The sequence below is a fragment of the Oryza sativa genome, chromosome 12 (assembly GCF_034140825.1).
Source record: "Oryza sativa Japonica Group chromosome 12, ASM3414082v1".
Taxonomy (NCBI): Eukaryota; Viridiplantae; Streptophyta; class Magnoliopsida; order Poales; family Poaceae; genus Oryza; species Oryza sativa.
Window position 1 is genome coordinate 3190130 of NC_089046.1, and position 68576 is coordinate 3258705.

The window sequence follows — 68576 nt, forward strand, 5'->3', positions numbered from 1 at the left end:
GTAGACTTGGACATGTTGGTTTTGATTATCTTACTAGGTTAAGTAGTTTGGATCTTGTTCGTGGTTTGCCTAAACTTAAGAAAGATCTTGATTTGGTTTGTACACCGTGTCGTCATGCTAAGATGGTTGCTTCTTCACATGCTCCTATTGTTTCTGTGATGACGGATGCACCGGGACATCTATTACACACGGACACTGTTGGTCCAGCTAGAGTGCAATCTGTTGGAGGAAAGTGGTATGTGTTGGTTATTGTTGACGATTTTTCTCGATATTCTTGGGTTTTCTTTATGGCAACTAAGGACAAAGCTTTTCAACACTTTCGTGGTTTGTTTCTTCGATTGAATCTTGAATTTCCTGGTTCTTTGAAAAGAATTCGAAGTGATAATGGTGGTGAATTTAAAAATTCTTCATTTGAACAATTTTGCAACGAAAGAGGTCTTGAACATGAATTTTCTTCTCCTCGTGTTCCTCAACAAGACGGTGTTGTTGAAAGGAAAAATCGTGTTTTGGTTGAGATGACTAGAACGATGTTGGATGAGTATCACACTCCTAGAAAATTTTGGGCTGAGGCGGTTAACACCACATGCTATATTTCAAATCGGGTTTTCTTGAGATCAAAACTTGGAAAAACTTCTTATGAGCTTCGATTTGGACGTCAACCCAAAGTTTCACATTTGCGTGTTTTTGGTTGCAAATGCTTTGCCTTGAAATCTGGAATTTTGATAAGTTTTAGGCACGTTCTACCGATGGATTGTTTCTTGGTTACCCCGCACACTCTCGTGGCTATCGTGTACTTATTTTGGAGACTAACAAAATCGTTGAGACTTGCGAAGTTTCTTTTGATGAGTCTAGTCCAGATACTAGACCTGATATTGCAGGTACATTGTCATAGGTTCAAGGGGAGGATGGTCATATTTTTGAATACGAGAGCGACAACGATGACGACGAAGTCGGCTCGGCCGGTCAGACCGGGCGCCAGGCCGATCGGACCGCCGGCACACCTCCGGTCAGGCCAGCGCATGACGTGCGGTCAGACCGGCCAGGGTCATCGGGTTCGGGTACTATTGATGCTGATCAAGATGGACCTCCAGAGATTACAACTTCGACCAGTACTGATACAGAACGTGAATCAACTTCAGAAGTCGCTGCTCCTTTGCACATTCAACGACGACATCTGCCGGAACAAATCATTGGTAATATAGGTGAGCGGACTACAAGGTCTAAGGTAATGACTCATGATGTTTGTGCAAATTCTGCATTTGTTGCTTCTTTTGAACCCAAAGATGTGTCACTTGCATTAACTGATGAATCGTGGATTAATGCCATGCATGAAGAACTTGAAAATTTTGAGATAAACAAAGTTTGGACTTTAGTTGAACCACCTTCTCGACATAATATTATTGGAACCAAGTGGATTTTCAAAAATAAACAAAATGAGGATGGTTTGATTGTGAGAAATAAAGCTAGACTTGTTGCTCAAGGTTTTACCAAGGTGGAGGGTATGGATTTTGATGAAACTTTTGCTCCTGTTGCTAGAATTGAGGCAATTAGACTTTTGTTGGCTTTTGCTGCTTCAAAAGGTTTTAAATTGCATCAAATGGATGTGAAAAGTGCTTTTCTAAATGGTTTTATACAGGAGGAAGTTTATGTCAAACAACCACCAGGTTTTGAAAATTCTGATTTTCCCAACCATGTTTTTAAATTGTCTAAAGCTTTGTATGGTTTGAAACAAGCACCTAGAGCATGGTATGATAGACTTAAGAACTTTTTGCTTACGAAAGGTTTTACAATGGGAAAGGTTGACAAAATGCTTTTTGTTCTTAAGCATGGTGATAATCAACTTTTTGTTCAGATTTATGTGTATGATATCATCTTTGGTTGTTCAACTCACACTTTGGTTGTGAAGTTTGCTGAGACTATGCGCAGGGAATTTGAGATGACCATGATGGGTGAGTTATCGTACTTCTTGGGATTGCAAATTAAGCAAACACCTCAAGGTACTTTTGTGCATCAAACGAAGTACATGAAGGATCTTTTGAGACGGTTCAAGATGGAGAATTGCAAGCCAATTTCAACACCAATTGGTTCTACAACTGTGTTGGATCCTGATGAAGATGGTGAAGCTGTTGATCAAAAGGAGTATAGAAGTATGATTAGATCTTTGTTGTATCTAACTGCTTCTAGGCCTGACATACAATTTGCTGTGTGTTTGTGTGCGCGCTTTCAAGCTTCTCCTCGTGCTTCACATCGTCAAGCGGTCAAGCGAATAATGAGGTATTTGAATCATACACTTGAGTTTGAAATTTGGTATTCTACTTCATCTTCTATATGCTTAAGTGGATATTCCGATGCTGATTTTGGCGGTTGTAGAATTGATAGGAAAAGTACTAATGGAACATGTCATTTTCTTGGTATATCATTGATTGCATGGTCTTCTAGGAAACAATCTAGTGTTGCTCAATCAACTGCTGAATCTGAATATGTTGTTGCTGCTAGTTGTTGTTCACAGATTCTTTGGCTTTTATCTACTTTGAAAGATTATGGTCTTACTTTTGGGAAAGTATCTCTCTTTTGTGATAATATTAGTGCTATTAACATTGCTAAGAATCCTGTTCAACACTCACGCACAAAGCACATTGATATTCGTTTTCATGTTTTGAGGGATCATGTTGAGAAGGGAGATGTGATATTGCAGTTTTTGGACACAAAGTTGCAACTTGCTGATATTTTTACTAAACCTTTGGATTCTAATCGTTTTGCTTTTCTTCGTGGTGAATTGGGAATAATTCATCCTTTTGGCATGATTTGAGGGGAAGTTTGTACCTCATGGTTTTATCAAGCAAAAATATGACAATGTGAAAAATTGAGAAAAGAGAGGTTTGTCTATACATATGGTATTTTCTTGTGCATGCTAGCAATACTTTGAAGGTTTATTTGTCTCTAGCATAGCTTGTATGTATTCTAGTCTTTTTATGAGACTTAGATTTTGCTTTTAAGGGAGATGATGCATGACACTTAAATTCTATACTTGAATTAAGCAAATATGCAATGTTGATGCTAGCATATGGTTTGATCTATAAATGCTCTATATATATGCTTTATTGAATTGTTATTCCTCAAATAACTTTAATTGCTCATTGTGAAAAGAGAATAAAAATATGAAAAAAATGAATACCGAATCCTTGGAAACAGTCTTGACGAAAGGACGTCGATGTGAGCAAAATAATGGGTGCCGAATCCCTGGAAACAGCCTTGATGTCAGGGACGTACCCGGAATAAAAGAGAAAAATATGAGCAAAAAAGCTCAAGAAAAGAAAAAGTAAAAAATTCTCTTGGTTGTTTTGTGCTAAAGCTAATTTGAGAAAGAGTGATAAATGCAATAGGTATATGTGTTTAGTGTTTATTCTTCAACATATGTGCTTGTTAAGATGTTGCATTATAAATCGTATGAAATCATGAATTTTGATTGTTGATTCAAGCTTAATTGTAAAATCTTTGGTTCATGGTTATACTTTAATGCATGCTTGTTATAATAGATGGGTTCATCTTTTTTTTATTGCAACACATGACATGATATGCTATATGTATGCTAAGCTCTTATACATTAATGAACATAATTCTTATGCTTGTTGAAATCATTGTTAAAAGGGTGAGAAGCAAGGTGAAAAAATTTTCAATTGGGAATTTCTTTCTTTTCAAAAGTGAGAGAAGTTTTCTTTTGGATTTTTGAGCACGATGTGTACGTTTGTACGATGCTTTTTACCACTTTTATTTTTATTTTTCCAAATACCAAAACATTTTTTGATGGGTTTGCCAATATGTTCATCAAGGGGGAGGTAAAATCAAAGGTGTTTTTGATTATTATTCTGTAATTTTTTGATTATTGCCAAGGTGTTTTTGATTGTAAAATCAAAGGGTAACTTTTATTTCCGTAATTTTTTTTTATTTTTTTAGGTATAACAACCATTCACCTCTCCTCTGGTTGGCTTAGTTGTTGTGATTTAATCCTACATATAACTAGTGCACCTACTTGCCATTCATTTTGTTTTTGCTGTTAAGGATTGCAGGTCATACAAATTGCATAAGAAGTTTGTTTTTTCTGTTCTTATCAGTTTCATAACTTGTTCTTAGCACAACTTTTAGGCAAGTACAAAGTTGCCTTGTTTGTGGCAGTAGAATTTTTTTTTACTTGCTCCTTGTTCAAATTAATCAAATTGACATAATCCAGTGCCATGTTGGCATATTTCTGCTTAGTTCTTCCCTTTGGGATAAATTGTTAATGTTGTTACATTTGGAAGCATGTTTAAACAGAAGTAGGATGGCAATATCTTTCGGTGAAGCGCCAGAGCAGCTGCGGGTTTTGGAGCACAGGAGAGCAGATTGCACTGTGATGTAGAACAGGAAACAACAGGTTGGTCCGCTCTGCTGATATTGCCTTTGTTTTATTGCTACTAGATGCTTTGCCCATTTTTTTCAATTTAACAAATTCTGTAGGCTTTTCAACAGAAATATTTGGCGTGAATCAAATGCTGACAAGTGTAGTATAGGAAGTTCCATTGCTTATTGCATGATTCCACTTTGTTGATCATCATGTTGGCATCCACCAGGAGAACAAAACAAGAGCAGAAGTAATTATATCATTTATATTTGTTTTCTTGTCTTCAGATTCCATGACTGTTGGAATCGTTGGTTTGCTGGAATCATTGGTCCAATATTGCATCTATACTGGATTCTTTATGCAATAAATTAATGCTCATTTCTCTAGTATGATTAGGATGACTAGTCCAAGGTCTCCATCTGCCGGCCTTAACTCATTTGATGTCATCGATGGTAGTGTTTCATAATCAAGTTTTGAAGAGTTAATGGCAAGCAGGCAAACTCATAGACTCGCATTCTTTTCCTCTTAACGGATTATGGATTATCGGGCACATGTGTCAATGCCTAAGTGGTACGATTTTTGCCAAAAAAAAAAAACTTTCTTCGCCATCATATTTTAGAAAACATTTTACATCAGCCTTTTAACTTTATAATATTTACTTATTTCGTTTATGCCATCAAATGATTGACATAAACTCAGTTACATCCATATATCATCCATCAGAACTTTAGAATATTGTGTTACTAAATGAATTTGAAGCCCCTCTAAAAAAATAACTTAAGTCAATTATTTCCTCAGTCTCAAATAGTTTAATTGCTAATTTGTGTGATGATACCCTAAAAGTATTGAGTGTTGGAGTCTAAATTTACAAGATCTTATTGATTTAGCTTGTACATAATCACCTCTGCTTGATGCGGAATCTTAATCTCACTAACTTACTTGAGAAGCCATCGTTGTTGATTCTTTTGTTTCTTCGGTTTTTTTCTTCTTTTTCTTGATGTGCCAACAGAGGTTTCACTGAGATCACCTCACGAACCCCTTCCAGCACTAAGCCGATCGGGCAATTTAGGGTTTTAGGGTTTAGTGCGAAGAGTTTGGCATCCCTCTCTCCTCTGCATTGATGGGGCTTGAAGGATATACGGTTGGAAGTTAGATTTACCTATCACAGAAAATAACTCTATCTCTTAATTTAATTTTTGTTAGGAAATGGATAAGTGGGATTTATCCCTTCTCAGCTAACTGACTGGCACTTAGCCGATAAATCAACTAACATTGAGACCTTTCCTACTCTTGAGTGACTTGTCTCTGTTTGTTATCAGGCCATTTGAGTTACTTCGGTAAGGCCCTGTTTGATTCAGTTTAGGATTATTATAATCTAGATTATTAGGAGTAAACTGAAGCAAACTAACTAATCCAGAGAAACAAACAGATAACAACTTATTATATGTCGGCTTATTATAATCCAGCTTATACTAATCTGGCTCGATAATCTAGATTACAATAATCTTAAGCTGAAATAAATAGGGCCTAAGTTTCTTTTGCGTATAATCTCGGTTTCAGATGAATGTTTCTTCCTTCATACCATAACGGTTCGTTCTTTCATTTTTGTCTCTCTTCTTATTGTCACTATCTAAAAAAAATATCTCCTCTTATTATAATTCAGTAAAATGGTAAGTTTCTTACACCGTTGATTGACAATATGAACTAGGGAAGTTCCAAGCTATCAAGGATCCATCTCATATAAAACTCATTACTTTCCTTTCCACTGTGCAAAGTTTTCTACTCCACCCGTCCTAAAATATATTATATGAGACACATCATAATACTACGATGTATCGTAATACATCTCTTAGTAGTATTAGGATTCGTAGTATTAGGATGTGTCGCATTCACCTAAAATCTCTTATATTTTGGGATGGAGGGAGTATATCCGTTTTGCTCCGATGAATGCTCGTGATAAACAATCCACGAGTATATTGAGTACTGACAGTCTGACACTAAAGAAATCTTAACTGACAATCGTGAGGTTCCCCTAATCCCCTTGTTCTCGTGCGGGTCATGAATTCTTATATTGTCTTCTAATACCAGTCACTTCCAAACGTCCTGGCAGAAAACAAAAAATATATATTCTTTTTTGTGTTTCATTTTCATAGTCCATTGCTTGAAGCTGATCAAATCACCTAATCGCGTTGCTTCTTTTGTGTGTGTGTGTGTATGTGAATCAGTCTGTAGAAGGCTGAAACGTTGCTGAATGATCAAATTCTGAAGATTTATCAGTTTACTGAATCTAATACTGTTTCAAACTACCAGGGAGAAAAAAATCAGAAGTTCAGATAGAAGAACAAGAGTTATCATCTTGGAACCAAGAATATCTCAGTGAGTCGCATTTGTTTTGTGTAATTTCCCTTTCTGCTGCATCACATCTACCCCATTCAGACAAGAAGTGAGTTACTACACTCTATTGGTTGCATCCCATGCATCTCTTTTAAATATCAACATTTTAGAATCAATGCTCTACCAGCTATATAACAAAACTGCTCGAGTTTAATATCAGTTTTTGCAGTAACGGTGCTGCATGATTGGTAATACACTACTGCATATGCATAAAGAATGAACATGTCTGTGTCATGGGCTTACTGGACACTGTTTAAAAAAATGAGCACAGATTAACACAAGAGGAGTAAGAATAATAACTGTACTTGTCATGCAGGCCATATGTAAAGTTTCAGTCTGAAACATTTCTGCTGGTTCTGACTGAAAGACATCATCTACTTATCCAGATGACAGAGTAATGGAGCTGTTTGTTTCACTCTTAAAATTAAGATCATAGCATAAATTTCTTCTTCCTTGGATTGAATCTTGTCAGTGATTTCTGTTGTCCACAGGTTGTAGAATCATGCATAGAATCGTTTTTCTCATATGATTCAAAACTAAACCACATGCTGACATCTAGCAACAAGCATTCAGGAATATTGCCTGGCATGCACACGCTCACTTCCTCTGCTACTTCATTCTAATCAATCAGAAAAATTGGCACGATTGCTTGCTCACATATCTTACAAAGTTGGTAGAGGGAACTACACAAAAAGGCAACAAAAAAAGAACCTTTGTCATATGAATGTCCCATTTGGGGCTTCAAGATCAGACAAATCAGCTTACATTAGCCATGAAGATCCTAGGTCCACACATATAAATTTATTTCACTCCTATCTTCAGAAATGGTCCTAACACCCGCTTCATCCTTGTCTACATAAACTGTGTAAAACCACATAAACCAGAGCATATGCAATTCATGTTGAGTTAACAGCTCAAATCACAAAACAAATCAATGGAGACCATGTCATACCCTTGCTCCCTTCTCATTCCCTTCTCCACACAATTTGAAGAGATCAGTAGCAGTAGCCTCCTCCTATGGTCTCCTCAAGCAGAAGAAAATCCTCATGAGAATGCCAATATGTATGAATTTGATGCTGATCACTCTCATGATCAGATTCATCAAGATCATCAGTTCTTGGACATGATGGTCATCCAAGAATCTGCTAATGAATTTGATGGTAATCACTCTCATGATCAGATTCATCAAGATCATGAGTTCTTGGAAACGATGGTGATCCAAGAATCTGCTAATGAATTTGATGGTGATCACTCTCACGATCAGATTCATCAAGATCATGAGTTCTTGGAAATGATGGCAATCCAAGAATCTGCTAATGATTTGCTGCAACTGCAAGATGATTTCTCTGTCCCCAATGCTGATCCATTAGCAGCTAGCTTTGAATTTGATGAGAGATTAGCAGTGGCAGGGCACGAGAACGGCAACGTGGTGGCAACCCAGGAGGAGAGCGCAGGTGACCTTCTCCTCGCCGGCGCCATGGCCGTGGACGCCGGAGACGCTGTCCACGCCTCGGCGATCATGTCGAGGCTTGACGACCTCCTCGCCGACATCGCCGGCAGAAGAAGCTGTGAAGCAACAAGCCCGGTTGATCACCTGGCCTACTACTTCGCCCGAGGCCTCAAGCTCCGGATCTCCGGTGCGGCCACGCCGGCGTCGTCGCCGCCGCCGCCGGCGGCCAACTGGTCGTCGCCGGCGTACCGGATGCTGCAAGAGCTGACGCCTTTCGTCAAGTTCGCCCACTTCACCGCCAACCAGGCCATCCTCGAAGCCACGGCGGATGACCTCGACGTCCACGTCGTCGACTTCAACGTCGGCGAGGGCGTCCAGTGGTCGTCGCTCATGTCAGACCTCGCCGCCGCCGGCCGCCACCGCTGTTCCACCTCACGGACGTCATCACCTCCGGCGCCGGCACGCCCCGCACGGCCGATGCGCGGCGGTGGCTGTCGGAGTTCGCCGAGTCGCTGCACCTCCCCTTCCGCTACACCTCCCTCCACGTCCACGACGGCGACGATGACGACGAACTCCATCACGAGCTCGCCATGATCTGCAACGGCAGCTCATCACCACCGGTGATCCTCACATGCGACGACACGACGACGACGACGAACACGCCATTGCGCAGCAGGCTGAAGCTTCTCCTCCTCGGCACGATCACAATCCTTCAACCAAAGCTGGTGATCCTGATCGAGGACGAGCTATCCCGAATCAGCAAGAACCCACCATCACCGTCCCTCGCCGCGCCGCCGCCGTTCCCGGAGTTCTTCTCCGACGCGGTGGCCCACTTCACGGCGGTGATGGAGTCAACGGCGAGCTGCCTCGTGAGCTACGACGACGAGGCGTGGCTGAGCCTGAGGCGCGTGGGGGAGGAGGTGGTGGGGCCCAGGGTGGAGGACGCTGTGGGGAGGTATGGGTCACTGGCAGGTGGGGCCCAGATGATGGAAGGGCTCAGGGCTCGTGAGGTGAGCGGCTTCAGCGTTGCTCAGGGGAAGATGTTGGCTGGGCTCTTCGGTGGAGGGTTTGGGGTTGTGCATCAGGAGAAAGGGAGGCTCGCTCTCTGCTGGAAGTCCAGGCCTTTGATCTCAGTGTCTCTTTGGTGTCCCAAGTAGTTAAAAAAAAAAGAGGAGCAATGGTGCTCTTCTCCTCTTGCTTTTTGATTTTTCACACTCAGTAGTGTAGTGTCCTTTTAGTTGGGGATATCTTGTTCCACCAAAAAAAGTTTTGTAGTGAAGTTTTAAGTATGTTTTTTTAATATTGTTCTATGAATTATGTTGATGGTCATCTTGTACCTTATTATTGTTCTGTGGATTGCTTTCGTGGGTTACTTTGTCGTCATGAGGAATACTACAAAGGATTTAATATCAACATCTCTTATTGTACAAGTGGAGTCATCCATCTTCCATCCCCTCTCACAGCGCATACCGCACGTCCTTCCGCTTCTTCTCACGTCATGTGCATAACCACCATACGAATCAATGCTTTATTCTCAATCCACCTTCTCATTCTATATATCCCAATTTTATTTATATGGGCCTAGCTTGTTACAACTACAGACATAATCTTAATAAAGAAGCAAATATAGCTTCTTTTGCAATATTAAATTAGGGGAGATGGTAAGCATTTCCTTCAAAATGGCTTGAGCACAGGCTGGTGGCTAGCTCTTGGCAGTAGGGTTAAAAATAAACAATGAAAATCGCTTGGTTTTGATGAAATTTCGAGGCTTCGAGTCAACTTGAGTTAACAAACCATTTGGTAAACCAGTTAAATTCAAATTTATATTTTTAAATCAAATTACTCGTGTATTTGTACAAGACATATGTCATTAGAAAGGGATTGCCCTAAATAATACTCCCTCCGATCATGAATATTTGACGCTGTCGAGGAGTAATCCTCTCTAGCGGGAGATCGTGAGATCCCCTTTTGTGAGTTCGGCCGGAGGAGGAGGTGCACTCTGGGAGGTCGATTATCCGCGGTTAAAGCCACTAAAGCTTACACAAGCACAAGGATTATATAGATTCGGGCCGCTACGAAGCGTAATACCCTACTCCTGTGTGTGGGAATATAGATCGGAAGTACAAGAGTTCCTCTAGCTCCAGAGAGCTTGTCTCTCCTATTCTACTTTGATCGACTCTAGAACTGCACCAAGGACATCACCAACTTGAGGCTAGAGCTTGCCTTGGCTTCATTCAAGAAAACCATCCCCCCTTGTTTAGTGGGCACGGTCCTCCTTTTATAGTCTAAGGGGATACCACATGCACCGCCTCTACCTACTCTTCCATGGAGAAGGGAGGGGGGCACCCTCCCGTGGCCAATCCGCGGCCCGTGCCTTTGCCCGGAGGTTAAACCGCGGTTGGCCCTTTGGTGGGGCCCAGCGCCATCCTCCACCTGACACGGGGGACAGCCCTGCCATTCACTCTTAAACGAGCGAATGCCTTCGCCCGGAAGCCAAGCCACGGTTGGCCCTTTGGTGGGGCCCGGCGCCGTCCTCCACCTGACACGGGGGGGGGGGGGTGGGGGGGCAGCCCTGTCATTCGCTCTTAAATGAGCGCAGACCGGTGGCTGCCCTCCTCTCGTGGAGAGGAGTCCAGATGATGCCCCTGATGTGACAATACATAGCTACCTCCACTCCACCGGGGACAAAGGAGACGTGGGGCATGGCCGCGCGTCAATCGGATGTGACCGGTGACAGGCCGGTCACAGACCGGTTACGCCCGATTTGAGGCGGGCCAGTGGCGTGGCTCCACACGTCCGCCCTGACCGCACTAAATGCTTCGAGGGACGGTTGGGGCACCGCCCATTAATGACCGCCTAGCCTGGTCCCCCCTCGCCACATGGCAGCTGGGCAAGGGCCTTGGGTCCAGGCAGGGCAAGGGCCTGAGGGGCCTGACGTGGCACCCCGAGAGGCTGACATAGCACCCCGAGGGGCCTGACGCGCCACCCCGAGGCCCCCCAATTGTGTCCGCGCCTTGCGCGGTGCGAGGAGCGGGGGCTGGGCCAGGCTGTAGAGCCACGTATGAGGAAGTAAGGGAACTTTAGATTGCATCTTATCTTGTTCTTGCAGTGTTCTCTCGTTTGCATTGCAAGGATCATCAACCGCGCATCACGGTTGGTACGACATCGTTTGTGGTGTAGCGTTTGCACGGCGTCCTGGACTTGTTCTGGTTGGTAGCTCCGTCGCAAACGTCATACTCGATCAAAGCGAGAGTTATCCCCTCACCAGAAGATCGAGCCACGAGAGAGAGCGTCATCACAAAACCGGATACAATAGGTCCCCCAACTTACGAAACCGTTTAAATAAGGTCCCTCGGTAGTATTTGACCCCGGTTTTGGCTGAGGTGGCGCCTACGTGGCAAATTTGACTCGGTCTTCATCTGACGTGGCATTGACGTGGCGCTTACATGGCAATTTGATCCGAAAAATAATAAAACCTATGGGACCCACATGTCAGTTTCACATACACAATAATGGAAAAACGGTGGGCCCACGTGGACCCTACCTGTGATCCTCACTACCCCTCTCTCTATCCTCCCTCCTTCCTCCTCTCTCTATCCCCCCTCTCTCTCCAGCGGCGGCGGGCGGCACAGAGGGGCGGCGATGGAGCTGAGAGGCGGCAGGCGGTGGGTGGAGCGGCAGCGAGCGGCGGGAGGAACAGAGGGGCGGCGGGTAGAGCACGACGACGACCACTGCGGTGTTTCCGAAGACGACGACGACGACGCTCTGTCCAGAACTCGCGTCCGTCCTGTCCTCGCCCGTCCGCCGCGCCCCTCCTCGGCCGGCCGCCGCGCGCTGACCCTCATCGCTCGGCCGCTGCACGTCGCCTCTGGCTTCGGCTGCGTCGGCGGGAGAGAGAGAAGAGGGAGGCGTCGTGCCTGCACAAGGAGACAAAGACTCAACCGCCACGTCGCCGGCGTTTGCACCCGGCGTGAGCGAGGAGCCGGAGGAGGATAGCCCTTCCGCCGAGTCAACTGAGGAGCCATCCACCGCCGCCACCGCCGCCATCTCCCAGACCGTGGTCACCGTCAACGAGGGCCCCGCGGGAGCTCCCGGCCCCAAGGCCGCCGAGGAGGAGAGCGCACGGCGCTACCGCCATGCAACATGGCAGCCTCCCTGCCGCGGTGCCCCCTCGTCGCCGCCGCCGCCATCGCGTTAGCCTCCGGGGAGCGGCGGTAGTCGACGGAGAACGACCGCCCGACATACCGGGCGATGCGGCGGCCACCCCACTCCGGCGGCCGCCGCTCCCTCCCCGCCCCACACCGGCCGCCGCCGCTCCCTCCTCGCCCCACTCCGTCCGCCGCCGCTCCTTGCCCGCCCCACTCCGGCCGCCGCCACTCCCTCCCCGCCCCACTCCGGCCGCCGCCGCTCCGTCCCGCGCGCTCCAGCTGGAGAGAGAGGAGGGAGAGAGAGGATAGAGAGAGAAGGGGTAGTGTCCTAGTGTGGACGACAGGTGGGGTCCACGTGGGCCCCACCTTTTTTTATTATTGTGTATGTGAAACTGACATGTGGGTCCCATAGGTTTTATTATTTTTCAGACCGAATTGCCACGTAAGCGACACGTCAATGCCACGTCAGATGAAAACCGAGTCAAATTTGTTACGTAGGTGCCACCTCAGCCAAAACCAGGGTCAAATATTGCCGAGAGATCTTATTTAAACGGTTTCGTAAGTTGGGGGACCTGTTGTATCCGGTTTTGCGATCAAGGGACTAAAACCAGACTGGGCGACAAATAGAGGGACCCAAAGTGAACTTATTCCAAAATCTGAAGCAGAGGGCCTTTACGCCTTGCGCATATCCGGCTGCCGCCCGGGTGGGCTCCGTTTGTCAGTGGTTGCGTGTGGCCGACGCGCAAGTTCTGGGCTATGGCGTCTGAACTGGGCCTGCATGGGCCGCCAGGCCTTACTCCGACCTGGCAGCAACCTCGAAGTTTCTAGAAGTTTCTAGGCTTCTCTTCCTCTACCCGTTTCCGTCTGTGCTGTGTAGCGGTGACCGTAGCATCGCCGCCGTTATAACGCCGGCCATCAACTTGCGCGTTACTCCACCGAGACCGAGGTCGAGACGAGATATAAACCCTCCCCACCTAGACCCCCGCAAGCCTCCGACTCCGAGCCCCTCCTCCTCCTCCCAATCCCTCGATCGCCACCACCCACCACCATTCGCGCGCCATGGCCGAAGGGGGCTCGCCGCCGCGTGCTCCGGCGAGCACGGAGGATGGCGGCGGAGCTCCGACGGGAAAGGGGCCGGGAGGAGCTGCTTCTTCACCACCGGCACCGCCTCCGACGACCAAGCAGGGAGGCACTCCTCCGCCGCGGGCTCCGACGGGCAAGGGGCCAGGAGGAGCTGCTTCTTCACCACCGGCACCGCCTCCGACGACCAAGCAGGGAGGCACTCCTCCGCCGCGGGCTCCGACGGGCAGGGGGGAGACGCACCACAGCCGCGGGATGCCAATCAGGGAGGCACCCCGACTCCGATGGTCAAGGGGGGAGGCGCTGCGTCACCACCACCGCCGGGAGCTCATCATCTGACTACCAAGGAGGAGGAGGAGGACGCGCAGCGGGATCGGGATCGGGCTCGGGACGAGGACGACGAGGCTCCTGCACGGCGCTGCTCGTGGGTCATACTGCAAGCCGTAACCCGCGTCAAGGATCTCCCACCCGGAGAAGATTTGGCGTTCAAGTCGGAGAAGCCACCCGGCACCAGCGTCCTCTACGTCGACAAGGCCATCGGCTTCTTCAACTTCGTCGTACCTCGCGCCAAGCCCTTCTCCGTGAACCTGTCACGCCCAAGACCAACCACTCCCCTCGTCGTCGCCGTACACGGGTCTGGAATGGTCGTCGCCTCCGCCTTCAACGGCGTGCGCTACTTCTGCGACGCGCACACACGAGTCGCCACCATGATTCCGCCAATCCCCCCCATGGAGCCAAGCCTCATTCCCCCAGTCATAAGCATCGGCGTCGTCCAAGATCCGATTCGACCAGACTACACTATGGTTGCTTGCCTCGTTTGCACCAATTCGAGCCCGCAGTTCATGGAGCTGCGCTGCTGGACTTACACCTCAGGTTCCCAGTGGGTTGTCAAGCCCCTTACCAACTGCTTGCAACACCCAGTTTGGGGCAGTCAAGGCGGTGTGCTAAGCCATATGAACAAGATTTGGTTCGTCGACCTGCCCTTGGGACTTCTTTTCTGCGATCCGTTCATTGAGAAGCCCAAGCTGACTTATGTGGCTCTTCCGGAAGGCTGCCTTATGCTGGTCCCCGACATCAGATCGCGTCACAATCTTGAGAAGCGGCGTTGCGTCAAGATCAGCCAAGACAAGATATGCTACGTTCAGTTAGATGAAGGAGAGGCTTGCTTATGGAGTTTACTCTATTCTGAGAGTGAGAGCCCCGAGTGGCAGCTTGAGTACAAGGCACCTCTTGCGGACATATGGGGCGACAAGATCTACAAGACCTCCGGGCTGACGCCGGGCAAAGTTCCTGCCATTGCTATGATTGACCCGACAGACTGTGCTGTACTATACTTTATAGAACAAGATGTGCTGTTCTCTTTTGACATACGTTCCAAGAGAGTTTTGATGTCCAAGAGCTTGGAGATGCGCACTGACTTCTGTTACCCATCACAATTTCTTCACTCCTGGCTCTTACCATCAAACATGTTTGAGGAAAATGGTATGTTGTCTGAACTCTGAACCAGATGCAAATTTTACTCAACATTGATGGTTGATGCATATGTGCCCTTGCAACACCTAGGAGGCTAGGATTGATATGTAGCCTTACAATATACCTAGGATTAATTTGACACTGGTTTCCTTTATGATATTACACTGTGATTCAAATGGCTTGTATGTGTTGAATGGAGTCAATGGACAACTGAATTGGAACCAAAATTTTTCAGGTCCTGTGGAAAGTGACAAGTTGCCGAGCAATGACTTAGATGAACAGTCTGACAGTGATGATGATGAAGAGTCCGATAATGAAGATGATGAGGATGAAGAACATGGTCGTCAAAATTCTTGGGTCTGTGCTCAAGAGGTCATCAGTTCTGGGCAAGCTGCCTGGGAATACTTCGAGTCGCAGCTTGAAGCTGTACAAGGTAACCAGGATGGTGAACAATGAGCAAGTGAATATGTTCAAGAACAGAAGCTCTCTGCTTGCTGAGAGCTTGCTGAAAAACTAACCTGTCAGTAGTATGTTGATTTCTTATTTCTGAGTCAATGCTCTGTTTTCTGACAATGCCAATGTTCTGTTGGTTTTTGATAGTATTATCATGTGATGAGATGACATTGTCCCAATTCAGTGGTTGAATTCTACAAGTGACCTACTGTTCACTTAGTTTGTCCATGCGTTTTCGATAAATTTGCATTTCAATTCAAGCTTCTTTACGTTGTACCGAAGCGATATATGCAGATTGTCCTGAATTTAATTTGTATGCAATATTTAGTCACTGAAGTATAGGGAAAAGGATCAGTTTCTGACAGAAAGATTAATATGTAGTATCTTGAGATTAGTCCTGAATTGTTATAAAAAGTCACTTGCAAGGAGCCAATTCCAGTTGTTAAGTTTCTGTTGATGTACGCTTAAACTGTTAAGCTTCTGCTTGGTCAGTCCTGAATTGATATGCACTTCAATTGTTAAGTTCTGTTGCTCTTTTGGATAATTCAAGATGTTACATATTCTTCCAGCTAAGAATTTCAGTGTGGACATGTGCAATGGTTGTGCTTAGATTTTGTGACCTGAACACATCCTTCTTTTTCCTTTTTGGACATAGAAGGTGGGTACCATTTGCTTTGTTTATTTGAATGTAGTCAAATTTGTGCTTAGATAATTTGGTAGCTTATGCATCAACTCATTACTAACTAAATACAGTGATCTTCTGAGATTGTGTTTTGTTGAAATAAGTGGGAGACTTGAAGGTTCAAAGCAGAACTGCAGCAATGAAACACCAACTGACTTAACCTGAACTCATTTTCTGTTGATATGACTTAACCTGAACTCATTTTCTGTTTATATGCGTTCATAATCTGCTTTGTTTTGTGTAAAGTGGATTTGTTTTAGTCAAACTGGTTAGGTACTCTTACAGTCTTATTTCCCTTGATTGAATTCATTTACATGTGTTGTGCAAAGCTCTAGTGGAGATAATTGAAGAAGTGAGAAACTTGAGGTTCTTCGCGAATCCACAATGTCTGAATGTTACCTGGATGCCTGTGCTTCCTATCTTATGTCTTTGTTGTACAAACATTAGTCTATGCACTTTTCATTTTTTATGTCTGTTCTTGTATACTTCCCCCATTTCATATTAAAACTCGTTTTGATTTTTTTTTCTTAGTGATCAAATTTATAGAAAAGTTTAGTAACATCTAAAATACTAAATTAACTTCATTAAATCTAACATTGAATATATATTTTATAATATGTTTCTTTTATGTTGAAAATGTTTCTATGTTTTTTTCATAAATTTAGTCAAAGTTAAAAAATAGTTTGACTGGGAAAAAGTCAAAACGACTTATAATATGAAACAGAGGGAGTAGTAAATACATGTCGGTTCATTCCTTTTGAGGTTTTTCTAAATAGGCCTTTAGGTGATAAACCATTCCTCAAAAAAAAAAAAGGACAAGGAGGGGTGGCAAAGAAATCATTAACCCACTATTTGTACGTGCCGGGTAAATTTTGATAGGTCAGCAGATGGATTCCAACTACATACCCTTTCTGGAGCTTCTATTGCGGTGGTTAAGCGTGGAAATATAACAATTTATGAATAACTATCGACAGTTCGACACGCATAAAACGAGAGAACAATATATGGCGTCAAATGCGAGGGAAAATTCAAAAAAGAATCGGACTAATCCATCTTCTTATTGCCATGTACCCTCTGCAGAGCAAATGATAATAACATCTTGGTTAAAAACTTCCAAGCGTTCAGGTTCCAGAATTCCTCCTTATTATAACTCTAGAACTCTAGACTTTGTTAACCATATGACATCATAAGCATTCTCCCTCAACTGGGGAGAACAAAAGAATGCTACTTTGTTAGATGACTCCTGCCGATATTATAGCAGCTGAACCTACAGTTGACAGATAACCATAGGAGTGCCATTTTGTTTGGTGTATGATTCATCCAAACAAGGAACACTCTGCTTTCAGAATGTTACCAGGCTAATGCTGCAATTTGGGGATGAAAGCAGCAAGTCAGCATTGATGCATACAACAGATTTCAGTTGTGCAACTTTGAGGTCCGTGCTTTTTGCAAGCTGCCCAAGACGCTCTCAACTAGCTTACCCTTCTCTGTATCTTCTTCCGAGTCTGACACGAAAGAGTACTGTTTATGCTGTGGCCTTGTAGGCTTCGGTGCATTTCCTCCGGTCAGATTGTCAAGATAGCCATGGTCACTCCTTGAACAATCAACAAGCCCATCAATGTCTTGAGTTTTTTTGCTAGAGACATCCTTACTATTGTGCCAGGAATCAATAATTTGGAGGAGCGAGCTTGCTTCAGCCTCTTTTCTAGGCTGCTGGTCTGCATGGTTCTCATCCTCTGAAAAATCATCATCTGAAAGAGTAGGAGGACGGTAGCACATTTCTTTGTCAACAGTTTGCACAGTTTCAGTGGTAGCAGATACAGGACCAAGTTCCTCCCAAACAAAGTCATCGCCATTACTTTGATTTCCATTGCCCTTGCTGCCAGCTTGGCCATTTCCGTTTTCTGCAGGTAGAACCCTTGGAAATTTTACTCTCACACCAGGCATAATCTGCAACAGGGACTTAAGGTCTGGATATCCAAGCTTTTGAGGGTCTAGCTCATATCCATGCTTCTGAGCAAAACGAAGCTTGAAAATGCTGATGTTAAAACCATATTCATATTCCAGAAGAAGGTCCTTTAACAGCTTGTGACAGTCCGACAAAGTTTCCTCCCTAGGGAGAGGACTGTTTGTGCTTTGATCACCAGTGTATTTGCCCGGCAATGGCTTCCCATTGGAAAACAGAGAACTGAGACCATCAAACTTCCTGGAGTTCGATGGAATGCATGTTCTCTTGTGAGGAAGGGTAAGACGAAACGGAAAATACCTGGAAGGGGTTTCTTCAACCCATTTCTTCTCTGAAACTAAAATATTCACCAGCTGATGGAGATCTTTCTCAGCTAGGCCTTTCAGAGGCCAACAATCTAATTTGTGCAATTGATGCACTAACTCCTCCCTGATCACGAAAATGTAATCATGTCAGTAAGATTCTCTCGAAGGGACAAGCCAAAAATGATTTATCAAATCATCTCATAAGAATCCGGGTTAGAATTATTTTTTTCGCCCGGCAATTAGTACTCGTCTTCTAGTGTACCCAAACAGACATGCTCATAGGAAGTTGAAGTAAAAGGAAAAACTAATACTTCTATAGACTTACAGGCATTCCAGCTACAAACTAAATGAACCATCTGGGCAATAACAGTTATTTCAACTTGCTCATAACACACTATATCAAGCTACACACATAAACCAAAGTTTTTGATCTGTCACAAACACACTCAGAATTGTCTTGCTGACATCAGAGTAGAAAACTCAGCTTTGCGAGTTATTTTCTTCTCACTAATTGACAGGCTGATACTCAGTAGACCTACATATTTCTTCTGGTATGGAAAGAAATACAAGAACACCATGTTACATTATTGGAAATCTTTTATCAGGTCAAAAAATTTTGGTATGCAAAGTAAGGTCTAGAACTAACCAGAAGGCATTAATTAATGTATAAAGGCATAAAAATCTTACCTTGTCTTTGCTTTTGAAACAAGCTCAGAACCAAGGGGCTTTGATAGCTGTTGCTGCAAAACATCCCAGAAGAAAGATTTTGTGAATATTTCATGAACCTCCTCTTCTCCACTTCCACAAGCTGAAACCTTCAAGGATTCAGGTCCTTTTAGTGAGTCTGTGCTTGCTTCATCAATCACATTTCTATTGGCTGTAACATTATCTGCATCTGATTTTCCAAATTTCAACCACCCTGTTACCCAGCTAAATAAACCCTTATCCATTTTGGAAATACCATCTCCTTTCTCAGCTTTGTCCACGGAAACAGATACAGATCTATCACATGGTTCTGAATTTGATGTATCCCTTTCTAATGATCTCATATCATCCACATGCTTTAACTTTTTAGAGCGGTCATCATGAGATGAAGTTGATGCACTGCCTGTTGTCACACTGTCAGATCCGTCTGTGCTGCCATTTCGACAAGATTTTTTATAGACTCTCTTCAAAAGTCTCCGATGCTCATTAGCATTATGCTCTTGCTGAGGAGATTGGGCATCACCAACCACTACAGTGGAAGTACTTTCAAGATGGGAAACTTCAGACTTGGCACTCTCAGGGCCTTTCCACAATAGCCAGATCCTTTTGAATAGCCCTTCCTTGTTAACATTGTCTTCCACCCCTGAGGAAGAGGGAATTCCAGAGGCAGTCGTAGGATCAACTTCCTTGTGGTCCTCTGGTGATTCTATCTGTGCATTCAAGTTGGCAGCTGGGTGCTCCTTTTGATCCTCAGGTAACACATCTGATCGGGAAGATAAGACAGCAAATGTAGGTGGATTCTCGCTTGCAGTCTGCAGCTTCTTGGCAATATTTTGAGAAGAATTTTCGGTCTTAGCATTCTTTTCAGAAAAAGAAGTCGACACAGGGAGTGGAGGTGGCTTGTCATTGTGTATTGCTCGATTCAAGTTATTGTCCCCGACATTACTTTCAGTTGAACTCTCAAAATTTTGTTTGTCAGGACCCATCAATTTTCTGTTGGCTGCAACTACACATGGCTGGTTTGCACCAACTGGAGGACTAATAAATTCCACAAAATTTGGCAGCGATTGGAGAAGGCAAGAGAACTTCTTGTGGCCAAAAAAATCATTTCCCAGATAAATATTTTTCTTTTTAAGCTCTAGTCGGAGGTCTGACAGATTCACTCCATTAGGATATGATTTTAGTACCTGCTGGATCGCATTAACCACATATTTGGGGATTGAACCATGCTTGAGATCAGATGGTACTACAACGAGTTCCTCGGGTTCTGTGTCTACAAAGGGATCATCCAGGGCTCCTTTATAGTGACCATACCAAGAACCAGCTAAACCATCAGGTGGGTGGTTAAAACGTTTAGGTGAGAAATCCTCCCCTTTCACTAGAGCTTCCCAGGGCCACATGATTGTTGCTGCACTACAGAGTACACTGGTGGTAGCAGTACCAGGAGAAGCAAGCAGTATGTTATAGTTGCTCATTCGCAGGCGATGCAAAATGTTTGCAAAGTCTTTATCCCCAGATATAAGGAAAAAATGGGCTGGTGGGGGATTCTGTGCGATCCAATAGACAAGATCAGCCATAAATGACCGATCAGAACTATTCTTTCCACCTACATCACGGCAATAGCATTATTAGCAGAACAAGAAGAAACCAAAATACATCATAAGAAAATGAATGCACGAAAAAAATAATGGAGGTGACAGAATGCTAAGTTTTCACTGTTAACATAAGTAGTGCTAATGAGAAGCGCTAATGCTGCTAATTCACCATTTTTAGGAACAAACATCCAAGCACATTCAACTGTCATCTACGGCAGTGAGACCGTCCAACTAACCACCTGATATTGGAGTCACCGAAAGTGTATTAAACTCGACAACACTGCTCGGGCACTACCTAATAATTTACCCATCAAAAACAACAAGAACCACATAACTTAACTACATCAGGAATTAAAAAAGAAAATATTCATAGAGATCTTTTTCCCCAATATCCATGATGAAAATGAAATGGTCCTGATCATCTAGCAATTTGAAGCTAATTGACACCAAAATCAAGTAAACATTAACCAAATAGATTTATTTTATTTTGTGCTTCACTAGAAAAATTAGCCGACAAATCTGAGCCCATGACAAAAAAAAATGTGTAGCCTTTGTAAGGCTAAACAGAAGGAGAGCATAGCTCTTGTACTCCGCATCATTCATCCCTATGAGCTACCCATGATCCATTTCTACACAAAAAGGAATGATCAATTGCTCATTAACCCTCTAATAATATGGAAACTCATATCAATCACTCCTCCAGCAACGCATAATCCAGAGAAATACGCACTAGGGCGCATCACTCGTAGCAAAGGCGACAATACCATTTCCTAATTCATGATTACATCTCTAGAGACGAAGAACAACTCAAAGAGGATACGTGTCAAAAATCAGAACCGCAGGGGGGGATCGAAGTGGGGAAAGGAGAGCGGACGCAACTGTTGGGGACGTGGGAGATGGAGACGCCGGTGGCGACGAGGTCCTCCTGGGACGGCCGGGCGAGCTGGACGACGTCCCCGAAGGCGGTGATGGAGAGCGGGCCGCGGATGCCGGCGGCGCGGAGCGCGGCGGTGACGCGCGGGGCGACGCGGCCGGGGTTGACGCCGTTGGGGAGGTTGCAGTTCTCGAAGTCCCACCACACGGACACCTTCACCGCCTTGCTCTCCTCCTCCTCCTGCTGCTGCTGCTGGTAGGGTCCCCGCCGCCCCACGCCGCCTGCCCCGGCGGCGGCCGAGCTGAGGAGGCGGCTGCTGCTGGGGCCGCAGTGGCGGCGGACGGGGATGCGGCGGAGGAGCACGAGCTGGGACATGGCCGCTGCGGGTGGTGGGTGGGGTTTGGATCGGCGGGGGCCGGGGTCTCTCGCCGGCGGCGCAGGCGGTGGCGGCGGCGGGTGGGCTGTGCAGTTGGGCGCAGGGTTTTAACAAAAACCCTCTTCATTTTTTTTCTCATAAGAATTTTCTGCGTGGGCCGGAGGGCACAGGCTAGGGTGAAGCCTGATGGGCCTTATTTTTTGCGTGCCACGTGGCGGCCCATCGGCTTGCTTATTCCGCGGATCACGCAGTTTCGCAGTACGCAGAACACAAGCAATAAATTGGATTAGATTGGATTAACAGAGTTTTGTTTGATTGCATGTTTTAAAACATCAAGCATGTTTTGGCAGTCACTACCAATAACTAAGTTTGCGTTTTTTTTGTTGGGAAATATGGAGATTAGTTTTAGTTCTGCTTTATTTTTGGAGTGTCATGTAACTTTGTAGATTTATAACCTATATGCTACTATAAATTTTGCAAAAAGAAATGCATGTATATAACCTTTTATGTGGTACTACTATGTAATAGATGAGTGCTCGTTACTAAGGTTTGGTTTAGTTCCCAAAAGTTTTTTCTAAAAACATCATATCGAATCTTTGGACAGATGTATGGAGCATTAAATATAGATTAAAGAAACTAATTGCACAGTTAGGGGGAAAATCGCGAGATGAATATTTTAAGTCTAATTAGTCCATGATTAGCCATAAAGTGCTACAGTAACCCACATGTGCTAATGATGGATTAATTAGGCTCAAAAGATTCATCTCACGGTTTCCAGGAGAGTTATGAAATTAGTTTCTTCATTCGTGTCCGAAAACCCCTTCCGATATCCGGTCAAATATCTAATATGACACCCACAAATTTTCTTTTCGTGAACTAAATAGGCCCTAACTTCCCCTAAGGCTCTGTTCGTAAGTGCTAGTTCTCAACTCCCTTCCTCTCCGTTTTTCATGCGCACGCTTCCCAAATTGCTAAACGGTGCGTTTTTTTTAAAAAGTTTTATACAAAAGTTGCTTAAACAATCATATTACTCCATTTTTGAAAAAAAAATACCTAATACTTAATTAATCATAGCTAATTGACCACTCTGTTTTTCATGCGCACTGTTAACAGAGCCTCAAAGATCAAAACAATGTTGAGGACTCAACTTCTGTCGCACTTAGGAGTAACTCTTTCTACATGGTTTGTTTTACCACAGATGCTCAGGTAGGGGCGAACAAAAAAGTCAAAGCCCATGACTCTGATCGTCTTGTACTGAGCTCAGTTCAGATCGGTTTGTGAACCCATAGTCACGACAGATTGAGCTGAGCCGAGTCAATCTTTTAACTTTTTAGCTATTTTTAGAGAAGAGTAATTTTTACCCAACCTCTGTATTCAACTGGATATATGCAGGCTTTTAAATTGAGAACTTAGCCTCTCAAACAATCTAATCTGAAATTTGTTTTTATAGAGATTTTGAACTCAAAACCTTATATGGTCATTCGTTTATACCTCGTTAGTACAAGAAATGTCATCATATCTTTCAGGCTATTTTTTTTTCATATCCTCGTGATAAAAATGTGAAAGATTGACAACACGTTTCGCGGTAACAAAATTCCGATTCTTCTTGAACAGGAAATGATGACGAAAATTAATTTCGAATTGAACTGAATTTGGCTGTTAAGGCGAACTGTCCTAGTGAAGCATACACGATACACCCACACACACCACACTTGCTTTGTACTAATACAAAGTTACAAACATCAAGCAGAGACATATGGTTTTGACAAAGCGCAGAGAGAGAGAGAGAGAGAGAGAGAGAGAGAGAGAGAGAGAGAGAGAGAGAGAGAGATCGATGGCAACTTGGCAAGAACATCCTGAACTGAATGTATATTGGTCAACTTCTACCACGTTACATCGATCGGCACTAGTATACAGTAGTACAAAGATGACGCAGAAATGCATCCCATGCGATTCCATTTCTGCATCTTGCTAGTATATCTAGTTACACGCTACTAGCTAATCCCATTCCATGACCGTGTAAGAAAAAAAAATTGAGTACATCTCTCTCGTCGATCGATGGATCGATCGATCGCCGGAGAGGAGGAGGAGGAAGAAGAAGAAGAGATCGAGAGGCTGGCCGGCGTGTCACAGCACGTCGTCGGAGCTGAGGGAGAAGTCGGGCTCGTCGGGCTTGGCCAGCTTGGGGAACTTGATGCTGGACACGTCCTCCATCCTCGCCTTGCCGTGGTGCGCCGCGGCGCTCTTCTTGGTGTTCTTGGCGAACTTGGACGCCAGGAACGTCGCGCCGAGGTGCGCCGCGCCGGCGGCGGCGCCGTCCCTGTGGTCTCCGCCGGCGCCGACGCCGGCACCGAGCAGCGGCGCGCTGTCGCTGTCGTCGTGCCCGTCGCCGTCGTCGCCGCCCTGGCCCTGCATGTAGTAGAGCTCCTCCTGCTTGCTGAGCTCCCTGGCGAGCTTGCGCTTCTTGTAGCGGCGCCACGCGCCCTGCACGAAGCACGCGCCCCAGCTCCGCCATTGGTGGGAGTAGTACCGGAACGCGTGCTGCAGCCGCTTGCTGTGCAGCCGCTTGAACTGGTTGGCGACGTACTTGAGGTCCTCGGCGCGGAGCGCGAACGCCTCCACCTCGGTGACCGACCTCACCGTCCTCGTCGACTGCGGGAAGTTGAGGCTGGGGTTGGGCATGAGCGCCCAGGTGAGGAGCTCCTCGCCGCAGAAGTCGCCGGGGCGGAGGGTGATGGAGCTAAAGAAGTTGGTCCGGCCGCCGTCGGTGGTGGAGCTCTCGAGCTCGCCGCGGATGACGAACAGCATCTCGCTGACCGGGTCGCCCTCGCGGACGATGTAGGCGTCCTTGGTGCTCAGCGAGGAGACGAGGCGCTCGCAGATGGCGTCGAGCAGCTGCTCGTCCATCTGGGAGAAGAAGGGGACGCGGCGGACGAGGGCGAGGCAGAGGTGGCGCTGGATCTCTCGCCGGAGATCGAGCGGCAGCGACTGGAGGATGGACTCCTCGTCGACGCCCCTCGTCGCCAGCCACTTGTACTGGAAGAACCTCCTCACCCTCTCCTGCAGCTCCAGCGGCAGCTGCCGGTGGCGCATCCACTCCTCGATGTCCCGCCGCTTCACCCGCCATTCCTCCAGCCTCACCGTCATCGATTGCAAGTACGTCTACATTCACCAATCCAAATCAAATGAATGTTCATTCATTCATGTTTCATCTTTGCAATCAGAAACAATAACCAATTTGTTTTTAACTATGTATATTCTCAAGTGCATTCAGTAACAAAAGCAGAAACAAGAGTTTGTAAAATTGCGTTTTTCAGTAACATTTAGTAACAAAATCTTCAGACAAGAATGCATTTAGTAACAAAATTTTCAGACAAGAATGCATTCAGTAACAAAACCTTCAGGCAAAATACAGTCATAAGCTATATACCTGCATGTTTCCAATAAGATGTGAGAAGAAGACGAGTCCCATGATGCATATCAGGATGCAGAAAATGGTTTCTCCCCTGTATGTGCTGTTCTCCAAGTTCTGTCCATACGAACTAACAAACAATTCGCAGGAAAAAAAACACATCAATGTACAAAATTATGCATCATTATCTGTATCAACAACAATCTGCGATCAGGTGAGAAGAATGCAAGAATTCAGAGATACCTGAGGTTCCTGAACCCCCACCAGAGGCAGTAGAGATACTTGTCCCAGAAGTTCACCTTGGCGACATCCAGGTTGAGCGCATCGGCGAACAAGCCGTAGACGTAGGTGGCCTCAGGGAGGAGACACTGGTGGTCGATCTCGCTGCGCGAGTGCCAGTCCATCCGGATGGGATCCTCCAGCGTCTTGCAGTCCAGGTAGCTCATGTAGCACTTGGGTATCGCCGGGTTCGTGCCGTTCTCCCTAGTGCACACGTCCATCCAGCATGTGTACTGCCTCTCTATCGACAGAAGATACCACAGCGCCCCAAGAACCTGCATCACAATATGATGCATACTATGAATTCATTATATTCGGGTTAGAATCTTTAATCTCTACTACTCCCTCCGTATTGAACTTGTCGTTCTATGTTTGTCCTAAGTCAAACAGCTCTGACTTTGACCATCAATTTCTCAAAATTCGTATGGTTTAACAACATGTGGATTGCATGTTTTGAAAGCATTTATAATGGTGAATCTAGTTTAAAAACATAGAACTTATGTTATTAAACTATACTATCTAATTTATAGAATTAAAAGTAAGTGACTTAGCACAAAGCCAAGTAATTTGAAACGGGGGAAGTGGCAAAGGAACTTTTATGAACTTCTAGTTTCTGAAAATTGTTCTGAAGATGATGGTATCATGCATTACATGGCTTGCCAGTGTGTAGAGTAGGAGATTGTAAGCAGCGCCAGCCCAGGCAGTTCTTGTGACGACTCCACTGGACTTGACGATCTTGGAGTTCAAGGAGACGATGAGGAACACTCTGGGGATGTACTGGATCAGCACGATCATCGAGAGCGTGTTGTTGGTGTGGTTTGCAGATGAGTTGTTCACGGCTGGTATGACAAACCAGATAATCACCTGCATGTATGTTACACATATAAATTCCCATCCAAATCTATCTGACAGGCCAACAAGTGAACATGATTCAGGATAAATTTGATCTCATTTCCAAGCAGGAGATTTACTATCTGCTTTGTTTATAAAATAACAGTTTTGTTTACACATATTCTGCTTGCATAAGCTGAATTATGTAAGAGAATCATTGATCAGGATTCAGAGAAGTTGCATATTGCTATTTATTTTAGATAATGTGCATATTACAATCTGAAAAAAATAAACTCATTTTGGATTGTGCTTGTGCAAGTACGCATAAGTACGCACTTCAATTTTCTTTTGTTTTTTTTCTACTTGTGCAAGTCAAATTTAACCATGAACGTTTTGTGAAGTGATATGCCACATATTTATTTATCTTATCACATTTTGAAAAAAAAAGAATTGTGAAAATGCACCTCCCGTACATATTACAATCTGAAAAAGAGAAATTCGTTTGGGGTTGTGAAATGCATGTGCATACGGATGCAGGTAACCTGGGGGATGGGGAGCATGGCGGCGAGGTCGATGATGAAGTCGTTCTTGAGGTAGCGGATGGCGATCTGGTCGGGGTCGCGGACGAGCTCGCCGCGGCCGAAGACGCGGGAGCTCGGGGCGACGAAGGCGGTGCGGAACTTGAGGATCATGTGGGCGAGGTAGAAGAGGTCGGCGACGGTGCGCACGGCGGTGACGCCGACGCCGATCTGCATGTCCATGGTGACGCACGACTTGAGGCCGGTGTGGAGGAGGTAGAAGTACATGGGATCCACGAACAGCCCGACCATGCAGGTCACCAGGAAGAGGCGGTTCCACCGGAGCACCACGTCGTCGCCCGGGTCGAGGATCCGCCGCGGCGTCCACGGCCGCCGCCGCGCGGGGGCGGCGGCGGCGGCGGAGGCGGAGGCGGGCGCCCCCGCCGCCGACGGCCCCGAGGCGGTGGCGCCGCCCCGGCCGCCGCCGCCCGAGCGGAAGAAGGGCAGCGGCGGGCGGCGGAACGGGGGGAGCACGTGGCGGTGCAGGAAGCCGGCCATGGCGGTGGCGGGAAGCGCGCGGCGTGGCGCATGTAGTGGGGCATTTTGGGATTTGGCGCGCGTCTGGGGGGAGAGCAGGGTGGTGGTGGTGGGCAATGGACGGGCAAGAGGAAAGGGAGGGGGAGAGAAACCAGGAATGCCGCCGCGTGTGGCATGCACGTACGCATGCCGTACGTGCAGCTCGTGCATCGCAGCCGGTGCCCGGGACGGCGGCGCCGGCTCTGGTTCTGGGTTACACTTGAGTCTTTTCGTAAGGCCATCAACAAAACAGTCTCGATAGCTAGTTGATTATACTACCTTATTTCTTTTAAATAAATAAATAAATAACACAGTTGATTTTCGATAAATGTTTCATCATTTATCTTATTCAAAAAATTAATGTAATTACCATTAATTTTGTCATGAGTGGTTTTATCACTAAAAGCATTTTAAGCATAATTTACATTTTATACATTCGCAAAAAAAAATTCAATAAGATGAAAATAGTCGAACATGTGTTAAAAAGTTAAATGTATGATGTATCATATATTAAAAAAAGAGAGTGAGTAAGTAACTTGTGACTAAAAAAAATTATATATGCAGTCTTATATTAGCTACTTAAAACCCGATGAAAAAATAAACTATATGAAATTCGAATTTTAGCTATGACTGATAAGCTAAAGGGTAAACGATTGAGCTAAGAGTAAATGCAACCGATGACTCATTTATTCGTTGGATTTGATGGGCACATCTCGGACAAAATTAGGCAGCCAAAACAATAACCTAAATTTAAAGCATTTTAACACACAATAGGACATTATATAATTTTTGCGCTTTAGTTAGTCATCGCCATCTTCTTCTCTGTTAGAGTATGAGTGCTATACATGTGTGTTATAGGCATTCAAGTATTTTCCCTTTCCCTCATGTACATTATATTACCCTCTAGGGTTAACTCAATGCATCTTCAATCCCCGCCTTCTCTCACATGGTATCATAGTCTCTCCCCAAATCATGGCTGTTGAATCGCTGGCACGCCATACCTTTTGGTTGGAGAGGGAGAGAGTGAGAGAGATAAAATGGATACGTTCTACCTCATACAAACAACGTGGCCATCTTGTGAAGGTTAGAAGTGGCACTACAAGAAGATGATCGTCTGGAGAAAGATTAAAGGAATGGAGCATCAAATGATGCCTCCAAGAAGTTCACAATGCGCGAGGACACTGCCATTGCCCGTCCCAGGGAAACGGGACATGGTTTTCACCTAAAGATTCACCAGCGAAGAACGGAAGCCACGATAATGCCTCTAGGAGGTTACAATGCTCAAGAACAGGCCTCGAAGAGCTGAGCTTTCGCTAGGAAACTTCTGTTAGAATAAATGGGCTAGGCCCGATTTTTCTATTAAAATCTCAAGGGCCCATAATAAATGTTGAAGATAATAATACCACCATGGGAATTAAAAGTTAAGAATCTCAACTTAAATAGGGAGTTATTGGAGGCTCCCTGTTGACCGGTTGAGGTGGGGATCGGAAAGCCACACGCGCACACGCGCACGCCCTGAGCCGAGCCGTGGCCGTGGTGTGCGTCGCGTCCGACATCTCTCGAGATTCTTTTGCAACGGTTCAGAATTCGCGAGATTGCCTCTGTAACAGGCAGGTGATTCAATACACATTGATCGCGTCGTTACTGCTGCAACGGGTGGATTCCTCTCCTGCGCTATTAGGAAACAGAGACCCCCGATCAGATCTTCACGCTTTCTCCCATCGCTGGTTCTTCCTCCACGCGCAAACAGAGACCCCCAATCAGATCTTCACGCATCGCTGGTTCTTCCTCCACGTGCAAATAGAGACCCCAATCAGATCTTCACGCATCGCTGGTTCTTCCTCCACGCGCAAACAGAGACCCCCAATCAGATCTTCACGCATTCTCCCATCGCTGGTTCTTCCTCCACGCTTGCGCCTATGCTGCTTCTGCTTCCCCGGTTCTGATCGCTTACGCGCACGAGTGATCGGAACGAGCAGGGCCTCCGAAACCACACCTTCGCCTGAGATCTGCACCGGGTAGGCGGGTGATCAGGTTTTTGGAGAGTGCTTCCGCACGACTGCTCTCTCTTCATCATCGTCGGTGGTTCTGTTCGGTCTGCGTCGCGGCGATGTCTACTGGTGGCGGCGTCAACGGAGGTGCGCCAGGAACTGGAGACGCACCGATCGACAACACCAACGGAGGCAGTTCTGCCTCACAATCCAGCGGAGGGACCTTTACAGGGTATACCATCCTACTGCTATTTTTGTTTTTGTTACATCTATTAGTCGCAATGTTATTGCGTTCTCTAAATGATGTTGATGCTTATTTTATCTTAAGCATGCTTCTGGTTATGTTTAATTTTATCACTAGATCACCTCACATTGTTCATGTCATGTTTATTGCCTTAATATTTTGGATTAAAATATGCTGATATATGACCATATTTCCAACAATCCAAAAACCTGATAGGTCATTTTCGGTAGTTGACTTTGCTGCAACACTGAAACCGCATGCTTTTGATGGTTCAAATTATAAGAGGTGGAAAGCACGTGCACTATTGTGGTTGACAGCGATGCAATGTTTCTATGTTTCACGGGGTAAACGAAGTGAACCACCTCTCTCTCCTGAGGAAGAGGTTAAGTTCGAGGCTTCGGATTGCCTGTTCCGTGGAGCATTGATCAGTGTACTCGCTGACAATATAGTGGATGTGTATATGCACATGCCTTCAGGGAAGGACATGTGGGATGCACTTGAGGCCAAGTTCGGAGTTTTCGACACCGGCAGCGAGCTGTATGTCATGGAGCAGTTCTATGACTATAAGATGGTCGATGACCGTTCTGTAGTGGAACAAGCTCATGAGATTCAGATGCTGGCTAAGGAACTTGAGAACAACAACTGTGAGTTGCCGGACAAGTTTGTGGCGGGTGGCATTATTGCCAAATTGCCACCTTCTTGGTCGGACTTTGCCACTTCTCTAAAGCACAAGAGACAAGAGTTCAGTGTTATTGATCTCATTGGCTCTTTGGGTGTTGAGGAGAAGGCGAGGGCAAAGGACATCTGGGGCAAAAAGGTTTAGGGAGGTTCTAGTGCCAATATGGTACAGAAGAAGAACCCTCACGCATCCCACAACAACAAGAAAGTCAAGCATGATGTCAAACCCAAGGCTACAACCAATTTTAAGAAGAAAGGCAAGGGAAAGGCAAAGGGAGACTGCTTTGTGTGTGGCAAGCCTGGGCATTGGGCCAAGGATTGTCCTGAGCACAAAGACAGGAAGTCTGCCAACATGGTCATTAGCGAGGGCGGAGGAACATCGGGGTACGGTAAAATTTTACCTACAGTTCTCTCTGTTTTTCATTCACCTGATTGGTGGGTTGATACGGGTGCTAATATTCATGTATGTGCTGATATTTTCCTGTTTTCTTCTTATCAGGTCGGGAGAGGTTCCTCCTTGTTGATGGGAAACGGGTCGCTTGCGGCTGTTCATGGTGTTAGTATGGTCGATCTGAAGTTTACTTCGGGAAAGACTGTGCAGCTGAAGAACGTGCAGCATGTCCCTTCAATAAAGAAGAATCTAGTTAGTGGCTCTCTACTGTGTAGAGAAGGTTTTAAACTTGTGTTTGAATCCAATAAATGTGTCGTATCTAAATATGGAACTTTTATTGGAAAAGGTTATGACAGCGGAGGCTTGTTCCGCTTTTCTTTGGATGACATGTGTAATAATAATAATGTTGTGAACCATATTAACGAGAATGATGAGTCCAATGTGTGGCATTCACGACTTTGTCATGTGAATTTCGGTTGTATGACGCGCTTGGCTAACATGAGTTTAAATCCAAAATTCACTTTGGTCAAAGGTTCCAAGTGCCATACTTGTGTTCAATCGAAACAACCTCGCAAGCCTCACAAGGCATCTGAGGCGAGGAATTTGCACCTCTAGAACTTGTTCATTCCGATCTGTGCGAAATGAATGGCGTGTTGACTAAAGGGGGAAAGAAATATTTCATGACACTAATAGATGATTGCACTAGATTTTGTTATGTGTATCTATTTGACGGAGCGTGGGGCTCCTCACCGGGAGACCGCGCTGGCCCCCCTTTGCCGGTTCGGCCGGGGACCCTGGGTGAGATTCTAAGCTCTCAATCTGTATGTGGAAGGTTCGCGAGACCGGAAGCACAGAAGACACCGGCGATGTATACAGGTTCGGGCCGCTGAGAAGCGTAATACCCTACTCCTGTGTTTTGGGAGATCTGTGTATGAAAGAGCTACAAAGTATCAGCCAGCCTCTCCCTTGTTCTCGGTTCCTAATCTGGAAAGGTCCAGTCCAAGAAAAAGCTCTCTCCTTCTCTCAGTGGGCAAGGTCCTCCTTCTATATCTTAAGGGGATACCACATGCACCATCCCCCCTTCTCCTTGGGGACTTACCCTACCTTTTCATAAATGGACGGAGATTTGCATGGTTGCCGTCCGAGTCACCTTCTGATGGGACGGCCCACAACTACCTCCACTTTCGCCGGGAGCAGACGCGTCGTGGAATTGTGGCCGCCTGCTGACGACATGACCGGAGTCAGACCAGTCACGTCGGTCATTCTTGTCCACCACGTGTCAGCTTAGCAATCAAAATGTTCGCCCTTCTTCAGACAACATTTTGCTTGTAATGGTTAGGATGAAGCCTGGCATATATCTGGTCAGGACTAACGTGCCATCTCTGGGAGGTAACACGCTAGCTCCAGCTGGGGACGAGCGCCTAGAAGCCCTCGTCCTGACGGGATGGGGCGAGGTGTGCGTCAGACCGCCTGTCGCCACCTAACCCGCGATCTGACCGGTCTGTGACTGGTCACAGACCGGATAAATGAGTGCAATGCACTACGTTACATGCGTCGTGACACGCTCAGCCAAACCGCAATAAATGTGGTTAGGTGAGCCCCACTGTGCTCACCTACCCCATACACGCGGAGCGAAAACCCACGAGGGGTCGGGGCGCCTCGGCCCTCGGGGCCGAGGGGGGTGCAGCCCGACCCCCTCGGGGGGACTAAGAGGAGGGCGAACACATCACCCTCGGGCCCGACGTCCCCCGAGGGTGCCAGGCCACGTGGGCGATTGTGTCTGCCTCAAACCTCTAGTCATGATACTCCCGATCCCATGTCACCGACACTATTGAAAACAAAGGATGAAGCATTGCATTACTTTAAGACCTATAAAGCTGAGGTAGAAAAGCAACTTAAAAGGAAAATCAAACGGTTGAGGTCTGATAGGGATGGAGAGTATTTTTCTAATGAGTTTACATCCTTTTGCGAAGAGTTTGGAATTATTCATGAAAGGATGCCTCCCTATTCACCCCAATCAAATGGGGTAGCCGAAAGAAAGAACCGTACTCTAACTGAGATGGTGAATGCCATGTTAGACACTACGGGACTTTCCAAGGAATGGTGGGGTGAGACAGTTTTGACTGCTTGTCATGTCCTAAATAAAATTCCAATGAAGCATAAGGAAGTAACACCATTCGAGGAATGAGAAAGGAAGAAATTAAATCTCTCATACCTACGAACATGGGGCTGTTTGGCCAAGGTAAATGTACCTATAGCCAAAAAGCGTAAACTTGGACCGAATACTGTTGATTGTGTGTTCCTTGGTTATGCTATTCACAACGTGGGTTATAGATTCTTAATAGTAAACTCTGGAGTACCCGACATGCGAGTTGGTACAATTATTGAGTCCAGAGATGCCACATTCTTTGAGAATGAATTTCCCATGAAAATACACCTAGCACTTCTAGTCAAGAAACTGTCATACCCCATGAGCACTTTGCACCGATAGAACACAATGATCAAACGCCTGAGGGAAATCTTGAGGAGGATAACATTGTAGATACTCGTAAGAGTAAGAGACAAAGGGTTGCAAAATCCTTTGGAGATGACTACATTATATAACTCATGGATGACACTCCAAAAACCATAGAAGAGGCATACTTATCTCCTGACGCTGACTACTGGAAGGAAGCAATACGCAGTGAGATGGACTCAATTATGTCTAATGGTACTTAGGAAGTCGTTGAGCGTCCATATGGGTGCAAACTTGTAGGATGCAAATGGGTTTTCAAGAAAAAGCTTAGGCTTGATGGTACAATTGAAAAGTACAAGGCAAGGCTTGTGGCTAAGGGTTATACCCAAAAAGAAGGCGATGATTTTTTCGACACCTACTCACCCGTTGCCCGTTTGACCACGATTCGAGTACTACTTGTCCTGGCAGCCTCTTATGGTCTTCTCGTCCATCAGATGGGCGTTAAGACAGCTTTTCTAAATGGAGAGCTTGAGGAGGAGATCTATATGGATCAACCAGACGGGTATGTACTAGAAGGTCAGGAGGGAATGGTGTGTAAATTGTTGAAATCCTTGTATGGCCTTAAGCAAGCACCTAAGCAATGGCATGAGAAGTTTGACACCACACTTACATCTGCTGGCTTTGTTGTGAACGAAGCTGACAAATGTGTGTACTATCGCTATGGTGAGGGAGAAGGAGTGATATTGTGTTTATATGTCGATGACATATTAATCTTTGGGACCAGCCTCAATGTGATTGAGGAGGTCAAGGACTTTCTGTCCAAGAGCTTTGAAATAAAGGATTTGGGAGAGGCTGATGTTATTCTTAACATTAAGCTACTGAGATGAGATGAGGGTGGGATTACACTTGTGCAATCCCACTATGTAGATAAGGTTTTGAGTCGCTTTGGCTACAGTGACTGTAAGCCAGCTCCTACTCCTTATGATCCCAGCGTGCTATTAAGGAAAAACCGAAGAATAGCAAGGGATCAACTGAGATACTCACAAATCATTGGTTCATTGATGTACTTGGCTAGTGCAACGAGGCCTGACATCTCATTTGCTGTAAGCAAGCTGAGCCGGTTTGTCTCAAATCCGGGAGATGATCATTGGCAGGCTCTGGAAAGAGTAATGCGCTATCTAAAGGGCACTATGAGCTATGGAATTCACTATACCGGTGTTAACGACCAAATTTGGTAAATCATGTATCGGATTTGGAGTTAAGACCGAAGCGGATTTGGAAGGAAATTGGTAAGAGAAACAGAGTATAAATCGGCTTCGGAACAGCATCGGCTACGGTGTATTAACTGATATCGAATCGGACAAGGAAGCCGATGTAGCCGATTCCGACAAGGGGATGTTGGAACCATTGTCGGGTTCGTTTAAGGTGCTTCATGAGGATTGCCACATGCGGATTGAGTCCGAAGAAGGCAATTGTATCTATTAATTAGGAATAGTTTGTTAGTTTCCTTTTATCTTTAAGAAAGTATGTTTAGTGTCCGATAAGGACTTTATGTTTCTGTTTTATCTTTTAGAAAGTTTGTTTCTTGTCTGACAAGGACTCCATAGACCCAAGGGTATAAATTGTGTACCAGGGGTCCCTGTAATCAATCAATCTCGATCAATACAACTACTCTCGGCGCATCGCCACCCTCTTTCCTGAGGTTTTTACTTATCAACCGGCGGAATTTGGCACCTGACGCAGGGCTGCATCAGCTTTCGATCTCCGGCGAAGGGGTAAGTCCTACGTTCCGCCGGCTCTGGTGAATCTGTCGACTACATTTGTGTTGTTCAAGGCTGCATCACTTCGATCTCTTGGATCGCTCTGGTTTGGTTGATATATTTGCCTACCTGATATCTCAATTCTATCTCCAATTGCATTGTGTTTAGAGACGCATCGGTTTAGTTGGAACTGTCTCGGTTAGGTCCGATCTTCGGTCTTAGCCGATATATCTCTACAATCACAATGTTGTTCTAAATAGATTTGCTATATCCATCACATTAGACAGATCTATCGGCTCATCGAGTATTAGATTATCATATACAATCTCGTGCTGCATCGGTTAGGTTCGACCTACTAGATTGTTGTTGATAATATAAGTCTTGCTAAGCCGATAGGTTCATGCTAATGTTTTATCGGGGTGCTAGCCGATAAGTTATCTGGACGTTGCATCGGTTTATAAGGATTGCATATACATATAAGTTGGATATAGCCGATGGCAACAAAGGTTTCACTGCTTAATCTAATCTATGGATTTTATGACATCGGACCTTCAGCAGATGTATGCTTTAACCTTCGGATCAATGCTTATTCTATCATATTGTATTGCTAGCCGATTGGTTTATACTGGATTATATTGTTATTTTATTACATCATCATCAGCCGATTGCCTTTATATCATTATCTACATTGGACATATAGCCGATTGCTTAAACCCTATCACTATCGGTTGATATCGGCATCGGCTATTATCGGCATCGGCTGGAACTACTCCATGGGCTTGTCAGCCGATCGGCTGTTTTATCTACTGTTTACATATATTGTCAGTTGCAGGATCAAACTGACTGGCACGCCCGCATCTCATCAACCTTTGGACCTGCACTAGAGCTAAGCAGATCTCCCAGGCCAGTGAGTGTGTTTTGCATCAACAACCGGGTACCCAAAAGTACTGGAAGGGTATAGTGACTCAAACTGGATATCTGGTGCTGATGAGATAAAGACCACAAGTGGATATGTGTTCACACTTGGAGGTGGCGCTGTTTCCTGGAAGTCTTGCAAGCAGACCATCTTAACGAGGTCAACAATGGAAGCAGAGCTTACAACACCAGATACTGCGACAGTTGAGGCCGAGTGGCTTCGTGAACTCCTGATGGATTTGCCGGTAGTTGAAAAACCAGTGCCAGCTATCCTAATGAACTGTGATAATCAAACAGTGATTATTAAAGTGAACAGTTCAAAGGACAACATGAAGTCATCTAGGCATATCAAAAGAAGACTGAAATCTGTCAGAAAGCAGAAAAACTCCGGAGTAATAGCATTGGACTATGTCCAAACGGCTAAAAATCTGGCAGATCAGTTTACCAAGGGGCTACCACGTAATGTGATAGACAGTGCATCAAGAGAAATGGGCTTGATACCCACCTAAGGTTGCACAATAGTGGAAACCTATCCATTGTGATCGGAGATCCCGTGAATTTGGATGGCGAAACAAACTATTGTGTGGCTGAGAGAAGAGACCATTGAAAAGAGCTCATTTTCATGATGTACTTCTCTTCTATTCTGCATGGTGGGATGGCTTATGCCTTAATGCGATTCAAGTGGCTTTTCTAAGCAGAGATGTTGACCTGCAGAACATCTCAGAAGGAACACACCTATATGAGTTCGACTGCTAGTCACAGTATATGAGATTTGGGCGATCTCTAGATACTCATAAAAGGGCCTGGAGTTTGACTTATATGCTCCAAACAGAGGGGATGCAAACGGCAGCCCAGTACCAGTCAAGGGTTTGAGTGAAACCTGATCAGACAAGAATGACAATTCAAGGCATAGTCCATTGTTCAGTTGTGGTCTGATGTAGCTCTTTTCCTAGGTGGAAGTTCAACTTAACAGTCTCCACCAAAACACTGGTATATCAAACAGGTTCAACTTCGAGAACATTTCTTATGAGCCATAAAATTTGGTGGGGATTGTTAGAATAAATGGGCTAGGCCCGATTTTTCTATTAAAATCTCAAGGGCCCATAATAAATGTTAAAGATAATAATACCACCCTGGGAATTAAAAGTGGAGAACCTCAACTTAAATAGGGAGTTATTGGAGGTTCCATGTTGACCGGTTGAGGTGGGGATCGGAAAGTCACACGCGCGCGCGCCGAGCCGGGCCGAGGCCGTGGGCGTGGCGTGGCGTGCGTCGCGTCCACGTCTCGAGATTCTTTTGCAACGGTTCAGAATTCGCGAGATTACCTCTGTAACGGGCAGGCGATTCAATACACATTGATCGTGTCGTTACTGCGGCAACGGGTGGATTCCTCTCCTGGATTTTCTCTCCCCTCCTCTTCCTCAACGGTGGCGAATGGAAATGACGACGGCAACCGCAGTGGATGGCGATGGTGGCGTCGGCGAATGGCAACGACGACGGCAAGTCGGCAACCGCAGCCCAAGGAGGCATAGGCGGAGACGGCAGAGGCCGCCAAAATCAACGCCGCGCCGCCCGAATCCGGTGGGGACGGAGGCAACGGAGGTCGGACGGAGCCGGATCCAGACGACGATAATGGCAACCTCAGGGACGACGACAGTGGATGGCGACGGTGCAGACGACGGCGACAGCGGCTGGCGACCTCGACGACGATGGTGGCACTCCGGCGTGGGTTCAAGATGCTCGCCATCGTGCTCTCTGCTGCCGGTCCGCACTTCTGCGCCGCATCGAGCTCGGCTCCCCAAGAACCCCACCACAGCCTCTTCCTCGCCGGGCGCCCGCGGCCTAGCGCTCGCGGCCAAGGGGCTCCGCCGCACCATCCTGGAGATGCAGGCGACGCATGGAAGCCGGTGCTCGCGGCAGTGCACGACGCCTGCGTCGAGGTCTTGGCCGCATGCGCCATCCGAGCCGAAGGAGAGAGGGGGGAGGGGGGAGGAATCTGTGTGGGGCCTACGGTTGGCCAATGATTTCTGGTTGTCCAAATTTGGCTAGTGTAGGGGGGTTTTGGCCAGCCGGATGGCTTAGTCATCCAGTTGGAGAGGCTATTGGAGCACGTTTTTGGGCTAGAATGGCTAAAATTTGGCTTGAAGAGTGGGATGGAGAAACTGTTGGAGATGCTCTTAGAGACGACCATCTCCTATCCGACTGCGTCAAACCCAACCAAACACATTCTTTTCAACAAAAACACAGCCTTAATAGAAGCGTGTGTTTTTTTGCTAAACATGTAAAAGAAGGGGAAAGAACCGAACACGCGCACATTTTTCAAACTGCTAAACGATGTTTTTTTTTGCAAAAGTTTTATATACGAAAGTTGCTTTGAAAATCATATTAATCTAACTTTTTAAAATTTTGTAGCTAATTCTTAATTAATTATACGCTAATGAATCACTTTATTTTGCGTGCGTGTAGGATTTGTTCCCAAACACCACATGGCGAATGCAGCGTAAGTGTCGTTGATTTTTCAGGTGATTCTTGAAAACTAAGCTCATGATATTTACTTGATTTCTCATATATCATTGGGTTTGTTTCTATCTTTCTCGCTTGTCTAACGATTTTCGTTAGTCTATCAATAGTTAGACATTTGTTTTAGGGATCTGAAATGACCTTATTGCATTTGGCATATAACTAAAAGTTAAAAATTTTCTACATAAAAACTACTATTTGGGTTGTGAAAACTTAGGATGATAGGATCAGATAAAAAATAACGGATTTTATATAGTTTAGGGTGAAAAATGGGATGGAAAAAAACTTCAAAGTGTCCGAAAATGTACTCGAGCTGTTCAGCCTCAGCCCACAAAATGCGCTCCATAGAAGGCCCATTTAAGCCCACGTTTCTCTTGTCCTCAACCCCAAAACCCTCACCCCACAACTCCGCCGGAGCGCCGGCGCTACCGTCTTCTCGAGGAGGAAGAAGAAGAAGAAGAAGAAGAAGAGAGAGAGAGAGGAGAACACCTGAAACCCTAACCCTAGCGAGGCAAGAGGGGAGGGGATGGCGAAGAAGCTCGGGAAGAAGGCGCGCAAGTTCGCGCGCAAGCACCTCCAGTCCGCCGCCAAGCGTAACCGCAAGCAGCGCTCGCAGTTCGCCCGCCGCCCTCGCAGAGGTTCGTGCTCCCCCGTCGTCTCCTGCTCCTCCCTCTTCTCCGGGTGGTTTGGTTCCGTACGGCTCCAGTCCACGGGGGCTCTTCTGTTGGTAGCTCATATGCTCTTCTTTTCCTCAGGTGGGAGCGGTCGCGGGAACGAGCGCGATGGCGATGGCGATGACGAGATGCCGCAGCGAGCAATCGATAACGTCATGTAATCATCTTTCACCTCTCCTTACGGTTTTGTTTATTTTGGTAGGCTTATCAGGATGCTTTCCAACATACAATAGGGTGAAAACTAGAAGGGGAGGGTGCAATGCTTTGCTAGGTTCACACATTTGATAGTGTCGGTTTGTTTTTTTGGATGGAATTGATCTGGTCTGAATTGTACTAGATATTGAGACTGACCAGAACTTTGCTTGCAACTCAAATGATGCAATAGACTAACCTCAATTCAACTTCATAACTTTACAACTTCATTAATCATGATAATACTGCACAATAGTTCATTTAGTGTTTCTTTTATTTAATTTACTAAATAAATTCGAAATTCTTTTCCTCTAGGAACAACGGTGATGCTGCAGCTTTGGTTAATGGCCTAGAGTTCCCGGAAGATGAATGTGAATTAAACAGTGATCTGTCTGATAGTGATGGTTATCTTTCAGAGGTATGTCTGCTTATCCTTTTCAGAGGATCTTATTCATTGATCCACAACCAGCATTCATTCCATCATAAAGAATCATGCTTTTTTTTTAAAAAATGTTCACAACTGTCCATATTTACAGTATTGTGATGCCTTCCATGTATTGTGCTCAAGCATATAACAAATTTGTATTTGTCCAAGCTTGAGCTTGGTCCACATATATCAAGCCTTTTTCTTAATTCCATCCTATTGACAAGGGCATAGGCATTATTCCTTTTTATTCTTGTTGATAAACTTTCTTCACAAATCTGCTTATTTCTGTGCAAAATCCAAGTAGGAGACTGTAGTATCTGTTGGCAAGAGATGAACAGTTTTTTGGTATGTTAGTACATTATATATCAAGTATGATGGTTGGCTATCATTAGCTCATCACTATAGCAGCCGTAGTCACCATGGCTCAGTTCTTGCCAATAGTGTGTCATCAAGGCTCCCAAAACCTCTATAGCATGCTTTGGATAAGTTTGCTGTTTCCAACCAGTGACATTATCTATTGTCTGTTATATTGCCCCTGAATTGCTCGTTGTGCAGGACTCTGAATGTCTATATTATTCTGACAGTGAGGATGGCAATGCTGTCAATGGTTAGTGTTTGATGATGCAAAACTTAATTCAGTTTTATGCTGCTCTAGTATATCCAATTATCTCAATATTTTGTGCAGATTGTTTTGTCCAAGATGGTTTAGATGGCGAGAATGATAAGATGAATACAGAGATAAAAAAACAAAAGAAGAAGTTGAACAAGTTGATGGACAAGGTGAAAATTGCCTCTCTAGATTTGGCCATGCGTGCTTACTAGTATATATATTTGTTATTTACCACAATTTTAGGTTTATCTGCCTTTTGACATCTTGCACTTGGTTGCTGATTTACAGTTCTATAGTTGTGTGTGCATCACTTTATTCTTATTGAATGTAAACACAGCAATGTTTTATTCTGAATTACATTGGTTATACATCCAGTTATGTAGCTCAAGTACTAGACATTCATTTGATTGATCACGTCCTCCATGAGCAGATGATGTGTTCGTGCTTTTAATAGTCGCATTTTCTGGAATTTTAGGGCCTTACTGTATATTTCTTTGGGTATTTTGTGTTCAGATTGTCAGAATTAATTTTGTTTGTAGGACCCTGAGTTTGTAAACTACCTTGAAAAATGGCAATCAGAGTTGAAGAGTGATGGAAGTAAAGAGGTAAGATTGTCTAATTGGTTGTTCGTGCCTGAGCCGCTGCAATTCAGATTACACCTTTTTTTATATATAATTTACTTTCCATGTGAACAAATCTTGCCAAATAAAATTTGTTTTTTATGCTTCATTTTCAAACTTCAATAGGATTCTGATGAAGATGAGATGGACTCTGTGGATAATGATGCTGACTCCAGTGATGAAAATCTTTCAAATGATAAGATACTGACAAGGAAGACTATAAGTGAATGGTGCCAGTTAGTTGCAAAGGAACCTAAAGCACCTTCTCTACGCAGCCTATTAAATGCTTACCGGGATGCTTGTCGATTTGGTGTTTCCAAGAGCCCTTCTGTGCAGAGAATTCAAAGTACTGAAGTGTTTCATCAGATAATAACATTTGTCCTTTCCGAAGCAGACAACATTTTCCATGCTCTCTTAGAAATTTCGGATGATGTAAACAAAGGGAAAATTATGAATCTGAGAAGTGCAAAGAAATGGAAAACTATTGAACCACTCGTAAAGTCTTACTTGCAGAATTCTCTTGATCTGCTTAGTCAACTTACTGACAACCAAATACTTGCATTTGTCTTGACTCGACTGAGAGCATCCGCAGTTCTTTTTTCTGCATATCCATCAACATCAAGGAGGCTCCTCAAGGTATTTCTGTCTGTTGGTGATGCTGCTTGTTAATACTTAACTTGATTTTGTGTGTTCTCTTGTACCCAAGGGTATTCATGTTTGAAAGCTATTCTAGTCAACTATACCTTATCTTTTGGTGAAAATTAAATTTGTTCTCTTTACATTGTAACCATTTGAGAAATATCTGCTATTCCAGCACTTGTTTGACTGCTATGCTGTAGAGATGAGGAGAAATGATGGTTCTATTCGCTGGTGCCTTGTTATATGGACATTGTGTTTGTATGATAGCTGCATGCTTTTACTTAACTCATTTAAGCCATCTATATCTGTTAATGCTTTTGCCAGCTTCAAAACAGTATGCTGTTCCAAAAATCTAGTGTAATTGACCATTAATGCTTCTTCCATAGCTCCTTTTTAACCATTTTAGGTCCAGTACACTTCCTATTGGTCCTGATGTGTCAGAATTGTTGCGGTATCAGTATCTTATATTGTGCTGACATACATTTGTTGTTCAGTTACCCTATGACTATCTGAAAATAGGTTCTATAATATATCTGCTGTGTCAAATTCTTTTCTTATTAGTTGACATTAGCTCATGGTATATTGTTAAAACTTTGCAGATCTTAATTCGTTTGTGGGCCAGTGGAGATCATAACTTGTCTCTGTCCTCATTTCTTATGATACGGGAAGTGGCTTCGCTGTTACCAGAATGTTTGGATCTCTGCTTAAATAAATCTTATAATACATACCTTGCTAGTTCCAAGCTTGTGAATGAAGGAAATATAAAGCACATTGATTTTTTAATGGACTGTCTAGTGGAGCTCTATTCTCTTGATGTTCAGAAATCATGTGAGAGGGCAACTACCTCTATAGGACAACTGAATTCTATTCTCAGGCAGGCTTGTAAAACAAAAGAAAAGGTATATACTGCTGCTTAATTCTAGTGTTGTGTTTGCACTTCTATTGTATCCTACCTAGAAAATCCTCAGGTCTCTTTTTATTTGTTGGTCTGGATCCAGGCCTGAAAATGGTACCTAAACACCAGTTTCATTAAAATGCCCTTCATTCAAACATTCTGGTTTGTATATTTTTTTCCCTGTCTGAAGACTGAAGTGAGTAAAGTCAAAGGAAATCCTGAGGCATATATGTTATGTTGTTGATTAGTTCCTTCTTGCACTGTGAACGTTGAATTCACAAAGTGCAGTCAATCAGTTATCACCACATCTTTTTTACAATTTAGAATTTATGACATGCCAATTACATTTTCTTGCTAGGTTGCTATGAATAGAAAAGTTCTTTCTGTACAGTCATACAAGAAAAAACTTCTTGCTGATATACATGCCCTTTTCACATCTTTAAAAGAAAAGGATAGGATATCTGCTCTTGTACATTAAACGCCTTGCTTTCTTTTTTGCTTTGTTGGCACCACATGGATATTTACATGCAATCTCGACTGTTGTTGCAGGAAGACCTCAGGAAGGTAGATAACTGGCAATATATTAACTGTGTAAACCTATGGGTTAGGTTTCTTTGTTGTAACTACAAGGACTACAATATGCATCCATTACTTTCTTCAGTTGTTCAAATAATAAGAGGAGTGGCTCACTTATTCCCAGGCACACGTTACTTACCATTGAGACTGAGGCTTGTGCAGATGCTGAATGAGCTTTCTAGTTGCAGTCAGATGTTCTTTCCAATTCCATCTTTGTTATTTGATTGCCTAGAATTTAGAGATACCTCTCAGAAAGAACAAGGAAAAAAAGCAAAGGTCAACTTTTCATCACTATTGAAGGTATGCCACTTTACTGGGCACATTTTGCGATGATAATGTGTGGATGTTATGTGATCTTTCATGCCTTTCTAAAGCCACTAAAATGACTCGTTATCATTCTACCAGGCCACTTGCCTTAACTCAGTAAGATAAACTTATTATAAGACTAGTGTCATTAGTGGCCCTTTTAGCATTCAAGAATGATCTTTTTCAATGCATGGGTAACCTGTAAACTCACCCTTTTCTTAGTTATATTTCTTGATTGGTTCTTTTAACTTGCTTTACAATAATACAGTTTTTTTTAAGTTCTGTATTTTTATCATTTGATTCATCACCTGAAAATGGTTTTGATTAACTGTTGTTTGCTTTGTTTAGGTGCCAAAGAATATGCTGAAGTCAAGAGACTTCCACGAGGAGTGCATTCTTTCAGCTATTGATGTTCTGTCTGCACATTTTGCCCAATGGTGCTATCATGTCTCTTTTCCAGAAGTAGCCACCATTCCACTGATCCTCCTGAAAAGATTACATGAGCAGACAACAATTGAATCACTTCGTCGTCCTATTAAACGACTGATAGACCAGGTGAATATACATATGTTCCACATGTCACCATCCCTGTAATATTTGTGTGACAGTGTAATGTTACTCATAGATGCATTACTGTGAATAGATTTAGTTTAAGCTCGCTTCATTTCTTTTGTGAATGGGGCCAAAACGCATTATCTATTTGACTATTTTTTGCATCTTAATTCACTGTTGCTTTTGAGTTTAATATGTTAGCTTCATTTTAATACTTCAATGACAGGTAGACGAGAACAAGAACATTGTAGAAAGGAAGAGAGACGGGGTCTCATTTTCACCTAATGATACAACATCAGTTGAGAGCTTCGTTCAGGACCTTCAGGTTTGATTTCCTCCCTGTAATGATTTTTTTGTGCAATCACCTGTTATGCCTGCATAGTTGCATATACTCGATTCTTCTTCCTGGGGTTTGCTGAAAAACTCTTGTCTTGAATACAGGCAGAGAAGAGCGGTGCAAAAATTTCACAGTTTTACAAAATTGTACCAAAAAAACTAAGGTAAGGACAATGTTTGATGTTGATTGACGAAGTCATTATCAGTGGTCTGTATCCAAACATCCCCCGGCTGTTTGCAGGTAGAAAAAGAAGTGCTATGAAATGCGAACACACTTTTTTGGCTACCGGATTATCGGAAGAAGGATGCTGGGAGCATGAATGTCGCACGCCATATCGGTCAACTCATTTTTCTCTGGGAGATATTTATGAATCTGAGTTGATCACCTCTTATGACATCAACAATGGCATTGCTCGAGTTGTTGAAACCGGTGAAGTGAATGAGCCTCTTGCTGAGCAAAGTTTTGAGCGTGAATGTTACCGTTTATTGATGCATTGGGCAATGAGCCTCTTGCTTAGCAAAGTTTTGAGCGTGAATGTTACTATTTGTTGATGCATTACTGTGGAGGTTGAGACTGTTCTTCCTGACGAAAGGATTTTGTGATCTACTTTTGCACATGACTTATGATTTGCCAGACAATTATTCGATTAGCATTTCACTGTTTCCTTAGGCAGATCGATTAGGATATTGAAATCATATTATTGTCTATTTGAAGGGACTGGCTGTAATCCCTACTAAAACACAAATTTTCATGTACAAGAAATTAGGTGTCGCAAAATTTTAAGCCAACCCCCAATGAACGACCATTGTGATATCTTGGGGAATGGTTGTCATTCGCAGGTCGCTTATGGTCTTAACCATCGCTTATTCTCAGTTCTCACCTTTCGGAGCTTCCACTTTCAACTGCATCGTCCCAAATTATCGTGCTTTCAAACTGAAATTCGTGAATTTCTTTTATTCAACTTGAAATTGAAGCTCTTTTTACTATTGTGCTACTATCAACTGGAAAAGATTTAGAGAAAATTTCAGGCTAAATAGTATAGAATTAGCACTAAATTTATCACAAAACTATAGATTTAAGGTTAAAGATCACAAAACTGTATATTTAATATTAAAGTCATTACAAAACTATAGCTTTCAGAGTTTAAATCCCTAACACAATTGTTATGTTGGAGCTATAAACATTATTATTTTGTGACTAAATTGGTTCTAAACCTATAGTTATGTGATAATTTAGTTACTAAAGATAATTTTGTGACACGTCATTTTAAATGTCTAGTTTTGTGATAACTTGATGTTAAATCTATAATTTTACGATACATTAAATTTATAGTTTTGTGATAGTTTGATTATAGTATTTGTAGTTTTGTGAAATTTACTCAAAGATTTAACTTCCAGCTTTGTTTCCGGTAGCTTGAACATGAACTCACCATTATAAAGAGAACAAAACAGTCACAATCATGTAAAACGAGTATACAATCATTCTCGATAGGAACAATCCACTCTTAACAGGTAATCAGCAACCTTTGCTCTAGAACGTGTCCGCCTATTGTTCTCTTTCTGTTTGCTCATGAAGTCCTTCAATATTTAATGTTGCTATGTCGATACATCATTGACTATCTGTGTAAAGTTTTACATGGTATTTCTAGTTACCATGAAACCGAAAATTCTCAGGTAAATTCTTACTAGCTGTTTTGACTCTCATGGTCCAAGACATAAGCAGCAGGAGACCAGGAGAAACAATAGTGGTGAAAAACATAAGCAACAAACACTCTTATGGTATAACTATTGATAGGAGTGAAGCGTCTTGACAAAATTGATGACAAAATTTGTCGGTCAGCTTGGCAGTAGATCGATATAGAAGCCTGGAGTAGATATATCTATCTTACTCAGGACTCCTGCTGCACCCCAGGAGTCTGCAGAAACAAAAACTGCATGGAACAAACACAAGCCGGTTAGACGATACCACAAAGGCACAAAGGTTATTTCTGTTGATCTAGGGAATATACCTCGAAGGATTTTCCGGATCTCTCGTATTCGAGCATGCTGAGCGCGACTTCACAGCTTTGGGAGACTATAGGCTCAGGATCCTTCGCGAATTCCTCCAGAAGTGCAATGCTTTCTTGATCTGTAGATGACAGTGGGAGTACCCTCAGAAAACTATGAAATATGGACGCTCAATATGAGACTTAACAAATCTTGCAGTATTAGTTACCTGCAATTGAACCAAGGGCCTCAGCAGCTTCATGCCTGACCATTGGATGCTCATCAACATTCTTCAGGACGGTGGAAAGCGCATCCGAAGCAGCTTTATTTTGCAGCTGACCTAACACATAAGCAACCTGCAGAAGGAAAATAATTGAATTCAAGAACAAAACAAGCATCTAAACAATAAGAACATGGAATTTTTTTTCATTATCTCAACGGGTAGATCAGCATGATCTTTAGAGATTTGTAAAGCGATATGCACTCTGGAATCTGGAGCGATATGCCATCGATCCTAGTTAATCCTAGTGCTATTTGCCTTCTCCTTTATCTTAAATAAAATAGTATCTTGAGTATCCTGAACACTAATAGAGCTGAGTAGGTACAATTGCTTAGTTTTGTCTGTAACAAGAGAGGAGACTAGCATAATTCATGCTTGTGGAAAAAAGATGCAAACAGAGACTAGTTGAAATTCAAGAATACCTCATGCTTTAGAAGGGCACTTTTGGCACCTAGAGCTGCAACTATAGCAGAAACAGCAGCATCTCTGCTATCATTCCTTAGTGCAAAAAGAGCCGCATAACGTTCATACATGCTTTCTTGTTCGTTGAGAAGAATCTCCCTGAAAAATATTGACCACACTAGTACTAGCAAGAAAATACATATGAAATACAACAAACAAAGTGTACGACTGCCTCAAAGACATACCTTAGTTGGTGTACCGAAAGTCCTTGCTTTGCAGGTAATGCTGGATCAACTGAGAGAAATGGTGAAATGGTTGTGCTTTCAGAAACACCAGCATTCTTTTGTTGTTCTATCCGCCTAAGAGCCAGCTCACATGTTTCCTGAACCTCCACGGCAGGATCAGCAGCTAAACTCTCCTCAAGCAGGGGAATGCTCTTCTCCAGGCCAATAGCACCAAGGGCTTCCGCAGCCTAATCAATTGATATATATATATATATATATATATATATATATATATATATATATATATATATATATATATATATATATATATATATATATATATTACTTCTCAAACGGATAGTGCAGCACTAAAAGTAGAAGATGGCATTAAACTCTTATGTATTACTACCTCATGGCGGACAATTGGATGAAGTGAAAGATCTTTGAGAACTGCCTCTAACGCAGGGATAGCCTCAGCATCTTGCATTTGTCCAAGTGCAAAAGCAGCCTCATGGGCAAGCAAGTTAGAAGAATCCCTTGCAGCTGAGCAATGCATCAAACAGTCAAATATATTAGCTTTCTAAAGCTCCTTTATTCTAGTAGTCTTCATCAATGAATAATTGTCACTAAACAACAAGCTTTATCATTGATATGAGTGGGTGAGTTAGTGAGGTAAGACCTTGGAGGAGGGCGCAGCGGGGGCCATCACCATGGAGGTTGCGGAGGGAGAAGAGCGCACGGAAGCGTTCAGCGATGGGCTGTGCCGTGTCAAGCAGCAGATCGCACAGGAACTTCTCCATCTCTGGGGTAGGCCCGAATGTGGAAGAAGCAGCCACCTCTGCCGACTCCATGAATTAGTTGGTGGCTGCAAGGTAATCTGACGCCTAAAAGGGGAAAAAGGCATATGAATCTTGAGAAATTAAAGCGCATAACAAAGCATAATATGGAAAATCAGAAACAGAAGACTCAGGCACCTCCAAACTAAGCAAATCACATACTTTTATGTAGAGGAATCACCACAGCAGGTTGGTATAAATAGACAATATACATGGAACACATTTTTTCTCGAAAACATCTACATGGAACATATAGCAATCATGATTCACAAATACAAGTCAAGAATGAAAGGACTAACATCACAACAATTTCCAGGTTCACAAATCACTAGTTATGAATACACACCATCGCTATTGACAAGTATAGCAAAGAATAACTAAGGAGGGAAGAGAACTACGCATTCGACAAAGGAATTGACGAAACACTATGCTGAATGATGATACATCCAAACCATAAATTGCTTGGTACATACCACATACTACTCATTTCTATCTGATAACTTTCACAGTGGTCGAAATCAGATCAAATTAGTGCTAATCATCGAATATATCTTTCTCATAAATCCCGCACACCACACCTGCTGGCTTAAACGAAAAACAACTCGAAACACCATCGCATCGCATCGCATCCACAGAGTATTGAAGCACTCTCCAGATTACAATAGCCGCTGGACGTTGCGGCCGGAGTAACGAGTTCTAACCAAGCACCAATCCAACGAACAAGCGCAAAGGAAAAAGGAAGAAGAAAAAAAAAAGAAAACTCAAATTGGATCGGTGGACTGGAGGAAGGGAAGCGGGCGGCGTGTCAAAGGTTTTAGGGTTGGGGCTCGCTCGGGAACCAACCGTACCTTCACCCGGAGGAGCTTCCGGCCGCCGGCGAGCGTGGAGGAGGGAGTCCGCGTCGACGTCGAAGTCGGCGCCGCCCGTACGCGCGTTGTTCTCACGCAGCAGTCCGAATGGACTTCTCACTTTCTCAGAGCATCCGCAGGCAGGCAGCGGCCAACTGGTTTTGAACACTGCGGAAATGGAACAAGCAGATCGGCCTCAGTTCTTTTTTTCCCCTCAAAAGCTTTACATATATATAAAAAAAAACTTACAAATATTTCCGCACACCCATACACATCATTACACACGCAACAGCACACTTACCACCTGACGAATATGTTCCCTAGCATAAGTTCAAAACAACACAACCATAATCTCACAAAAATTCTATTGAAAGACCACTTATTTATGGATACTAGGATTTAAACCCTGATGAGTTGTGCATGTGCTTTTAAAAATAACTTACAAAAACTCACTGTCAAACTTCTTTTTAACTTTTAGCAGCCGTTAGCTGCTTACTACTCCCTCCGTCTCATAATATAAGAGATTTTGACTTTTTACTTGTACTGTTTGACGATTTATCTTATTAAAAAAATTAGAATTATTATTTATTTTATTTGTGACTTACTTTATTATCTAAAGTACTTTGAGCACAACTTTTCGTTTTTTATATTTGCACAAATTTTTTGAATAAATCGAGTGGTCAAACAGTGCAAGCAAAAAGTCAAAATCCCTTATATTATGGGATGGAGGGAGTATGTCTTTAGGACAATTTTGAATTTCACAGCTTAATTTTAGGAATAATTTAGGTTTGTTTTTCTTCCATTGCTCATCTTTAGCTTCAAGAGAGTTTCGGCTAAAACTAGTACCGATTAAACATTCATCAAATGACAAACGGATATTCCATGATAGAATACAACGGATGGAGAAATGGCTTGGAAGCACATGGAACTGATTGTTGCTTTATTGCAACTCAACAAAGTTCATCAAAAATACATTGCACATCTCCCACAACAGGCAGCCATTACGAAATTTTGATACAACTCAAGATTTGAAACTCTAGGCACAAGCCAAGCATGAACATAACAATTCAGTCAGCTAATTATTACAGTTACAGGCAGAGCAAATATGCTTCTACAGAGCAACCTGTTAAAAAAAACAAAAGAAAAGGAGAATGTAGGGATACAGATACAACACAACAGCATCTACAAATCAGGGAACATGTCTAGAAAAAAAACATTGGTTTTCTAATGACTACAAGTTAATAGGGCATAAATAGCAAACAACAGGATAGAGCCCCCAGCTAAATTTGGAGGGGGCCCAATTTGTTACAATAATCGATAACCATGCTTTCGCACCGATGATTTCATTCGCAGGCCAGCTTGGTGTCGAAACTACTCAAGCAGATTGCAAAGGCCTGGAAGGCCGAAAGGGGGTAACGATAGTCCATTGTGAACATATCCTTCGCAACCTTACCAAATTGTAGTATGACCTTGTCATGATCAGGTGGAGGCGGCGGGGCAGGTTGCGATGGCGTCGGGGCTCCAGCAGCAGGCTGTGTTGCAGCAACAAGCTGGAAGTTCTTCACAGACGCGACGGTTACCCTGCCCTTGAAGTTGAGGCACCAGCACTGCAACTGCTCGTGCCATCTTGGGGCCTTGTTACGGAGAATCAATGGCCTCTCCTTGGACTCATCACTGTCACCCAATGCCTGGCCTCCGACCATGGGGCCACCTACTGAGATGTCAGAATATCTGCTACTGCTGAAACGGATAGAGCGGTCCATAATGGATGACTTGGAAAAGGAGATGCTGCCAAATGACTCATCAAGAGAGCGTGCAAGCACACTGTCTGGCTGGCATGGGACAGTGCCACCAGCCTCAAGCGATGAGGCAGGGATTGAGTGCATCACACAGTTCATCCGCCTAGGACCCCGAGTCCCCAAGACATTCAGTTCATATGAAACTTGAGCTATGCTGTAGGTGCTGGAAGGGTTCTTTGGCGACACCTTCCTGGAGTAGAACCTACGGCTTGTTTTCCCTGACTGTGAAACATTGGCTGTGTTGCATGGAGGTTGGGTATCATATATTACAAACTTTGTTCCGAGAAGATTTGACCTAAAAGTCCAACACAGTAAATATATCAGATTATACCATTAAAACACTTAGACGATGTACCTTCTCTAAACAAAGTTGCCATTATTTTGGGTTATTACCTCAATTTTCCAATGTACATGTTGCTTGACCTAGATGTATTGTCAGCACTCATAAATATTGTATATTCTGTACAGGTTGCACGGGAGTATCTTTTCGCCGATAAAAGGAACTTGCCACTTTCAACGAGCACAGCTACATGAGATGTGTTACAACATGTGAAGTCAGCAAATATAACAGAAACTAAAAAAGTATGCTGGTGGGAGGGATATATGCAGTAAGAAATTAGCTCACAACAGGACGAAATAGCTGCAAAAGGGGGGGGGGGGTAACAAAGGAGGTGGTATGGTATGAATATCCATATGCACAAATGATTAGCACGCGTGGGAATTGCAATAATTAAGCAAGATCAGTATGCAATAATTAAACTAATACCAAACAAGCTGTACGGTCATACATAACTTATATGCCTCAATAACTCATACATACTGGCTAACAGTGCAAATCATACATTAACTTTTGGTTGATATTTATGCAAGGAGAAATACTGTCATGTATAATATATTGTTGCTTATATAAAGAATAGATACCACATACAAGTCCCTCACAGGGAATGCTAGCGGTGATGGAGCGTAAATGATTATGCCACATATGCAAGCTATACATTAATCTCTGGTTGTTGTTTATGCAAGGTATCATGCATTCTTGCTTATATAAACAATAGATACTCATACAAGCCCCTCACAGGAAGTGCTAGCTGTGATGCAGTCTAAATAATAAGGGAAAATTGGTCCTATGACATCCAAAGATCCCATTCATAGAAATTTACCATTGAAAGATCTTGGTACACTTTAATATTATCGAAAGATTACGTCGTTCAGTTTTTAACCATTGCATCCCCTTCCATTAGTGTTTACCGGATTTTCCCCCTTTTTTGCACTCAAAACTTACACTTATGCCCATTAGACATACGTCTTGAGCTTCTTGAACCAGATTGTCACCAGCACCGCTGCAGTGCCGCCTGCTGTGCCACCCATATTCTCAAGCTCTAGTGTGTATCTTGTTGATTTGGATTTGCAAGGTTTTGGAATGCAAGTCACAGCCATTCACGTTGCTGTCAGGGCCACAGTGGTGGGTGGCATGGAGGACCTGGTGAAACTGATGAGGAAGCACCTCAAGACGTTGCACAGCTGCAGCGTCGGGTTGCAGGATGTGCATCAGCACGAGCTCCTATCAGGCTGTCACGACCCTAGTTATTGGAACCGGACCGGACCAGCAGTTGGACCGGAAAAAACCGGAACCGGAGCCTCCGCCGGTCTGGTCCAACTAAAAGACCGGCTGTGCAATCGGCCCAGTATAAACCGGTTGGGCCGCCCGGTTTTGTAGAAAAACCGCCAAGAAAACCGGATTTCAACCGCCCGGTCTGCATTGCGCGCGGTCACCTCGGCAGCTGGAGAGGGAAAAATGTGAGAAAAAGGGGCACAGGTGGGATTCGATCCCAGTACCTCATGCATGGAACTGAACCAACCAACCACCGGGCTATGATACACCTTGTGTTTTGAAGGAATAAACTATATATTTACATTAGATTGAACCGCTTCAAACCAGTGGTTCAACCGGTTGAACCAACAAACCATTGAACCGAGGGCATCGCCGGTTTAATGACCGGTCCGGTCTCAATAACTATGGTCACGACTGCTCTGCCACGATGCTAGCGCTGCACCATTCAAGAAGGCAGCAACTGTCCATGCCTGGTGCAAGCAGGCCAACATGCTCACCGGTGACAAATTTGAAATGACTAACGAAATGTGCTGAAATGCATATCAGCTACAGCTTCAATCAACACGATTCCCATCTCGTTGGCAAACGGCAATCATCAAGCAGGCCCAAATAACTCAGGGATGCTATGTGCGGGCTCTTCTGATTTCAGAAATTTACAAGCACCAATTGCCAGCCAAATTAAAATCCAAATCAGCCTGAATTGCAGCTCACAACGACCATGGCATGATAGTTCTCACTTCTCAGATCCTTTCGTGATGCAGCCTTGAAGCCATGACAGTTGAGCAGCGAAAATATCTATGTTGATGAGGCCTCAATTTAGAGAAAAAAGGAAGGCATAGAAAGGATTCAGAGGAGAAGCATGCTGTATCAAGAGGAGAAGAGAGCGCAATGGAAAGGGCGGCCATCACGGAGGCTGGCACTGTAGTTTCGGCGCATGGAAGACAAAGCCAAACGAAAATCCAAATCAGCCTGAATTGCAGCACACAACGACCATGGCATGATAGTTCTCGCTTCTCAGATCCTTTCGTGATGCAGCCTTGAAGCCATGACAGTTGAGCAGCGAAAATATCTATGTTGATGAGACCTCAATTTAGAGAAAAAAGGAAGGCATAGAAAGGATTCAGAGGAGAAGCATGCTGTATCAAGAGGAGAAGAGAGCGCAATGGAAAGGGCGGCCATCACGGGGGCTGGCACTGTAGTTTCGGCGCATGGAAGACAAAGCCAAACGAAAATCCAAATCAGCCTGAATTGCAGCACACAACGACCATGGCATGATAGTTCTCACTTCTCAGATCCTTTCGTGATGCAGCCTTGAAGCCATGACAGTTGAGCAGCAAAAATGTCTAAGTTGATGAGGCCTCGATTTAGAGAAAAAAAGGAGGCATAGAAAGGATTCAGAGGAGAAGCGCGCTGTATCAAGAGGAGAAGAGAGCGCAATGGAAAGGGCGGCCATCACGGGGGCTGGCGCTGTAGTTTCGGCGCAAGGAAGACAAAGCCAAATGAAAGGGTTTAGTGCGAGTGTGTCATGTGGCACTTATGTCGTTGCTAGAGGACAAATGAGTCCGTTTTAATGGCAACCTATTAAATTCAGATGGAATGGTATAAAAGTGAACGGCCTAACTCGATGATATTAAAGTGTATAGAGATCATTAGATAGCAAATTACTCACAACAGGATCTTTCAGTGTCGTAGAACCAATTTCCCCCAAATAATCATGCCATGTAGCGAGTACAAAAACAAACACAATACTAGGATAAAGGCTTACCTGAGCTAAGACATAGATATAGGTTGTAAGTTTGGGTAGATTTATCCCTTTTAATGAAGCACTGGATGGCTCCATTCCGGGGCCCAGGCTGAAAAACAAAACATGGTCAAGAAAAGCATATTAATGAACATATCAAATATTTCTATATCAGAATTTCATTTCGCATACTATAAATGAGCATATTAAGCCGTGTATACGACAACCATCAAAGATGTATGTTAGTTAAACAAATCTGAAATCGAAGCGCGGAAATACAAGACTAAGCAAGAGAGCATCATCATCACCTGCTTGAGGGAAACAGGAAAAGTGATCTTCCCGCAAAACTCGGGGTTCTTGACGATCTCTCTACACATGTCCCTCCATGTCCGGCATACGGCGGCGCACGCGACGACGTTCTTCCTGGACGGCCACGCCGCCTCGCTGGCCTCCAGCCGCTCGATCACGTCCCGGAGCAACTCCGGCGGCAGGTTAGCCCAGCAGCTGCTCTGGACCACGTCGGCGGCGGCGGCGGCCGCGTGGCCGTCACGCAGCTCGTGCACCGCGCTGTGAGACCTCCCCCTCCGGTGCCCCACCAGCCTCACCTCGAACCCTCGCCTGGACAGGCTCCCGAACCCGTCGCGCACGTCGCGGACAATGCTGCGGAACGACATCTCCGCCTCGCCTCGCTCCGAAGCTCAAAATCAAGAACCCTAGGCGCAACCGCTGTAAAGAAAATCAGGTGGGTGAAATGGGGCGGGGAGATTCGGAGGGGGAGGAGGAGCACGGATCCGGGGGAGACGAACCTCGGGGGTGGCGCCGGCGGCAGCTAGCGGTGGCCGGCGGGGGAGGGAGGCGGAGGCGGAGGAGGCATGGGGATCGGAGGAGGAGGAGGAAGAGGAGGGGAAGGAAAGAACAAGTGGTGGTGGCTGGACAAGTGTTGGGGGGACGCGACTTCACGTGGGAGCAGAACAAAAAAAATTGAATTTGTTTTTTATGAAGAATAGACTTATCAGTTATTATTATTACTAGTGGTAATTCATTTTGGTTTGTTCTGTTCTGTTTTATGTTGTGTTTTGGTAGTAGATTTGTGTGCTTTTTCAAGTGATCTTTGTTTAATTGTTCGGCGAATTCTATCCATTTGTGTGCTTATCGACTCGACTCGGGCTTCCATATTTAGCTAGATAATACTACATTCGTCTTAAAACATAAGGAATTTGATGGATAAGACACATCTTAGAATTACAAATCTAGATAGATAAGATGTGTCTTATTTATTCAAAATCCGTTATATTTTAGGATGGAGGGAATAGCATATACATGTGATTATAAAGTCAATGTCTTAAATTTGTATGGTTTTCAAGTGATTTTGATTCTAGTTAATTGTCCGGCAAATTTGGGTTTTAACCCATGTGTTTACTCAGGCGATCGATCGACCTCTTGGAATTTGTCCATATCTCCTTGTCAAATTAAGTTGTTTTTTTGGGTTGGACTAGCTGATTGCGTATGAATATATGATACTAGAGTTAGAGGCCTCAAATTTAAATCCTAACGAATATACGTAAACACATAGTTGGAGAAAAAGACACAAAGTAGGGTAATTAGGTATAAGTGAATTATCCGTAGTTTTTTGAATTACGGCGTGATAGCCACCACGTGAGCAGTGCGGATAATAAAGTATACTTCGAAGGTAAATTTAGGGTATTGCCTTAAGCCCAGGCACGCGATACTGTGGTTCTACGCAGTAAGAACCATAATACCCGGGTTAATTTACATAAAATTTACCAAAAAATTATTTTACGGTAATACTTTTATGTTTTCAATTACTGGTGCTGAAGCCAAAAGCTTCACAGCTCAAATAAACAGACCCTCCTCCACTAATGTCCAACAAAATTATTCCAATCGACAATGGAATTAAAAGATTCGAACCTTTATATGTATTTTCTCGTACTTCTATATATCTACTACACACCTGATTTTGATTTTCTTTTTTCCCTTCTGAGAACAAAAAACCTGCTTGCAGAGGACTGGTACAATGCCATGAAGCAGATAGAAAAGGTCCCTAGCTTAAAGAAGACAATCAACTTCAAATTTCAAGCAGCAACTGTTCTTCAGAAACAATGTAAATAACCACACTGAGCAGTGAACTTTGCAAGCTTTACCTCCTTTAAAGAATCCTCCACTTTGAAAAAGAATCGGGTCAGGAAAAGCTGGAGAGAACGCTGAAGAAAATGTCACCTCAGATTATGGATGCAATCAGACATTGTCATTATACATAAACAGTAGGTCGACAATGATGACAATTGACAACATTAACAGCATATAACATGATCTTCTGAGTATGTGTGGTTAGCAAGCTCACTGAAGAATAAGAGTTATGGTACAAATCAAGCTCACTAGCACAAATAATGTAGGGAAAAAAAGCAGAACAAAAAAAGTATGCTGAACCTTAACCTTCTTGCGTCAGTCTACTCGAACAACAGAAGCCATCAGCGACCTGAAATAACCAAAAGAAGAAGCAAATTCATGAGACACAACTTGACAGAATCCATAATCAGTCAAGAATACAACTTTATCGTAATTAACAAGTGAGCCAACCCTGCATGGGAAGGCACCATAGCATAGAAAGTATCCGTATATAGCATTTTTGTTTTCACTTACTCTGATTGTGGAAGTAAGTCATTTGATAAAACCACTAAAAATATAAGGACGTAAAGCTACAACAATGCATTTTGAGAACATAACTCATAACCAAGGTAAACCAATGGTAATAACAATTTATTTATGTCTCCAACCCCAATATGACTGTGTATATAGAACAAATCTACATAATTTTTGCAATTGCTTCAGAAGCTAGAAAGCTCTTGTTTTGCTTTTGCACAAACCACCATGTAGTCCAGTAGTTATGTACTCCGTACTACGGAACTAGTAACTTCATCAGGATGAATGTTCACTCCCTATAACTTCTGAATGCCACTGCGTTATAAGCCTATAAAGATGACATTCCTACACGAATTTTGGTCTGCAATTGTTTTTCCTACCTCATAACTCACAAGCCATAGTGAAGGATGGATAAAACAGACAAGATAAGGTGCTCTATCATATGTTTTATCTATGACACATTCTCCAGCTTTAGAGGCACTAAAGTGTTCCAATAAATGATTGCGGAATGACAAAAAAGAAATAAGTTGTTTGTTGGGTTGCTCTTGATCAATCTTATATGCACTATTCTCATAGTGTTTCCATATTTTGTAACAACATATTTGATCTACTGAGAAAGTTATCCCAGAACAACATATTTCGTAACATGTAATAAGGTTTTCCATATAAGAATATGCGCATGCTCAGCAACTCAATGCGCACTCCACTTACACAGACGGACAGATATATGCTTGCCTAATCAGTCCCCTCTCCCTGTCGGCTGTTGCCTCACACTCCAGCATTGGCCCACTGCTGACATGTGAGCGAGACACCAATAGGATGAGGTGAACTTTTCAGTGGCATATAGACAACCAGGATGCACCCTTTCCAAATTTATTAAACAAAAACAAGACTCTATAAAGGTTGGTAAATATGCCTAGAACAAAAGGCATGTTAAAGTAAGTTCTGCTGAAAGTCCGATATAAATTGAACAGATGCAAATGTGCACTTTAGCGCATTTAACAACTTGGACTATTATGAGTTAACTAGTGACATAAGATAATAGGCATAAAATTTACAAGTAGAAACTGGTAGAATTTTATTATGGAAAAGGAATTAATGTGAAACTAAATGAATGATGTCGGCACTATGTGAAACAACCATATCAATAGTCACAGTGATCCAGTAAAAAAACATAAATATACCATGTACATTAATTGGAATGGTCACCCCTCATACAATGTCATTAATTGATGATACAGGCAACTTATATTCTTTTTTAGCTCAAGTATCTCAAGAATTCATGGCTCCCAAAATATTTATTGATGTTATCACATATAGAACATTAAGCTGTAAAGATGAAATACAGTGCTAAGATGGTACTAGCGCCTTTCTGCACAGTAATACCAAAAACTTGATAGGCAAAAAGGGTTCCTCAAAATGAAAATTTAGGTTTTTAAGGGTAATGATGCTGGGGAGTTGGCTTACCATCTTACAAGTCAGCCTTGATTGGTTAAAAATATGTCATGCATGATTGCCACTGCCTTTTTGCTTGAGTTCAAGCTCTAACTCTTTGTGCCTTACCTCCAGCTCCAAGCGCTTATTCTCAAGCCTCATTTTTTCATTCTCTAACCTCATCTGTTCCAGTTCTCTATCCTTATTTTTACTGAAGCGCTCCCATTTGAGCCGTTGTTTTGCAAGATAGACTGCCTGGACTTCAATCTGCAACCTTTGTTCCTCAAGATCTGCAGATTGTGTAGCCAAATCCTTTTGCGCCAAAGCCAAGTTGGTTCCATCAGGAAATGCTTTGTTGATATCCAGTGATATGCCATGGGAATCAGACCTCCTGCTACATCCATGTGAGCTGGAAGAGTTGCCAAAACCCACATCCTCCTGATCTGTCATAAGCCTCAATCTTTTATGCATGGGCAGGGCACTCTTATCACCTTGTAATGTGTAATTTTCCTCATCATTCTCCTCCTCGGAATCAGAGTCTACACTTTGATCATCTTCATCGGCATCTCCGCTTGTTCCCCTCCTCAGATCATGCTCATCTTTACATCTAAGGGCAAGCTGCAGTGAACGCTGAAGGGCAGGATCTTCAGGCAAACTCACTCGATTGTTATTATGGTAGGAGCACATCTCCTCGTAGAACAAGTGCTTTGAACTCAGTATCTTCCTCGCATCATCTTTCATCTTGTCAGACAGATTACTCATGCAATCCAGCAGAGCATGATTCTCCACAATCTTGCAAGCTGTACCCCGGCCAAGGATATCTGTAAGTCTTTTGTATCTCTTATTGAGATCATTGAATTTATCTTCACATTGCTGCGGTGATACACTGCAGCCTCGCTCACCCATGACCTTTGATATTGCCTTCCACTTGCCCTTTTTCTGCATTATTGCAGAGTTTCTCTTCCCAGCTCCTGAATCAGCTCCTGGATCCTCCCCAGTGTAAGATACTGCAGTAATTAAAAGCTTGACCATTGAATCAGTCCACTTCATCCGCTGCCATGCAGCGCCCTTCTTTCCCTTGCCGCTCTGGCTATCAGTGGCATCCTCGTTGACACCATGTTCCTCATCATCACTCATGCCGTTCTTGGCGTGTTGACGATGGTGATGGTGGTGGTGGTGGTCAACCTTTCCAAGCTCTCCGAATTGAAATTCTGACAAGTGATCAGAATCTGTAGACTGGTTTACATGCATCGATAAATTGCCAGGCATCTGAGTATGGTCAAAGCCCTGCTTTCCAGGATTTGGAGCATGCATTTGCCCAGAGTTAGAACGCATCAAGCTTCCAGAGGGTAGGTTGTTGCCTTCCATTCACCCCAAGGATCAGCCAGGCACTGAAGCTGCTTATTAATACCATATACAAACAGACGAGATTTTGCGCAGGCACTGGTGACCACTTTTGTTACATCACCTGCGAAAGCAATTCAGGAGAATTGTTGAACACCTAAAGCAAAATACATGATTGAGAAATCTATAATAATATCAAAAATTAATGAGATGTAATAACTAAAACTGCTGATATAATGAGTACCATGCTTCAAAGATTTATTCAAAGTGAAAATTAGGAAAAAAAAATATCCATGTATTCCACAGAAAAGGAATCAACAGGGCCGGATCCAACTTGGGACATGGGGTTCATTTTAACCCCCCCCCCCCCCAAAAAAAAAAAAAAAACTTTTGGGAGAACAAACAAACTGTTACTACTTGTATTAAAAGAGGTTTAAGGCTCTCAAATTAAGGAGAAGAGCTTCTTCCAGATCTAGAAGAGAAGTTAACGAACGCAAGCAAATTCCACGTCCCGGTGGGATGGGAGATAGAGATGAATCAGAAAGAGGATGTGGATGCTCACCAGGATTCCCTCCCCTGCTCTGCTCGATCGCCGCCCCTCCCCTGTTCAGCCGCGACTCCTCTTGGCGGCGGCGCAAGGAGCGGAGGAGACAACGAGACGGGAGATTTCTGTTTCTTTTACGCGATACTCGACTACTCCTCCACCTTTATGGCTGTATCACAGTATTTTTACTATTTTAAAACTACTCGCTAATAGTACGAGTAAATTCCATAAAACTGCATGTACTTACACGATATATCGTGAAATGATAGATTTAAGAACTTGTTTTATAAAAGTACAGATTTAATATTTTCGTTTATCACAAACTACAGATTTAAGACACATTTAATATCTTTATTTATCACAAAACTATAGGTTTTGAATACACTAAACCTATAGTTTTGAAATAAATGAAGATACTAAATAGTTCTGTGATAAACAAATACACTAAATCTATAGTTTTCTTAAATCTGTAATTTTGTGATAAACGGAGACACTAAATCTGTAGTTTTGTGAAACAAGCTTTTAAATCTGTAGTTTTGTGATAAATTGTGTAAAATACCTGTGGTTCTGTGAAATTTACTCTAATAGTATTTCTTTATAGTAACTGATGGCCCATATATCTATCATCAAATACTTAGAGAAAAATTAACAAACTCAGTTAGCAATTGTGTCGATAAAAAATTCCTCAGACCACCAGCAACCACTATATGCCACTCCGCGCACCGCCATCACCCCTCTTTCTCCATGAGCCACCATCGTTCATCCTCTTTGCCTTTACATGCGCAGTTGTACCCTCTAGTAACTGACATGTCTTTTTCTCCTCTCCTATCATCATGCACACTACTGTTATGGACTTATGATTGCCTTTGAGGTTGGAGATGTATGGCTTGCAGGGCCTCTGGGAGGCAGGAGCTAACTCGACAAAGAACGAAGATGCTAGTTCTGGACTCCTTCTTGCTAGATCTAGCGGTTATCCAACTGTCGGAGGGAAAAAGAAACGGAGAGAGAGAGAGAGATAGTGTGCGGAGACTTTGGAGATGGATAGAATAAGGTGGTCCAAATTGAAATGTAAAGTTAGCTATTGTGTAAGTGAAAAAATGGTTAAAGGATGACATAATAATATGAAAACTTTTAAGAATTTTTAAGAATACTGTAATTTACTCCCTCTAAAAAACGAATTTAGAACTGGATGTGACACATACTAGTAAAACGAATCTAGACATGCATATCTAGATTTGTTGTACTAGAATGTGTCACATCCAGTACTAGGTTGGTTTTTTATGGGACGAAGGGAGTACTTTTTTTTCTCTAGCACAATTAAAGATGAGTTGTCTATTACCAGATAATCTCGTGATATGCTAAGTATGGTTAGGCCAGTGTACTTAGCTATAATTAATAATATCATGATATGTTGATGCATGGCGATACATACTTCTATTAACACAAGCTGATTAATTATAGTTAGATAGATTTAGCTAAAAGATAATAAAAATAATACCATCATTTTTGCTCAATAATAAAACATTCGACTATGGTCTTCTTTTCTCATTGCATGATATATGATGACTACATTAGTAGATATTTACGTAATTCTTTGATATTGTTTTTTATTTTCTACATATATGTTAATTGGGACTAATATTTTTCTCATAATTAAATAGATAACAAATCATTTTTCCATATTTCTTCTATAAAATATGAATAGGGCTTGTTGGTGCTAAAGCCCCAGCTCCATCCCGGCAGAACCCCTGCCCTGCATGCAGAGTAGCAGCTGCACAGCTTCGGGAGAGGAGCAGCATGTAGCAGAAGCAGGGTTTATGATTCCGAGATGCTTCTGTTTCGGGCTCTAGCGGAATGACGGTTTTCGCGAAATCTAGTGGAAAGCTGATAGATTCCGAACAAATTTCATAAAGCAAAATTTGAATACAAATACCTTGAGTTTACCGATAAGCTTGCGAAAACCAGTCAGCTTTGACGAAATTCTGAGCGAAATCATCGAAATTTCAATCGGTAACTAGAAAAGGTAACTGAAAGTGTTTTCCTTTTTTTAATACGTTATTCTTTTATTTCCTACTATAAATTTCATTAAATATACAGAATACATTTTTTTTCAAAAATTTATATCCAATAGGTTCTACGAATATTATACTATTTATAAGATTTTGTTTGATTTTTTCCTTTTTTATCAATTTAAATTTGAATTTGGATGAAACTCATCAAAATCTCAGATGGCTTCTATTTTCTAGCCTCGTCGAAACCTCAAAATTTTATGGAATTCGACCGGTTTTCGTCGGAATTGTGAACCTTGAGCAGAAGTGCAGAACAACCAGGTCGCAAGGAAGAAGGAGCAATCAAAGACAACATGTCGTGGTCCATGGGTGATTAAGTGGACTAATTGGCTGTTAGGGCTTCCTTATTAAGTTATTAGTTTTTGCGGTTTTTTTTCCTACTTCAATTGATGGAACAATCACGGGATTAGGGAAGCGAGTGGTTTTTACTCACAAAGTAATCCAACAATTATCAACAATTGTGTTATTGAATTTGTGGCTGCGCCTTTGTAGTATTATGGCTTACATCGTGAGAAATTGAAAAAAAATTGATAGGATATATTAATATGAAATATAACACTCTACAAACATGCAAGTTAAAATTCAACTTTTAAAAATTGTAAAAAAAATAACAAATATAGCTGCGAATATACGATATCTATTTTTTCAATTTAATTTGTTATTTTTTAGCAACTTGTATAAGTCAAATTTGGCATTGTATGTTTGTGGAGTGATATATTTCATATCAATCCATATTGTTATTTTTTAAAAATTATTTAGAACTATTTAAGATGATATGCAAGCTTTCATCATAATTCGTAAAGCACGTTTGAAAGAAGCACCCCTGTATTTTCGTTCAGATTCGTCGCTGCACTCGCGGCTATAGCATGCGCCATACTGGCAGATTCGCCCGCGAAGAGGAAGACGAGGACGCCAAGACGGTGGAAAATGATTTTTTTTCTGCGAAAAGAGATTAAAAATAACAAGTGGGACGATGAGCGTGTGGTTCGTTTTCATCGTGGTGTCGGTATTCACGGTGGCTGACAGGTGGGGCCGTTCTGTGTGGGCCATGGGTGACCGTCAGTCTTGGCAAGGGTTTTGGGCTGCCCGCGCAAATGTGTTCTTGTCTGCCCACTAGCCAAGTTGCCCACTAGCCAGTCCCATTTTGTTGGCTGGCTGGGCCCACTTTGAATGAGCTCATGAAAGCTCCATATCTATTTTATTCTTCTCAAAGAAAAGTATTTACTGAAAATACTAAGAGCCTGTTTAGTTCACGAAAAGAAAATTTTTGGGTTTCACATCGGATGTTTGACCGGATGTCGGAAGGGGTTTTCGGACACAAATAAAAAAACTAATTTTATAACCCGCCTGGAAACCGCGAGATGAATCTCTTGAGCCTAATTAATCCGTCATTAGCACATACGGGTTACTGTAGCACTTATAACTAATCATGGACTAATTAGGCTCAAAAGATTCGTCTTGCGATTTTCCCCTTATCTGTGCAATTAGTTTTTTAATTTATCTATATTTAATACTTCATATATGTGTCCAAAGATTCGATGTGATGTTTTTTTGGGAAAAAGTTCTTGGAAACTAAACAGGGCCACTCCAGTGCCATCTCCCCCATCTACTACTAGGTCATAAATATTTGACGCTTAGGATTCAATTAGTTATTTTAACCTTTTACCATCAATTTTGTATTAAAATAAATGGATAAAATCTAAATAAGTTTATGATATTTATGATAGTACTCTATGTACATGTTATTAAAAACTATCACTTGAGAAATTATTGATAATCAAAATTTAAGAGTTTGATCAAACTTTATCATAAATATCAAATATTTATTACTAGAGCACAAAGACATATCATAAAACAAACCCAGTTTCAACAAAGTTGGGGCCAACTCCAACCCCAGGCCATGTTCGTTTGTGTCTATATTTTCAAGCAATGCTGTGGACCTTTGGTACCTACCTACAGGCTCGCAACGAAAGAAGTCACTTCAGTTCTGCATCTACACAAAGAAATTCTGTCAAGGCTGTCTTCCTTTTATGTCAAAAAGATCACAACTACCAACCGATTTAGCCTTTGATTGCATCACCAGTAGTCATTGCAAGAACATGACCTGGTTTCTTCCTACTACTCCATCCGTCCCAAAATAGAAGAACCTAGAATTGAATGAGACATTTTTTAGTGCCTCTTAAGATTCATTATACTAGGAAATGTCACATCCGGTTTTAGGTTCTTATATTTTAGGACTGTGGGAGTAACTGATTCTAGCCTTTGATTGAATCACCAGTAATCATTGCAAGATGGGAGTAACTGATTCTAGCCTTTGATTGAATCACCAGTAGTCATTGCAAGAACATGACCCCATCCTGAAGTGGTGGAACCTGTTGAGATCCCTGACAACGAACTCCCTCTCCACAATGGCACTGATGACCTTAAACGCTTCATGGCAGTCACGGCACATCCTCAGGTTCTTCATCACCCTAATGGCCATCCCCTTGGGGATCACCAGCAATCCAAGCCCCAATGCCAGCAACTCACTGTGCACTCCAACCATCACACCTCTGCCTTCCTGATGATGATGATTTCCATCCTCTTCTTCATCAGCATCAAGGACTCTGGCACTGCCAATTCTCCCCTTGTAACCCTTCTCCCTCATCTTGCCCTCCAATTCATCTAACAGCAGCATCACCTCACCGGCCCTTGAGCCGGCAGGCGATACCATGCCAGCGTAGAACACGTAGGAGATGTCCTTTATCTCGATCCAGCTGCACCCGGGATCCTTCCGAATGCCGCGCCGCCTCATGTTCGACCACACCGCAGCAGCGTCGTCGGCTTGACCGGCTGAAGCGTATGCGTTCGACATGACCACCAGTGCGCCGGCCACATCTTGGGTGAACTCTGATACCTTCTGCCCAGCCATGGTTGCTAGGTCCAGGCGCTTGTGGTTCCGGCAAGCTGACAGCAATGAGCTCCACAGCATGAGGGCGTCATTGCCATTGACCTGTGCTTCGTCGGCCAGCTCGAATGCCGCCTCGAGCTGACCTGCACGACCGAGCATGTCGACAGCACAAGTGTAGTGGCTGGCACATGGATCAATGCCGTACTCGCTTCGCATTGAACGGAGGAGCTGGAGGCCGGTGTCGACCAGACCTGAGTGGCTGCAAGCGTGCAGGACGCCGAGCAGTGTGACACTGTTTGGCTGCACGCCTCGGCCAACCATGTCACTGAACAAAGCGAGTGCGCACCTGCCGAGGCCGTACTTCGCCGTCGCCACGATGATGGAGGTGTAGGGGATGACCGACGGCTGGTTGATCCTGTCGAACACCTTCTTTGAGTACTCGTAGATGCCACATTTGGAGTACATGTCAACCAGAGCCACTGCAACCACGTCATTGTCTTCGTGCCCATGGTGGAGGACCATGCCGTGAATGCACTTGCCGATGCCAAGCCGCCCGACGCCCGCGCACGCGTTCACCACGCTTGACAGCATGAAGTGGTTGGGCGCCATGTCTTCGCCATTGGTTCTGAGCTCGGCGAAGAGCTGGATAGCGTCATGCCCGAGCGCGTTCTGCGCATACACCGACAGCATCGAGGCCCAGGAAACCGCGTTTCTCGCCGTCACGGGCATTGCGTCGAACACAGCGCGGGCGTCCCCGACCCTGCCGGCCTTGCCGTACATGTCGACGAGCGCAGTGGAAACGACGCTGTCGCACGCGTACCCCGCGACCTCAGCGCGGGCATGCACCTGCCGCCCAAGGCCGGCGTCAGCCAGGCGCGCGCACGAGCTGGCAGCTGTAGAGAAGGTGAAGGCGTTGGGTGGCACGCCGCTGCGTGCCATGGCGCGGAGGAGGGCGACGGCCGCCCGGGGCCGGCCGGCGCTGGCGTACCCGGACATGAGGGCCGTCCAGGAGACGACGTTCCGGTCGCGCATTCCGTCGAACAGGTGGCGCGCGAGGGCGGTGCAGCCGCAGCGGCCGTACGCCGCGAGGAGGTGGTTGGAGGAGGCGACCGAGGAGGCCGCCCCGAGCTTGAGGAGCTTGGCGTGGGTGGCGGACACGGAGGCGAGGTCGGAGGCGCCGCGAAGGAGGTGGATCAGCAGCGGCATCAGCGTGGCCGCGCCGGCGGCGGCGTTGGATGTCGCCGTCATGGAGACCGGTTGGTGCCAGTGTCATGTCGAGGATCGGAAGCGCTTGGGAGGTACCACGCCGGAGGAGCCGCTGCCGGGGACGGGGCGCGCCGGGGAAAAGCAGCGCCGCCGCCGCCGCCGCCGCGGCGCAGGCCCTAGTCCGTGTTTGCTTGGGGAGAACCGGAGAAGGCAACCAGATCGTTTCATTTCATTTGAAAATGACATATACTATAGAGGAATACTACACAAATACTCCCTCCATTTCCACACTATGACTTTTTTTTTAAGTTAAACTTCTTAAAGTTTTATCAAGTTTATAAAAAATATAGTAATATTTGTGATACCAAATTAGTTTTATTAAATCTAACACTAAATATATTCTGATAGTTTTTTATGTTGTATATTTTTCTATAAACTTAGAAAGAATTGACTTTAAAAAATATTAAAACGATTTATAATATGAAACGAAGGTATTAGTAGATTTGATGGTACAAAGAAAGTATTTTTCTCAGGCAACAATACTAGAGGAGGGTATATTATCAAAATTTTCATGCGAAAAATTGTAATAGATGTGAGGAGATAAAGTATTTTTTTACCATTAAAATGCTAAGCTAATTAGAAAAAAATCACTGTTGACGTGATTATTAAGGTTTAAATCCCGATGCCTAAAAATATTACACATGCGCATGTGTACTTATTATACCAAGGCTAAAGATTTGTTGTTTGTTTTTTCTTCTTTTGGGCGTGTGTAGTGTGTGTAAATATGTCTTTTGTGTAATCAAAAAATAATAATTCTCAAGTATGTTAGTGTGGTGTACTAGTGTAGTTGTGTATGTATATCTTTCATGTAACTGGAATAAAAACAAGTCGATTAAGATAAAAAATGGAGTCACTTTAATTCCTTTCTATTTTCCACCTTCTGCCTATTTTCAGAGTCCAGACTAAGGCCGTGTTTAGTTCCCAAGTTTGAACCCAAAAACATCACATTGAATTTTTCTACACACATAAACTTCTAACTTTTCCATCACATCGTTCTAATTTTAATCAAATTTCCAATTTTGGCGTGGAACTAAATACACCCTAAGGAAACGAAAATGGCATGACAAGGATAGAGGCATAGGACAGCTTACAAAAACGGTGCCTTTGTTTCGGGTAAATAGCTAATATGGTCCCTGAAGTTTCACTTCGGGCTCAGTTTAGTCTTTGAGGTTTCAAATTATCCAAATAATTCCTTCAAATTAATTATTTGGGTTAATATAGTCCTTGGACCCACAAAAAAGACCACGTGAGCATGCCAAGTCATCATCGCATGCAGCGGTATAAATGAAATGACCATTCTACCCTTATATATCATATAGAAAAGAAACAAAAGATGCAAACAAAAAAACAACAGGCCAACCTAGACCCAACATTGTTGCAGAGGGTGGCCAACAAAGGAATTTATACGATCAGTGTTGGGCTGCAGCAATCGTAAGTGACAATTCTAAAACGATCATACATGTGTGAAACATTTGTTTTCTTTTTTATATGGTATATAAGGGTAGAATGGTCATTTCATTCGTACTGCTGCATGCGGTGATGACTTGACATGCTCACGTGGCACTTTTTTTGGTCCAAGAACTATATTAACCCAAATGATTAATTTGGAAGACTTGTTTGGACGATTTGAAACCTCAAGGACTAAACTGAGCCCGAAGCGAAACTTCAGGGACCATATTAGCTATTCACCCCTTTGTTTCTTAATAAAAAGTCGGTTCCTTCAAACAACAAAACCATCAACTTCCTATATTAACCCTATATACTAATGGGCAAGGTAGCAGGGTGCCAGACCAATCTTGAGATCAAAACATGGACAGCCAAATTGTTCCCTATATATTCAATAACAGTTTTCAACTTGTTTTTGTGTTGTTCAGTTGCAAGCAAATAAGCACCACAATCATGAAAAACAATGCTCCAGTGTCACTTGAATTTACCATCCATAGTTCCACACACACACAAAAAGGAGAAAATAAAGGGTCTGGAATAGGACTCAAAGTGAATCATCTAGCTAATTCTCAAAAAAAAAAAAGTAAATCATCTAGCTACATTAAACAATAAACTGTTACAGTAACTGGAAAAGAAAAGGAAAGCAAAATAAGGAGATGATGTCCATAACTGCATGCACATCTCAAACTTTTAAAGTTGCAACACAAACTCACAAAGGCCAAAGATCATTCAGACACATGGAGCAATCAATGGTTGTACATGAAAAACTACAGCCAGGAATGGCCCCTGCTCATAACTCAAGCTTTCTCCAAGTTCAGGAGCACACAGGACCATCATTATCCTGGGCTGGAAGGCTTGATGCATTCTGCAATCAATCAGTAGCATCAACATGCCATGTTTGTTTTCAGTTACCACATG

At 43.6% G+C, this 68576-nt stretch overlaps 8 protein-coding genes across 9 annotated transcripts; 2 read left to right on the top strand and 6 right to left on the bottom strand.

The window, feature by feature from the left end:
* Positions 1–8812: 8812 nt before the first annotated feature.
* LOC4351577 (uncharacterized) lies at positions 8813–15595 on the top strand. Its single transcript, XM_026022122.2, has 3 exons — positions 8813–9288; positions 13248–14932; positions 15159–15595. The coding sequence occupies exons 1-3, from the start codon at positions 8813–8815 to the stop codon at positions 15377–15379; spliced, it is 2382 nt and encodes a 793-aa protein (XP_025877907.2). The 3' UTR covers positions 15380–15595.
* Positions 15596–17085: 1490 nt separating this feature from the next.
* On the bottom strand, positions 17086–21991 carry LOC4351578 (uncharacterized). The gene is made up of 3 exons (XM_015762751.2): positions 21509–21991; positions 19017–20640; positions 17086–18453 (listed from the first exon to the last, which is right to left on the bottom strand). Exons 1-3 carry the CDS (start codon positions 21876–21878, stop codon positions 17475–17477), a joined length of 2973 nt encoding a protein of 990 aa, XP_015618237.1. The 5' UTR covers positions 21879–21991; the 3' UTR covers positions 17086–17474.
* A 1723-nt stretch (positions 21992–23714) lies between these two features.
* Positions 23715–27582, bottom strand: LOC4351579 (cyclic nucleotide-gated ion channel 18). Its single transcript, XM_026021935.2, has 5 exons — positions 26944–27582; positions 26222–26434; positions 25535–25845; positions 25310–25421; positions 23715–25041 (listed from the first exon to the last, which is right to left on the bottom strand). The coding sequence occupies exons 1-5, from the start codon at positions 27475–27477 to the stop codon at positions 24007–24009; spliced, it is 2205 nt and encodes a 734-aa protein (XP_025877720.2). The 5' UTR covers positions 27478–27582; the 3' UTR covers positions 23715–24006.
* An 11288-nt stretch (positions 27583–38870) lies between these two features.
* On the top strand, positions 38871–45032 carry LOC4351580 (nucleolar complex protein 2 homolog). The gene is made up of 13 exons (NM_001423334.1): positions 38871–39087; positions 39205–39280; positions 39631–39733; positions 40298–40349; positions 40428–40522; positions 40892–40957; positions 41099–41608; positions 42211–42510; positions 43056–43382; positions 43737–43943; positions 44167–44265; positions 44382–44440; positions 44518–45032. The coding sequence occupies exons 1-13, from the start codon at positions 38976–38978 to the stop codon at positions 44519–44521; spliced, it is 2010 nt and encodes a 669-aa protein (NP_001410263.1). The 5' UTR covers positions 38871–38975; the 3' UTR covers positions 44522–45032.
* Positions 45033–45708: 676 nt separating this feature from the next.
* Positions 45709–49037, bottom strand: LOC4351581 (deoxyhypusine hydroxylase-A-like). Its single transcript, NM_001423335.1, has 8 exons — positions 48853–49037; positions 47848–48052; positions 47578–47711; positions 47190–47416; positions 46965–47103; positions 46492–46618; positions 46286–46404; positions 45709–46207 (listed from the first exon to the last, which is right to left on the bottom strand). Exons 2-8 carry the CDS (start codon positions 48017–48019, stop codon positions 46166–46168), a joined length of 960 nt encoding a protein of 319 aa, NP_001410264.1. The 5' UTR covers positions 48020–48052; positions 48853–49037; the 3' UTR covers positions 45709–46165.
* A 732-nt stretch (positions 49038–49769) lies between these two features.
* LOC4351582 (tubby-like F-box protein 14) lies at positions 49770–54924 on the bottom strand. The gene is made up of 5 exons (NM_001423336.1): positions 54811–54924; positions 54313–54730; positions 54029–54116; positions 51045–51177; positions 49770–50946 (listed from the first exon to the last, which is right to left on the bottom strand). Exons 2-5 carry the CDS (start codon positions 54676–54678, stop codon positions 50196–50198), a joined length of 1338 nt encoding a protein of 445 aa, NP_001410265.1. The 5' UTR covers positions 54679–54730; positions 54811–54924; the 3' UTR covers positions 49770–50195.
* Positions 54925–56227: 1303 nt separating this feature from the next.
* Positions 56228–60125, bottom strand: LOC4351583 (trihelix transcription factor GT-3a). Of its 2 annotated transcripts, none has more exons than XM_015764437.3 (3): positions 60006–60125; positions 58133–59567; positions 56228–56501 (listed from the first exon to the last, which is right to left on the bottom strand). In XM_015764437.3, the coding sequence occupies exon 2, from the start codon at positions 59465–59467 to the stop codon at positions 58169–58171; it is 1299 nt and encodes a 432-aa protein (XP_015619923.1). In that variant the 5' UTR covers positions 59468–59567; positions 60006–60125; the 3' UTR covers positions 56228–56501; positions 58133–58168. The 2 variants fall into 2 exon arrangements, with proteins under 2 accessions (XP_015619923.1, XP_066162345.1); XM_066306248.1 differs by having other exon boundaries at positions 58133–59600.
* A 3733-nt stretch (positions 60126–63858) lies between these two features.
* Positions 63859–66368, bottom strand: LOC4351584 (pentatricopeptide repeat-containing protein At4g15720). Its single transcript, XM_015763159.3, has one exon. The coding sequence runs from the start codon at positions 66192–66194 to the stop codon at positions 64380–64382; it is 1815 nt and encodes a 604-aa protein (XP_015618645.1). The 5' UTR covers positions 66195–66368; the 3' UTR covers positions 63859–64379.
* Positions 66369–68576: the final 2208 nt, after the last annotated feature.

What these genes read in the sequence shown, in the direction of transcription:
- LOC4351577 (XM_026022122.2), top strand. Translation starts at nt 8,813, where the DNA reads ATGATCTGCAACGGCAGCTCATCACCACCGGTGATCCTCACATGCGAC. An exon ending in GCTGGGCTCTTCGGTGGAGG is followed by an intron (nt 9,289 to 13,247) that starts GTTTGGGGTTGT and finishes TGTGCTGTGTAG; the next exon opens with CGGTGACCGTAGCATCGCCG. An exon ending in AAACATGTTTGAGGAAAATG is followed by an intron (nt 14,933 to 15,158) that starts GTATGTTGTCTG and finishes AAAATTTTTCAG; the next exon opens with GTCCTGTGGAAAGTGACAAG.
- LOC4351578 (XM_015762751.2), bottom strand. Translation starts at nt 21,878, where the DNA reads ATGTCCCAGCTCGTGCTCCTCCGCCGCATCCCCGTCCGCCGCCACTGC. An exon ending in CATCTCCCACGTCCCCAACA is followed by an intron (nt 20,641 to 21,508) that starts GTTGCGTCCGCT and finishes GCCGTGATGTAG; the next exon opens with GTGGAAAGAATAGTTCTGAT. An exon ending in GTTTCAAAAGCAAAGACAAG is followed by an intron (nt 18,454 to 19,016) that starts GTAAGATTTTTA and finishes TTTCGTGATCAG; the next exon opens with GGAGGAGTTAGTGCATCAAT.
- LOC4351579 (XM_026021935.2), bottom strand. Translation starts at nt 27,477, where the DNA reads ATGGCCGGCTTCCTGCACCGCCACGTGCTCCCCCCGTTCCGCCGCCCG. An exon ending in TCTACACACTGGCAAGCCAT is followed by an intron (nt 25,846 to 26,221) that starts GTAATGCATGAT and finishes ATTGTGATGCAG; the next exon opens with GTTCTTGGGGCGCTGTGGTA. An exon ending in ATCTTATTGGAAACATGCAG is followed by an intron (nt 25,042 to 25,309) that starts GTATATAGCTTA and finishes TGGTGAATGTAG; the next exon opens with ACGTACTTGCAATCGATGAC.
- LOC4351580 (NM_001423334.1), top strand. Translation starts at nt 38,976, where the DNA reads ATGGCGAAGAAGCTCGGGAAGAAGGCGCGCAAGTTCGCGCGCAAGCAC. An exon ending in GTGATGGTTATCTTTCAGAG is followed by an intron (nt 39,734 to 40,297) that starts GTATGTCTGCTT and finishes CTCGTTGTGCAG; the next exon opens with GACTCTGAATGTCTATATTA. An exon ending in CTTGTAAAACAAAAGAAAAG is followed by an intron (nt 42,511 to 43,055) that starts GTATATACTGCT and finishes CTGTTGTTGCAG; the next exon opens with GAAGACCTCAGGAAGGTAGA.
- LOC4351581 (NM_001423335.1), bottom strand. Translation starts at nt 48,019, where the DNA reads ATGGAGTCGGCAGAGGTGGCTGCTTCTTCCACATTCGGGCCTACCCCA. An exon ending in GGCCCTTGGTTCAATTGCAG is followed by an intron (nt 46,405 to 46,491) that starts GTAACTAATACT and finishes TGTCATCTACAG; the next exon opens with ATCAAGAAAGCATTGCACTT. An exon ending in GATCCGGAAAATCCTTCGAG is followed by an intron (nt 46,208 to 46,285) that starts GTATATTCCCTA and finishes TGTTCCATGCAG; the next exon opens with TTTTTGTTTCTGCAGACTCC.
- LOC4351582 (NM_001423336.1), bottom strand. Translation starts at nt 54,678, where the DNA reads ATGTCGTTCCGCAGCATTGTCCGCGACGTGCGCGACGGGTTCGGGAGC. An exon ending in TTCCTGTTTCCCTCAAGCAG is followed by an intron (nt 54,117 to 54,312) that starts GTGATGATGATG and finishes TTTGTTTTTCAG; the next exon opens with CCTGGGCCCCGGAATGGAGC. An exon ending in ATGTACATTGGAAAATTGAG is followed by an intron (nt 50,947 to 51,044) that starts GTAATAACCCAA and finishes TTGGACTTTTAG; the next exon opens with GTCAAATCTTCTCGGAACAA.
- LOC4351583 (XM_015764437.3), bottom strand. Translation starts at nt 59,467, where the DNA reads ATGGAAGGCAACAACCTACCCTCTGGAAGCTTGATGCGTTCTAACTCT.
- LOC4351584 (XM_015763159.3), bottom strand. Translation starts at nt 66,194, where the DNA reads ATGACGGCGACATCCAACGCCGCCGCCGGCGCGGCCACGCTGATGCCG.